The 72,089-nt window shown below is 41.9% G+C and overlaps 1 protein-coding gene across 3 annotated transcripts; it reads right to left on the bottom strand.

The window, feature by feature from the left end:
- Positions 1-11,879: 11,879 nt before the first annotated feature.
- akirin1 (akirin 1) lies at positions 11,880-40,921 on the bottom strand. 3 transcript variants are annotated; one of them, XM_070899179.1, is made up of 6 exons: positions 40,410-40,921; positions 37,372-37,410; positions 28,448-28,591; positions 24,634-24,765; positions 21,861-21,932; positions 11,880-15,660 (listed from the first exon to the last, which is right to left on the bottom strand). In XM_070899179.1, exons 1-6 carry the CDS (start codon positions 40,603-40,605, stop codon positions 15,650-15,652), a joined length of 594 nt encoding a protein of 197 aa, XP_070755280.1. In that variant the 5' UTR covers positions 40,606-40,921; the 3' UTR covers positions 11,880-15,649. The 3 variants fall into 3 exon arrangements, with proteins under 3 accessions (XP_070755280.1, XP_070755282.1, XP_070755281.1); XM_070899181.1 differs by lacking the exon at positions 24,634-24,765; XM_070899180.1 differs by lacking the exon at positions 37,372-37,410.
- Between the last annotated feature and the right edge of the window lie 31,168 nt (positions 40,922-72,089).

Below are 72,089 nucleotides of genomic sequence, written 5' to 3'. Positions count from 1 at the left end.
CAAATACATGACCACATTCTCTGGAAGGATCCACCACAGACCCAACTCACATCCATACTGGGGCTAATACTCTTCTCGATCTTCCTTGCTGCAATGCTACATGCCCTTAGCAAGCTCCCCGAATGAGTGGACCTAAATTATAGAACAGATGGGAATCTGTTCAACCTCCGCCACCTCCAGGCCAGATGCAAGGTTACCCCATCCTCTGAACATTGAACTACAATAAGCAGATGATGCTTGTGTTTGCGCACTCTCAGAGGCCAAATTCCAAGCCATTGTCAACACTTCAAGGCATACGAGAGCACGGGCCATATGCTAAAAGTCTGTAAGACAAAGGTCCTCTACGAACCTGATCCCGCGACACAGCACTGCCCCCTGATTATCAAAATCCACAATGAGGCCTTGGACAACGTGGACCATTTTCCATACCTCAGAAAGAGCAGACATTGACGACAAGGTCCAACGCTGCCTTCAGTGCACCAGCGCAGCCTTCGATCACCTGAGGAAGAGAATTTTTTGAGACCAGGACCTCAAACCTGGCACCAAGCTCATGATCTATGGGGCAGTAGCGATACCCGCCCTCCTATATGGCTCAGAGACGTGAACTATATACAACAGACACCTCAAAGTGCTGGAGAAGTACCACCAGCGCTGCCTCCGCAAGATCCTGCAAATCTATTGGGATGATAGACGCACCAACGTCCGTGTTCTCGCTCAGGCCAACATCCCCAGCATCAAAGCATTGACCAAGCTCGATCAGCTCCATTGAGCAGGCCACATCGTCCGCATGCCCGCCACGAGACTCCCAAAGCAAGCGCTCTACGTGGAGCTTCGACACGGCAAATGAGCCCCAGGTGGGCAGAGAAAATGCTTCAAGGACACCCTCAAAGTCTCCTTGACAAAGGGCAACATCCCTGGGAATCCCTAGCCCAACACCACCCAAACTGGAGGAAGAGCATCCGGGAGGGTGCTGATCGCCTCGAGTCCCATCGCCGAGAGCAAGCAGAAAATAAGCGTAAGAAGTGTGCATCAGCCCAGGCTCCCGAACCACCCTTTCCTTCAACCACTGTTTGCCACACCTGTGACAGAGATTGCAGGTCCTGCATTGGACTCCTCAAGTCACCTGAGAACTCCTTTTTCGAGCGGAAGCAAATCATCCTTACCTCCAAGGAAGTGCCTATGATGATGACTCTCAACTAAAAAGGCTAATGGAATGTTGGCCTTTATCTCAAGTGGGCTTGATTACAAAGACATGGAAGCGATGTTGCAGCTGCAGAGAGCTTTGTTTAGACAGCATCTGGAGTATTACATTCAGTTCTGGGCACCACACCTCAAGAAGGATATGTTGGCTTTGGAGGTGGTGCAGCACAGATTCATCAGAATGATACCAGGACTATGGTAGTTAAATTATGAGGACATGTTGTATAGACTAGGCTTGTATTCCTTGAATGTAGAAGATTGAAGGGGGTGATCTAATTGAGGTGTTTAAAAAATTTGATAGGGTAGATAGATGAACTATTTCATTTGGTGAGAGAGTCCAGAACAATGGTATAACCTTCAAATTAGAGCTAGGCCACTTCTTCACAAAAATACTGTTGAGTCGAGGTCAATTGGTGAGGCGCGAGTCCGGGGTCAGAGGCCTATAAAAGGCCCAGCGGCAGCAGATGGTGAGGCGCGAGTCTGGGGTCGGAGGCGTACTTGTGCAGCTACAGGGAGAAGGCAAAAAAGTAGTAGAAAGAAACAGAAAGGTGACGGCACAGCCAAGGGGGTAAGTGATTGGCTGGTAATTGGTGAGTAGTTTTTCTTTTTTCTCTTCTATAACAGTGAGTAAACTTTAGCATTGTTGTTGCTATCTAAGGGTTAAGTCATGACAGGACAGCTCGGTCACGTGTTGTGCTCCTCCTGTACCATGTGGGAACTCAGGGACAACGCCAGTGTTCCTGACGACTATGTGTGCGGGAAGTGTATCCGCCTCCAGCTCCTGACGGACCGCGTTGCGGAGTTGAAGCTCAGGGTGAATTCACTCTGGAGCATCCACGATGGTGAGAATGACGTGATTAGCACGTGTAGCGAGTTGGTCTTACCGCAGGTGAAGGGTCCACAGCCAGATAGGGAATGGAAGACCAGCAGGAAGAACAGTGCAAGGAAGGTAGTGCAAGGGTCCCCTGTGGTCATCCCCCTGCAAAACAGATACACTGCTTTGAGTACTGTTGAAGGGGATGACTCATCAGGGGAGGGCAGCAACAGCCAAGTTCATGGCACCGTGGCTGGCTCTGTTGAACAGGAGGGGAGGAAAAAGAGTGGGAGAGCGATAGTGACAGGGGATTCAATTGTAAGGGGAATAGAAAGGAGTTTCTGCAGCCGCAACCGAGACTCCAGGATGGTATGTTGCCTCCTTGGTGCAAGGGTCAAGGATGTCTCTGAGCGGGTGCAGGACATTCTAAAAAAGGAGGGAGAACAGCCAGTTATCGTGGTGTACATTGGTACCAATGACACAGGTTTAAAAAAAGGGATGAGGTCCTACGAAACGAATTTAAGGAGCTAGGAGCTAAATTAAAAAGTAGGACCTCAAAAGTAGTAATCTCGGGATTGCTACCAGTGCCACGTGCTAGTCAGAGTAGGAATCGCAGGATAGCGCAGATGAATACATGGCTTGAGCAGTGGTGCAGCAGGGAGGGATTCAAATTCCTGGGGCATTGGAACCGGTTCTGGGGGAGGTGGGACCAGTACAAAGCGGATGGTCTGCACCTAGGCAGGACTGGAACCAATGTCCCAGGGGCAGTGTTTGCTAGTGCTGTTGGGGAGGAGTTAATATGGCAGGGGGATGGGAATCAATGCAGGGAGACAGAGGGAAACAAAAAAGGAGACAAAAGCAAAAGACAGAAAGGAGATGAGGAAACGTAGAGGGCAGAGAAACCCAAGACAAAAAACAAAAAGGGCCACTGTACAGCAAAATTCTAAAAGGAAAAAGGGTGTTAAAAAAACAAGCCTGAAGGTTTTGTGTCTTAATGCAAGGAGTATCCGTAATAACGTGGATGAATTAACTGTGCAAATAGATGTTAACAAATATAATGTGATTGGGGTTACGGAGACGTGGCTCCAGGATGATCAGGACTGGGAACTCAACATCCACGGGTATTCAACATTCAGGAAGGATAGAATAAAAGGAAAAGGAGGTGGGGTAGCATTGCTGGTTAAAGAGGAGATTAATGCAATAGTTAGAATGGACATTAGCTTGGATGATGTAGAATCTATATGGGTAGAACTGCAGAACACCAAAGGGCAAAAAACATTAGTGGGAGTTGTGTACAGACCTCCAAATAGTAGTAGTAATGTTGGGGAGGGCATCAAACAGGAAATTAGGGCTGCATGCAATAAGGGTGCAGCAGTTATAATGGGTGACTTTAATATGCACATAGATTGGGCTAACCAAACTGGTGGAGGAGGATTTCCTGGTGTGCATAAGGGATGGTTTTCTAGACCAATATGTCGAGGAACCAACTAGGGGGGAGGCCATCTTAGACTGGGTGTTGTGTAATGAGAGAGGATTAATTAGCAATACCGTTGTGCGAGGCCCCTTGGGGAAGAGTGACCATAATATGGTGGAATTCTGCATTAGGATGGAGAATGAAACAGTTAATTCAGAGACCATGGTCCAGAACTTAAAGAAGGGTAACTTTGAAGGTATGAGGCGTGAATTAGCTAGGATTGATTAGCGAATGATACTTAAAGGGGTTGACTGTAGATGGGCAATGGCAGACACTTAGAGACCGCATGGATGAACTACAACAATTGTACATTCCTGTCTGTAATAAAAATAAAAAAGGGAAGGTGGATCAACCATGGCTATCAAGGGAAATCAGGGATAGTATTAAAGCCAAGGAAGTGGCATACAAATTGGCCAGAAATAGCAGTGAACCCGGAGACTGGGAGAAATTTAGAACTCAGCAGAGAGGAGGACAAAGGGTTTGATTAGGGCAGGGAAAATGGAGTACGAGAAGAAGCTTGCAGGGAACATTAAGACAGATTGCAAAAGTTTCTATAGATATGTAAAGAGAAAAAGGTTAGTAAAGACAAACGTAGGTCCCCTGCAGTCAGAATCAGGGGAAGTCATAACGGGGAACAAAGAAATGGCAGACCAATTGAACAAGTTCTTTGGTTCGGTATTCACTAAGGAGGACACTAACAACCTTCCGGATAAAAGAGGGGTCAGAGGGTCGAGTAAGGAGGAGGAACTGAGGGAAATCCTTATTAGTCGGGAAATTGCATTGGGGAAATTAATGGGATTGAAGGCCGATAAATCCCCAGGGCCTGATGGACTGCATCCCAGAGTACTTAAGGAGGTGGCCTTAGAAATAGCGGATGCATTGACAGTCATTTTCCAACATTCCATTGACTCTGGATCAGTTTCGATCAAGTGGAGGGTAGCCAATGTAACCCCACTTTTTAAAAAAAGGAGGGAGAGAAAACAGAAAATTATAGACCGGTAAGCTGGACATCGGTAGTGTGTAAGATGATGGAATCAAATATTAAGGATGTCATAGCAGCACATTTGGAAAGAGGTGACATGATAGGTCCAAGTCAACATGGATTTGTGAAAGGGAAATCATGCTTGACAAATCTTCTGGAATTTTTTGAGGATGTTTCCAGTAGAGTGGACAAGGGAGAATCAGTTGATGTGGTATATTTGGACTTTCAGAAGGCTTTCGACAAGGTCCCACACAAAAGATTAATGTGTAAAGTTAAAGCACATGGGATTGGGGGTAGTGTGCTGACATGGATTGAGAACTGGTTGTCAGACAGGAAGCAAAGAGTAGGAGTAAATGGGTACTTTTCAGAATGGCAGGCAGTGACTAGTGGGGTACCGCAAGGTTCTGTGCTGGGGCCCCAGCTATTTACACTGTACATTAATGATTTAGACGAGGGGATTAAATGTAGTATCGCCAAATTTGCAGATGACACTAAGTTGGGTGGCAGTGTGAGCTGCGAGGAGGATGCTATGAGGCTGCAGAGCGACTTGGATAGCTTAGGTGAGTGGGAAAATGCATGGCAGATGAAGTATAATGTGGATAAATGTGAGGTTATCCACTTTGGTGGTAAAAAGAGAGACACAGACTATTATCTGAATGGTGACAGATTAGGAAAAGGAGAGGAGCAACGAGACCTGGGTGTCATGGTACATCAGTCATTGAAGGTTGGCATGCAGGTACAGCAGGCGGTTAAGAAAGCAAATGGCATGTTGGCCTTCATAGCGAGGGGATGTGAGTACAGGGGCAGGGAGGTGTTGCTACAGTTGTACAGGGCATTGGTGAGGCCACACCTGGAGTATTGTGTACAGTTTTGGTCTCCTAACTTGAAGGACATTCTTGCTATTGAGGGAGTGCAGCGAAGGTTCACCAGACTGATTCCCGGGATGGTGGGACTGACCTATCAAGAAAGACTGGATCAACTGGGCTTGTATTCACTGGAGTTCAGAAGAATGAGAGGGGACCTCATAGAAACGTTTAAAATTCTGAAGGGTTTAGACGGGTTAGATGCAGGAAGAATGTTCCCAATGTTGGGGAAGTCCAGAACCAGGGGTCACAGTCTAAGGATAAGGGGTAAGCCATTTAGGACCGAGATGAGGAGGAACTTCTTCACCCAAAGTGGTGAACCTGTGGAATTCTCTACCACAGAAAGTTGTTGAGGTCAATTCACTAAATATATTCAAAAAAGAGTTAGATGTAGTCCTTACTACTAAGGGGATCAAGGGGTATGGTGAGAAAGCAGGAATGGGGTACTGAAGTTGCATGTTCAGCCATGAATTCATTGAATGGTGGTGCAGGGTAAAAGCTCCGAATGGCCTACTCCTGCACCTATTTTCTATGTTTCTAATTGAAAATATAAAAATGGAGATTGATAGGTTTGTGTTAGGAAAGGGTAAGGAACCAATGCAGGTAGATGAAGTTAAAATGCACATCAGGCATAATCTAATTGAATGGCAGAACAGGCTTGAGGGGTTGGATGGCCTATTCCTATGTTCCTAAATGCATCTATACTGTTTGCCTCAACTACTCCTTGTAGTAGCGAGTGCCACATTTTTACCACTGTCTGGGTAAAGAAGTTTCTCCTGAATTACTTATTGGATTTATATTTATGGCTCCCAATTTTTGTCTCCCTCATAAGTGGATGCATCTTAATGTCTATCCTACCCAACTCCTCCATAATTTTAAAGACTTATTAGGTCACCCCTCTGCCTTCTCTTTTATAAAGAAATATAATTTCCGATAAATACATCCTCCTAGTTCTGGTATCAGTGTGAATCTTTTTTGCACCTTCTCTAGTCTCTCTATCCTTTATATGGAGACTGTGTACAGTACTCCAAGTGTGGTCTAACTAAGGTTCTCTAAGTTTAACATAACTTATCAGCTTCTGAATTCTATTCCTCTAGAAATGAACCCCAGTGCTTGGTTTCCTTTTTATTTTAAATTGCCTTATTAACCTGCATCATTACTTTGTGATTTGTGTACCTGTATCCCCAAGATCCCTTTGCTTCTCTATTCCAGTTAGACCCTTATTATCCACAGTATGTGACCTTATTCTACCTACCAAAATATAACTCCTCACACTTGTCTATATTGAAATTAATTTGCCAATTACACACCCATTCTGCAAGTTTTTTCCATGTCCACTTATTTTGTTTTAGTGTTTCTCAGTATTAACTAAACCTTACCACCCCCAGTCAAATCCATTGCACCCAATTTGGAGAGGTCTGCAAATTTTGAAATTGTACTTCGGAAGAACAGGAACAGTTATGAGTGTAGTTTGTTCTCCAGGGGTATTGGACAGCTCTTTTGATATGACCTGGACTTGGGTATAGGGTGCACAATTTTAAAGTTTGCAGATGAACAGTGAGGAGGATATTAGCAGACTTCAGGAGAACATACAGACTGGTGAAATGTACACACATGGCAGATTAAATTTAATAGAGAAATGTGAAGTGATGCAGTTTGGGAGGGAAGAATGAGAGGCAATATAAACTAAACAGTACAATTTTGATGGGGTGTAGGAAAAGAGGGTGTACAGACACAAATCTTTGAAGCTGGCAAGACAAATTAATAAAGTTGTTAACTAAAAGCATATGGAATCTTTGGCTTTATAAATATAGGCATAGAATCTATCCCTTTGCAGACTCGGTCCTCCTCACAGCATAGTCAAAAGTCTATCAATCTCGGCTTGAATATACTCAAACAACTGAGCATCCACTGCCCTCTGGGGTAGAGAATTCCAAAGATCCACAACCTTTTGAGTGAAGAAATTTCTCCTCATCTCAGTCCTAAATGGCTGACCCATGAGATTATGCTCCCTAGTTCTACACTCTCCAGCCAGGGGAAACAGTCTCTCAACCTTCTGTTTCAATGAGATCACCTCATTCTTCTAAAGTCCTGAGGTAGGCCCATTACACTCTCTCTCTCTCTCTCTGACAACCCTTTCCTCCCAGGAATCAATCTAGTGAACCTTCGTTGCAACCACTCTAAGGCAATTATATCCTTCCTTAGGTACAGAGACCAAAACTGTACACACTGTCCCACCAAAGCTCTGTATAATTGCAGCAAGACTGCTTTACTCTTGTACTCCAACCACCTTGCAATAAAGGCTAACATACAATTTGCCTTCCTAATTGCTTCCTGTACCTGCATGTTAACTAAGTTGTGTACACAAGGATACCCAAATACCGCTAAACAAACACCAACATTTAATAGTTTCTCACCATTTAAAAATAATTGTTTTTCTATTCTTCCTACCAAAGTGAATAACCTCACATTATACTCCATTTGCCACCTTCTTGCCCACTCACTTGTCTATATCCCTTTGCAGACTCTGTCCTCCTCACAGCTTACTTTCCCACCTAGCTTTGTATCATCAGCAAACTTGGATACATTACACTGTCCCTTCATCCAAGTCATTACTTGAAGCCCCAGCCCTGATCCTTGCAGGACCACACTAGTAACAGCCTGCCAACCTGAAAATTACCCATTTATCCTGACTGTTTTCAGTCCTTTAACCAATTCACTATCCATGTCAATGCATTACCCCAACCTCATGAGCAATAACCTTTCATGTGGCACCTCATCAAATGGTTTTGAAAATCCTGACAAAACAATCAGTGGGGAGAGGTGAGAATTTGTGTGTAAATACAGCAAGTTATGGTGACCTGGGATGCACTGCCTGAAAGTAGATATAAAATTTGCTTGTGAAGTTACTATTGTATGTGGAAAGAGCATGGGATGAGGAACCAGTTGGATAGCTTTCAAATATCAAGCATAGGCATAACAGGGTAAATGGCCTCCTTCTATGCTGTAAGCATCTGATTATTCAGGTAAGATTGTGAGCTCTTTTTGACAAACTGCAACACTCATAACCACTTGCATTTATTTAGCACTTCATGTAAAAGGAAAGACCCAATTTGCTTCACAGGAGGCATGAGAAAAACAGACACTGAACCAAAGGCTGAGATTAGGGTGGAAGATCAAATGTTTGGTCAAAGAGGTGGAATTATATCAAGGTCTTTTTAAACAAAAAAAAAATGGGGGAGAAGAGATTTAGGGATGGAATTCAAGAGTGATACCCAAGTGGTTGAAGGTTTGACAACCAATACCTTGTAATGGGAGGAGTTGCACAAGAAAAGCAAATCAGCAATGAGGGAGAATTTGGCAGTTTTAGAACATTAAAAGGGGGAAGTATATTTTTTTTTGGGGGGGGGGGGGAAGGGAAGGAGGAGAAGAGCAGTATTTAAAAACACGGATTAAAACATTTTCTTTGAGAAATTGGTTCCCGGTCCCTCAGCCTAGGTCAAACGAGGATTGAGGTGTCGAGCAGGACTTGGAATGGAATAAGATAGAGTTTTGGATGAGCTAATGTTTATGGAGTGTGCAGGATGGGAGGCGGTTCAGGAGAGCATTGATGTGATAAAGCCACGTATGAATTGTAGGAGTAATTCCTACCTACGAATTGCTCAGTTAATGTTCATGAATACCTTGAAGCAACCCACACAACTTCTCATCTACAGTTGGATATTGCAATACAACTAGAATCAAATTAATGATTGGGCATCCAAGTAAAATCATGCGTCAACACCAGCCAGCCAATCATAACCACTATCATAACTAAAATTGGGCACTCCTGGATTTTGCCTATGCACCCCCTCAAGCCAGATTTGAGCTACAATTTTGAAACAATGCATCAGTTATTTCTTGTAAGCTTGATGTGAGGGAGCTAATTTGTTTCACCAGCTAGACTTCGCCCTTTATTAAAAGTGATTTTTGTTGTTGTCCATGAACCTCTATCTTGGGAATGGATCCAACAAAGTGCAATTATTAAAGTAGGCAAACACCATGATGTACAAAAGCATTTTGAGGATGGCTGTACTATAAAAGCAACTGTTGTGAAGCCCTGCATGGATTTAGAGTTTAAATTTAAAAGCTTACACAGTGCACCTTCACATGTTGATGGAAAAATTAGCTCTAATCAGATTCTCTGCAGATTTCAACATGGTTTAATCTTTAATGCCTCTTTGCCATGGTCCAGCTTGGTAGGAGTGGCACTTTAATCTGTCTGATTGGTTTTCCCATCCCTGCACCATTAGTTTGGAAGTCTCCCAACAATCTATCTTTGACCCCCTTCTTTTACACATCTACATGAGCTGAGGTAGGAACAGAGATTAGGCAATGCTACAGAACTGAAAGTAGGCAGTCATTGATAGGGAGGATATGGGGGATGAAAGTTCAAACAGGACACTGAGGTTACAAAAAATATGGTTCAACCATTGGCAAAGGTATGAAATTTGTAATGGGATTGGGGGGGGGGGAAAAGAGAAAGAGAAAGATGAATTTAGCTGGAGAAAGATACAGTTCATCCAGGACAAGCAGTGTGATAGCAAAAAGGCAGTTCACGAGAGGAAGGAGAGAGGTGGAGCTGAGTGTCACGGGTGTACATGTGGAAGCTGACCCAATGTTCACAGATAATGTCATCAAGGGCCGATGTGTTGAGGAAGAGTGAGAACCAAGGCTGGATCCTTAGAGACTAGAGGTAACGGGACAGAGATGGAAAGACAAGTCATCACTAGAGATGCTCCGACTACAATCATACGCAAGAGTGGAACCAAGCAAGAACAGTCCCACCAAGCTGGACCATGGCAGAGTTTGTTGTGATTAAGTGTTGAAGGCTGCAGGACAGGTTGAGGGGCAATTTTTCAATCAACATGCAAATAATGATGCTCGTTAGAATTTAAATTTAAAAGCTCATCTAAAATCTCTATGTCCCTCCTTGTGTCAGGGCTTACACACAATAATAGATAAAATTTGAAGACAAAGTACACCATGAATGGTGTTCATATAGCAAGGATGAAGCAGAAGCTAGAAGTCTTCGAATGTATGGTCAAAGCCAATAGAATATTTACATAGCCAGAAGTACAGAAATTAAGTCACGATTGAACAGTGCTCTGGTCAGACTGTATCTTGAAAACGGTGTCCAATTCTGGTCTCCAGGATAGGAGTGAGACATTCAACCACTGGAGGCAGTGCAAAGAGCTACAAGTCTGAACCCAGTGTTAACCCAATATAGTTAAGGGAATAGAAAAGTAGAACTAAATTATTTTAAATTGAATTGCAAGAGTGGGAGGAGATGGAGGAGGGGAAGCAACACAGCTTCAAGTGAGTAAACAGTCAATTTAGAAATAGCAGAAACCAATTCTAAATGCAGAGTAATTAACATATTGAATACTCTTTCGATGAGATAGCAAGGAAATGCTGTTAAGTGTCAAGAGTGTATATTGACGCTGTCAGCCAATGAGTTGGCAGCATGGTGGGACTTATAGCAGACTCACAGCAGTGCATTTTACAGCAGTCTATTTACAGAGTCCGTTTAAAGAGCAGACAGTCTACAGAGTCTATTTAGCTTCTATGAAATACAGCAAACAGAACTGGTGACTAAAACTGCAGCAATATTTCCAGATAAAAGCAGTGATTTCTGCAGCAAAATGCAGTGAGTACTTACATACAAATTATGTGCATAAAATTAATCCCAATCACAGCAGTCTCCAAGCATGATTGGCAGGAATACCCAATAGTCTCTATTCTAGCTAGGCATAGTTGTGTCACTATATGTAGCCATTAAGTATGGCCATCGCAGTAGCCAATGCACAAATAAAAAGGTGCACTTGATTACTGTGCATTGACATTATTTAAATCTCAGCATATGAAAAAAATCTTGTTGCAAGCCCACATCTCGATGGGTACAATATTGGACCAGTGTGGCTCTGGACAAAAACAAAAGTAAAACAGACCACCATTGCTTCTTTTACATCATAAAACAGTAAGCTAATGGGGTATAAAAATCATAAAATGCTGGAAATCTCAGGTCAGCAAACATCCATGGAGAGGAAGCAGTTAACATTTCAGGTCAATGACCCTTCGTCAGATCTGAAACGTTAACTATTTTTTCTCTCCACATTTCTAGCATTTTCTGATTTTATTTCAGATTCGAGCATCTGCAATATTTTGCTTTTGTATTAAGCCAACGGGATACTTCACCACATATTAATGTATACTCTTGTACTATATTAAACCAATTCTCAAGAAAGTGAGGAAAATTTTAAAGCCACCTGTAATATCAGCACATGCTTGTGTACTGTGTCCAGATCTTTCCTCAGGCTACAAGTTACAGCAAGCCCATTTCAGTTTGCTGCATCATGCTTCAACAATCTACTTGCAATTTCTAACCAACTGATCTAATGTACTTTGGTTTCTAAAACTAGCCAAGCTCAGGAATGCATTTTAAAATCTTAGCTAATAATAAAACTAACTTGACAATCCTCCCAAAATACACAAAATTATGAATCATTAAGTTGATATTTGTATTTGTTTAATGAGTTTCAATGAAGCAAATGGCATTTAATGGTTGAATAAAATAACTAGACAAAGGAGATGTGGTATCCACAAACAATACATCCAATACACAGAACACTTCAGTAACTAGCAATTACCTCAACAGGTAAGAATTATTTGCTTTGTAGAGAGCCAATAAATAGCTTTGTCACCAGCTATCCTGTATGTGTTAGATAAGCACGAGAAATTCTAAAATCATACTTCTGACATTCCATGAAAATGCATTTGCTAGTGATTAGAACATGTTTTCTGTCCCCTCTGCTAGTTTAAAACCTAGATCTCTAGGATTCCAATTCATATTGCAACAAACATGACAAAACTAGCCTCTTCTAAGCACCAACAACTTTTAAACCTTCAAAAAATATTTGAACTCCACACAAGATTTAATTTTGAACTTTATTCTGTTGATATTCTAATGCGACAGGAATCAATTATTACTATATACTGCCAAAAACAAGGTAGTCTTTATTTTATAACTTTTGACCTCAAATTTGTAATACTCAGGGAAGGTATCAAGGCAAACCTGTAAAAGAATCAGAGATGGGAACGTGTTTAAAACAGGATTAACTAGATTGTAGGAAAGCTTTCCTCCCAACACATGCACACACAAAAACAAACATGCTTTACGATCACCCAAGACTTGTCCAAACTTAGCCCACTCATCCTACTCCATCTCCCACAACAGGATTAGCTGACATGCCACTTTTGGAAAGCATAAAGCTCACATTTTGTTCATGATTTTTGCTTGCAGCAATTTCATTTAGTACATCTCACTCCATTCTATAAATTAATATCCTCTATTTAGCTTTTTCTATAATAAACTTTGAGATTGCAATGTGGGAGATTCAAGTGGAGAGATTTATGCTCAATCACAAACCAACAAAAGATTTCAATTATTGACCAAAGTAGTTCAGTCAGAGGACTTTTTCTTCTATCTTCCATGAAAGTGTTGGCAAAATATGCACGATGTAAAATTATTATTCAATGGAAGGCACTGTTCCTAACCACTAGTTATATGAAAGACTTTCTAGTAGTGGAGATTGTATTTAAAACTAGGGCTTGGAAATTGAATGAAAATTAATGGGTCATAACCAAAGGCTGCAAACAGACATGGTACTTTGATTAAAAAGTTGACCTCAATCAGTGTTGCATAATGCAACTGATACCAACAGTGGAATTAGAATTTTAGATGACAGAAGGAAAAATTGGCAGAGGATACGGGAAGGTTTTGAAAGAACAAGCATCTTTAAACAATTGTGTTGATATATTGACAGACCTGATCATTTGAAAGTTTCTCTCTCTCTCTCTCTCTTCTGCACGCCCCCCCCCCCCCCCAAAAGTGATTGAATAGCCCCAGATTGTGGTCACTATACTTAATTTCATGATGAATCTGTCAAATTCAATGGGAGTTCCCAACCTTCATCTTGGTTCCCAATGACCAGTTAAAGTTCGGTTAGTTACCTCTAGCTGCACCCAGTTATGCCACTGAAAACCAAAAGCTGATCTCACGAGTTCAGATGTGACTAGATGAAGCTTGCAATTTTGCACCACTAAAAAGTTTGTAATTTTGTCTAAATTATTTAACTACAAGGTCATCTTATAACTACCTGATTTTAATTGTAAAATGCACCCAAATAATACAACTATTTTTGCTATTTAAAATGCCTACAATTGGTAGGGGGCAAAAAATAACTGTCTAGAATGTAAACTATACTAAATTGCACATCACATATGCAACTACATGATGAGGTTTCAGAAAGTTGTAAATAAGCTTCATAGTTCACTTTCATAATGAATACCACAGAAATGTGAAGGTGTGTGGTCATGACCAAGGTACATAACTGCATTTTGGGACCCCATATTCTACATAGTAACCATGTTTTTATAAAAACACTAATGCCAGCTTCATGAGTGCGTTCTTAATACTGACAACTCTAATGCCAAGACATTTTTACCATCTAGCTGTTTTCATAAGGCCACTCTAGATTTATTAACAGAAGTCAACTAAATCACAAGTAGGAAATAAAACTCAGGCAAACATGAGCACATGCAAGATTGATACAGGTTACAAATCAATTTTCAAACAGGATAGTGCATCCCCAATTTACACTAAGTGTTTAAACCAAAATAGAATATAAAGGAGATGTAGTTTGTCAATTTTTATTTTTTTCACTAAGCTGGTTAGCACTACACAGGGCAAGAAATGTACAAAGAGCAAGGTAAAAGTTGCACTTTTTGGTTAGGTATGCTTAAAAAAAAAACATTCATTGGAATTCATTCTAACTGCTGAACAAACCCTGTTATTCCAGCATATTTTGTGAAAACAGAATTGTCATAACACAATGATGGGTCATATAATGCCACTGTTTGTCCTTGTATATTTGTAACCTGTTAAACGGATAGCGAGGATCCCTTGATATTGTAGTCTGGATACACAATATCAAAATAAACAGCTGGATTTGGAGTTCTAACTGATTGGGTATTCAAATTAAAGGAGTCCTGCACAAGCCAAATTTTTCCAAATAGGCTGGTTTCTGAAACAGCCCATGATCTAATCCATCTTCTGTGATCATATACATACTGTACTTGAAAGGCAGTTATACTGGTAAAGCCTAATTACAGTGGGATTTATAAGCATTTTTCAATTGAAAAATGCCATTTGAGCAATTTTCTTTAAAGAAGCAGCTCAAATAATCTTGTAGACATATCCAATTACCAAAAGTTGGCAAGTAAGTTTGAAAGCCAATTTTAAATTGCTGGTGCAACAGGTAAAACGTTAACTTCTCACTATTGTTTAAACAGACAAACTCTACAAAACTGGGTTTAAACCAAGAGCACAAGAATATTTTTGTAAGAAAAGGCCATTTAGTCCATTTTGACCATAATACAATGTGAAAAAAAAAACAGCTTTGTACCATTTCACAAATGATTGTTGGTTTTGCGATTCTCAGGAGATAAATTTAGTACAAACAAATCCCTGACACAACCATCCATTCTCCCTCCATGTCTAATTTGAGACCAAAAATTATTCACACTGGTAAATGGTTATATTCTTGACCCAGTCTGCTTCTACTTCAGACCATCTGTGGGTTTTATGTCCCATTTGCAGGTCTCCAATTCAAACTTTGAACCCAACGACTAGATTGGATATGCACATCCCACTTACTGCCAAGTAACAGTGTTACAGATGTTTGCAGCTGACAGGTAACACAATGCTCCACTGAATAAAAAAATAAAATCTATTCTACAAGAAATGGAGATTTCTGCAGTATTACTGTAGCACACTGTATTTTTCAGATCAATAGAGAAACAAATTTCTACTTTAATGATGTTCAAAATTCAGACTAATCACGTGACAGAATTTTAATCCTTTCAAAAGGTTTGCATGGTAACAATCCCATATTCAGTGCCACTTCTTAAAGGCAGATAACAACTGTTGCTTGGTATTCAGCTTCTTGAACTGGAAAAAAATGGCAGGTTATTCTCAGTAGCAGAGTTAGCAGTGGAAAGTAGACAAATCTCTGTACTGATAGCACATCGACTGGTAAAGTCAGATTTTTTTTGTTTTTTTTTGTTTCATTTTTACAAGAGGTAGGGTGGGCCAGCGGTGAAGAGTTAAAATCCCTCAAGTAGAAGGTGGGTAAAACATGGCACCAAAATTAGTTCTCATAAGTACAGCAGCTGACTTGAGGTGAAAGCCAACACCCGTTCAATCACAAAATGCTTCAGGACACATCTGTAAGAAAAAAAAAAGTTAGTTACACAGTATGCACAAGAAAAAAAATGAACACTGCATTTTGTAGACCCATAAAAATGGTCCTAAATTTAACAAAGTACCCAGTCACCCAGTTAAAAAAGTTCCTTCAATTCACTATGCAAGTTAATACACAGATTACTGCCTAATGCAGTCAAGGCACACTTCATTACATAGAGAAGTTGAATTATACAGACAAAATGCATTGAGGCAACATTAGCACTTCATTGCAGAAATTAAATCACAAAGTAAAGTTTATTTTACAATGGTATGCAGCTTTATTACATCTTAATTCAAATTTTGGAATTTATTAAAACTTAACTGCCAATCCCATAATTATTCAGTTAAATGCATGCTGAGAAAAAAAAAAGGATATTTATCCTGCCCCCCCCTTAGCCAATCTCCGATGGCAGTAATTTATACTGGGCCGATCGAACAGATGCCAGCTGCCCTCTAGTACCTCAAAGCAGTCATTCTTCACGCATAAGCACCAGACAGCAAGTGCTGCTGGGTTATTCGAACAGAGGGAACCAGTCAAACCACTGCACAGGACCGCCACAACAATATTTTGTTCAATAGGTGTCACAGCATATCAAGAGCAAATACCCTTTCCCCTCCTCCCCTCCTCCCCCCCCCCTCCAAACTTTCATCAAGGCCAGTTGCAGTAAGCAGATTGTCATTTCAGCGGCGATCCATTTATTCAGCACAGACTAGGAGTCTTTCTGATCTGCACAAGTGTGTTCATTTCCTTTCTAAGCTGGTGGAAGCAACCGTTGATTCTTGCCAGCTTTATTTCAAAAATCTAGCCTTGGGATGTTGGGCACTGGTCATTCACTTGAATGATCATAAATTCAAGACCACTCCAATCTCTGTCGTCGAGCTACAGTACGCGGACGACGCCTGCGTCTGTGCACACACACAGGCTGAACTCCAGGACATAGTCGACATATTTACCGAGGCGTATGAAAGCATGGGCCTTACGCTAAACATTAATAAGACAAAGGTCCTCTACCAGCCTGTCCTCGCCGCACAGCACTGCCCCCCCAGACATCAAGATCCACAGCGTGGCCCTGGACAACGTGGACCACTTCCCCTATCTCGGGAGCCTCCTATCAACAAGAGCAGGCATCGATGAGATCCAACACCGCTTCCAGTGCGCCAGTGCCGCCTTCGGAAAAGTGTGTTTGAAGACCAGTCCCTCAAAATGGTCACCAAGCTCATGTCTACAGGGCCATAGCAATACCCGCCCTCCTATATGGTTCAGACGTGGACCATGTACAGTAGACACCTCAAATCGTTAGAGAAACACCACCAGCAATGTCTCCGCAAGATCCTGCAAATCCCCTGGGAGGACATACGCACAAACTTTAGCATCCTCGTCCAGGCCAACATCCCCAGCATTGAAGCACTGACCACACTTGATCAGCTTAGCTGGGCAGGCCACATAATAGTTCGCATGCCAGACACGAGAGTCCCAAAGCAAGTGCTCTATTCGGAATTTGTCCACGGCAAACGAGCCAAAGGCGGGCGGAGAAAACGTTACAAGGACACCCTCAAAGCCTCCCTGATAAAGTGCGACATCCCCACTGACACCTGGGAGTCCCTGGCCATAGACAGCCCTAAAATGGAGGAAGTGCATTCGGGAGGGTGCTGAGCTCCTTGAGTATTGTCGACGAGAGCATGCAGAAATCAAGCGCAGGCAGCGGAAGGAGCATGCGGCAAACCAGGCTCCCCGTCCTCCCTTTCCCTCAACGACTATCTGTCTCACCTGTGACAGAGACTACAGTTCTTGTATTGGACTGTACAGCCATTTAAGAACTCGTGCTAAGAGTGGAAGCAAGTCTTCCTCGATTCCGAAGGAGTGTATGATGATGACATAAATTCAAGAATTCTTTCAGCAATTCCAAACCCATTCCTAGGCTCAGTGCAAACTATAGACAGTTGCTGATTTATGCGCAAGGTATACAACAAGCAAGCACTAAAAGTCGAAACCCAAGAATTTTTGCTGAACATTCAGGGTTATGGTTGCTATATCACGGTATTGTGTTGTACACCGACACTCAGACCAAAGATATGCTGACACCTGTGACTTGGAACCCCCCCCCCACCAGGCTGAATTGCTCCCATTCTAAACTGCTCCAATTCTAATGCACTGAGTCAAGATTGCCAGTGTAACTTTATGGCTATACAGTCACCGTTGCATCATTACAAATCAGAAACCACTTTCCAGCCTTTTGACTTAATAGTTACTTTAATTGTGGAAACTGGCCTTTACAATGGGGTATACACTAAACAAGCTAGTGGACAACAGATGCTTAATATGCCAAAACTAAATCTTTGAAGTGGAGGTTGAAATCTAAACTGAAGTGACCCAATAGCTTACAAGTAAATGGCCGTACTTGTGCAGATCAAGAACCCCTAGCCCATGCTGAGTAAATTATTCACTGCTGGCAATGGCAATATCACCTTGGTTTACTTGGGCTTAGAAGAGTGGGGTTTAGGGGAAAGACAGGAGAATGGGGGATCTCTGCTCCAGATTGCTGTTCAAAGCCCCTACTCAACACTACTCAAGGTGTAATGTGAATTTAATTTTGCTGGCTGTGATTTCTTTCATTTGAATAAAGATGCTAATTCTAACCAACACACTAACAGTGTACAAAATGTTCTAAAACTTGTGAAATAGTGTCCTTTAAAGTAAAATAGCTACAAGTTATGTCTTCAGATTTATGCACACATCCTTATGATCCATTTACTTTGCCACCAGCAGCTCAACAAATCAGCAGCAAATTTGCAGCATGCTGCTCCTGCAAAGTGTGGTCTACACCATCAAGAGTCCCCGTCAGCACTCTGGTGTCAGTACCACATTCCACCGTTGAAATTACTGGTACGTATGAAGTCATTCTCAGCCACTGATAAAGTACTGGTGACCCTTAATCACCGATGGACACTGAAAAAAACCCTTTAATATACTATTCAGGAACAGGCCATTTAGCCCAACTGGTCCATGCCAGTGTTTATGTTCCACACGAACCTTTTCCCAGCCCTTTTGTAACCCTATCTACATAATCTTTTATTCCTTTCTCCCTCAAGTGTTTATCTAGCTTATCTTTAACTGCATCTGTGTTATGTGCCTCAATTACTACTTGTGGTAGTGAGTTCTACATTATAACCACTCTTTCTCCTGAATTCTCCACTGGACTTATTACTGACCATCTTTTATTTATGGCCCCTAGTTTTGGATCTCTCCCACAAGTGGAAACATCTCAATGTCTACTTTATCAACGCCCTTTATAGTTTTAAAAACCTCGATCAGGTCACTTCCCTAGTAAAGAGAAGGCTGAGCAAAGAGCCCCAGGCTGTTTAATCTTTCCTGAAAGATATAACCACTCAGTTCTGGTATCATGTGTGTGAATCTTTTTTTGCACCTTCTCCAGTGTTATTGTATCCTTTTTACAATATGGAGACCAGAACGGTGCACAGAACTCCCAAGTGGAGTGGCCTTGGATGTCCTCAATGCTGACTTTGAATCCCATGAAGTCTTATGGCTTCAGATCAAAGCCTTTTGCTGATTACTACATACTGCTCTCCCTCAGCAGATGAAGTGGACTCCTTCATGTTGGCCCACCACTTGGAGGAAGCCCCGAGGGTAGCAAGGCACAAAATGGACATTGAAATCCCTTACTTCGAGCACATCACCAAGAGTGGCTCGGTAGTACCATCTCTGGTCAAGCCCTGAATAACAGCGGTCAAGACTGGGCTTGTGATAAGTGGTGAGAAAAGCAAGAGGGAATAATCTACTCGACTTCGTCCTCACTAACATGCCTATAGCAAATATATCTTTGCATGACAGCATTGGTACAAGTGAGCATCGCACAGTTCAAATCCCATCTTCACACTTAAGGATACCCTCCATTATGTCATGTGGCACTACCACCATGGTAAGTGGGATAGAGTAACAGACCCAGCAGCACAAAATTGGCATCCATGAGGTGCTCTGGGCCGTCAGCAGCAGAATTATATACCACCGCAATCTGCAACCACATGGCCCAGCATAGCCCTCACACCTCCATCAAGCCAGGTTCAAAGAGAAGTGTGGAGCACAAAGCCTACCTGAAAATGAGGTGCCAACATGGTGAAACTACCACACAGCACTACATTCACAGTAAATGAAAGTAGTAGGCTATACACATAGCCAAGTAATCCCACCATTAATGGTTCAGGTCAAAACTCTGCAACCTTGCCACTTCTAGTCATGAACTAACAAGGAGCCGGCTGCATGAAATTCCCCATCCTCAACAATGACAGAACCCATTATGTGAGTGCAAAAGACAGGGCTGAAGCATTAGCAACAATCTTCAGTTAGAAGTGCTAAGTGGATGATCCATCTTAGCTTTTGCCCGAGGTCCCCACCATCACAACAACTTGCATTTATAAGCCAGCCTTCAGCCAATTTGATTCACTCCATGATTGGACAAAGCAACGGCTACAGGCACCAATAACATCCCTGCTGTAATAAAGATCTGCGTTCTAGAAATAGCCACACCTCTAGCTAAGCTGATCTGTTCAAGTACAGCTGCAGCACTGGTATCTACACAATAATGTGGAAAATTACTACAGTATACCTGGTCTACAAAAAGCAGGACAAATCAAACCCAACCAATTACCACCTTATCAGCCTACTCCCAATTGCCAAAGTATTGGAAGTTGTCATCAACAATGCTATCAAGCAGCACTTGCTCTACAATAACTTGCTGACCAATGCTCAGTTTGAGTTCTGCCAGAATCACAGCGCTCCACCCTTGGCGCAAACATGGAAACAAGAACTGAATTCAAGAGGCGAGGTGAAAATGACTGCCCTGGACATCAAGGCAGCATTTGACAGAGTGTGACACCAAGGCACACTGGTAAAACAGAAGTCAACAGGGATCAGGGAGAAAATTCTTCAGTCGCTAGAGTCATACCTGCCACAAAGCAAGATGGTTCTGGTTGTTGGGAGGCCAATCTTAGCCCTAGGACATCATTGTCGGAGTTCCTCAAGGCCTAACTTTCTCCACCAGCTTCAACGATCTTCCCTCCTTCATAAGCAAGACTGCTGATGATTGCAATGTTGAGCTCCATTTATCTATCCTTAAATGAAGCAGTCCATGCCTACATAACAAGACCGGGCAACATCCAGGCTTGGGCAGATAAATGGCCAGTAACAAGTGCCAGGCAATGATCACCTCCATCAAGAGAGTGTCTAACCATCTCCATTACATTCAATGGCAGGAGCATCAATATCCATGGGGTCACCATTCATCAGAAACTTAGTTGCAGCAGCCTTATAAATGCAGTAACTAGAGCAATTCAAAAGCTGGGTATTCTGGTGAGCAGCTATGTGTACCATCTACTGAATGCATCGCAGCAACTCGCCAAAGGTTCTTCAGCAGCTCCTACCAAACCTCCCTCACCTAGAAGAGCAAGGGCAGCATGTTCAAGTGAGCATCATCAACTCCAAGATACCCAAGTCCTGACTATCCTGATTGCATATCGTATTTCACTAATCATAGCTGTGTCAAAATCGTGGAACTCCCTAACCAACAGCATTGTGGGAGCACCACATGGACTGCAGTGGCTTAAAAAGGTGGCTCACCACCACCTTCTCAAGGGCAACTTGGGATTGCCAACACCTATATCCCAAGAATGTTTTTTTTTAAATCACGACATATTTTGCACTCATCACACTGAACAGACTTTTAACCCTTCAGTCCTGGTTAGGTTTAACCACAAGTCTAGGAGCTGAAAGACCAGTGTCTAACCCAATGCACATCACTAAGGATCTTAATAATTGAACATTATTTGATTGAAGTCTGAACTGGCTGTTATACAAACCATGGACAGCATGCACAGAAATATCAGTAGTGCACTGAGACCAAGAGCTGGTAAGCAGTTTATATTGCCGGTAATGAATACAAATGTATTAAATTGCTTTTAACCTTTCAAACAATTAGGAAAGGGCAACTAAAAAGCAAACCTGGATCCACAATGTAACATTGTGAATCTGATAAGCAGATCTTCATATTTAGGGTCTAAATGACTGACAAAATGGTTAAATGCAAGTCGAATTGCTCTTTCTATTATCCCCTCAAAATAGTCTCCAATTTAATTAGGAATTTTTAAGCCTACAGGAAGTCCACACTTACAGCTGGCAGGTCGTTCTCCATATCGTCTCATAATCTGGTCGTGTGTGAATTTCACAAAAGCATCATATTGTTCTGAAAAAGAAAAGCATTTTATAAATATTTAAAGTAACTATCCAACTTAATTCTGATATTGCAAGAATACCGTTGGGAGTTTGTTCTTCAAAAAATTCTTGATTGAAATGAATCCAATAATGTTAAAGTGTGCTGTGTACACAAGCCTGTATTATTCCATCCAATAAAATGGTTAAGTTTGTAAGGGTCTTTTTTACATTTGAAGTTTATACTTTTTGAACTATCAGGGATCATCATGGCAAGGCTTGTGAAATGATTTATTGGACCAGATTTGCTTTGTACCACATTTAAATATTAACATATTTTCATCACATGCTGACATCATACTCATGTATGAGTAATCAGACTAAAATCATCCATAGGGATCAATGTTAAGTGTTCTCCACACCAGGTCAGTTCACATTGAGCACTGGTTCTAAAATGGTGTACACAAGGCCTGCCCAAGTGCAATTATGAGGACCAGAATTAACTTTTTTTTTTTAAAACTTGAATGATGCAGTGGTTCCTCCCAATTAGCTAGAATCAACATCAAGCCCCTCTCCTCAGCAGAGGTATGCACATGTTAAACATTTTCTCCAGGAGCACTAGGTGACAAGTGGGTTGGACAACTGCACAGATAGAACTCAAATAAAAAAGGGAGCAATTATGATTTTTAAAGTCACGCCCACCCCAGACAACTTATTTGATGCATGTGGGTCATGGAACAAGACACAATTTCTCCTTTAAACCGTAACCAATTTCTACCTCTCTCCCTCCAAGCACCTTCGTAGCCCACACTAGACCCCGACATGGCAGAATGAATGCTGCATGAAATGGGAGGGAAGAAAAAAAGATTGTTTGTTGACGACCCAAAAAGGAAGAGTAAAAAAGAGCTAAGGAGCAGAGGAAGAATAAAAAAGCAAAAATGAAGTACTTTGCTGATCCCATAGCTGGAAAGACTTGTAAAGCTCAAATTTTTGGTGGAGCCCAGCCCTAAAAACATTAAGAAGCATCAACTCAAGATAATCTGAACCTACCTGTAGCAGTATAGTGTACAGATCCACAAGACTACAGATCTGAATTTGAAATTACATATTCAGTCAGAATACTGCACATTAATTTTGTTAACGGAAAGAACCAACTTTCTACATGCAAGGGAAAAAGAGAAAAATACCTTGGGGAATAAAATTCATTTTAACCGAACAGGTGAATGTCCACTTTTCTCAGATTAACTTTGCATTAAATTTGCAGGGCTATGAGGAAAAAGAGTAGGGAGTGGGACTAATTGGATAGCTCTTTAAAAGAGCTGGCCTAGGCATGATGGGCAGAATGGCCTCCTTGTGTGCTATTTCTATGAATTATGGAAGGTGTAAATCTTCATTTATTAAAAGCAGGAATTCCCCAACCCAACTTGATATCAAGTGCGACAGATATACATCAAGAACTTTCTCCCGACACCCTTATGTACTTCCACTCATGCAGATTATATATTACCAGTACAAAATCTAGCGTTAAAAATAGTCAATGATTAAAAATGTCTTTAGCCACAAATATTCAAGGGCCAATCAAAATATTCAAGCATGTTTGAAACACAAACAAAATGGACATAGAGAATCACAAGAAAGCACAATTTTCAGCAGAGGGAGGCTTAATGAAGTTTTGTATGAATATCGGACTTCAAAATTGGAAGTTTCAGTTGATGACACTGACAGTCCCTATCCAGTTGCAACATTCATCTAAATATTACAGCCTAGTTTTTCAGATTCTACCTTAGCAAGGACAGCTACCAAGTTAGGAAATCTATAAGCTTATGTATACAGGCTGCCATTAAAGATGTTGCTGCAATTCAACAAGCTGAGACTTTATACAATGGCAGAAAAAAAAAATCAAAGAGCAAGTTATTATTTAAATGGAAAAAGATTGCAAAGTGCTGCAGTACAGCAGGACCTGGGGGTGCTTGTGCATGAAACAAAAGAATAGTATGCAGGTACAGCAAGTGATCAGGAAGGCCAATGGAATCTTGGCCTTTATTGCGAAGGGGATGAAGTATAAAAGCAGGGAAGTCTTGCTACAGTTATACAGGGTATTGGTGAGATTACACGTGGAATACTGCGTGCAGTTTTGGTTTCCATATTTACAAAAGGATATACTTGCTTTGGAGGCAGTTCAGAGAAAGTTCACTAGGTTGATTCCAGGGATGAGGGGATTTACTTATGAGGAAAGGTTGAGTAGGTTGGGCCTCTACTCATTGGAATTCAGAAGAATGAGAGGTGATCTTATCGAAAAGTTTAAGATTATGAAGGGGCTTGTTGACAAGGTGGATGGCAGAGAGGATGTTTCCACTGATGGGGGAGACTAGAACTAGAGGGCATGATCTTAGAATAAGGGGTCGCCCATTAAAACCGATGAGGACAAATTTCTTCTGAGGGTTGTAGATCTGTGGATTCGCTGCCTCAGAGAGCTGTGGAACATTGGGACATTGAATAAATTTAAGACAGAAATAGACAGTTTCTTAAAGGGGATAAGGGGAGCAGGCGGGGAAGTGGAGCAGAGTCCATGATCAGATCAGCCATGATCTTATTGAATGGCGGAGCAGGCTCGAGGGGCCATATGGGCTACTCCTGTTCCTATTTCTTATGTTATTATATTTAGCCATTTACTTGCACCCTTCCCATCTGGATGCATCTCTCCAGTTAATGAATGATTTTTGTGATGCTCCTACCTGCAAGTTTTGTGTTTAGAACTTGTTCATATTCCTCCCGGATCTTGCTTTCATGGTCTTTAAGCAGGCGCTCACAGATTATTCCAACCTGTCGTAATGTGAACAATGGCTGATCTTTCTTAGATAATGTCCCTAAATTTAAAAAAAAAGGGAGCTCAGTTCGAATACATAAATGCAGTTGATGTCCCACCTGAAGACAAGTTTCTTTTCACCCACTGGCCCATGAATTTGATTTTATTAAAATTAATTTTGGTGTGTTAGCAGTTCTCCCCTTTATAGCCTTAAAAATTGCAGATTGAAATTACAGCAGCAAATTAAGTGAAGCAAATGCTGTTGAATCCAGTTATCATGATTCAACTGAATAGGTGGTTTGCAGCAAGTCAGTATCAACTGTTAAATGGCCTATATAGACTTAAATGATCTCCTCTTTCTTTCTTCCCCACCGCCCCCCTTCACCTCCAAAACTCAGCCAAACATGTGGCTGCCAGAAATGACCACGAAAAGTGAGTAAGTTTGAAATAGCTGCACAAGCATCAGCAGGTAGTTTCTGATGGTGTGAAAGGCCTTAAACCTAGGGCAATATTACAGAATCACTTAAAATGGTCCAGGTTACAGACAAATAAACCAAAGAATATATTAGTCTTTCTTTTTCACAAATGTACCACTCACTTTCAAAGATGTTTTTAAATTGTGCAGAGAGAGAAAAAAAAAAGAAGAGGTATGAAGTGGAATTACTTCTCCCCCTTCTGACAAGATCTAAATGTCTAACATTCAGAGATTCCAGACCCTTCAGTATGGACTTTCTCATTCTTTTCTGGTTATCTAGTCAGCCTGACACACATTTCCAAGCTGTTATGGTTTTTATTCCTGTTAATTCAAATCAGTTTTTGCTAGAAAAAAATTTAATTATCCAGTATTTCAAAGCAAGCAGATTTAATAAAACAGCACAGGAACATTAGAAATGTCATAAAATGGCAAATCAGCTATTGAACTGCATGTGATCCATCTCTGAAGCAGCTGTAGTGGGAGCCAGTTCCCATACCTCCTCTTGCTCACTGGACCCACTTACTTTGGACTCTTCCTCTCATTAGCAGAAGTATCTTTCTGTACAGCTCAACAATGTTCATATTATTCAGCAATCCAGACATCAGGACTTTATCCACAGCAAGTGGATTTTGCAGTCGGAGGCTTCCCATGGGCGAATGCCTCCGACCAGCAGAATATCTACACACTCACCTTCTGCCTCGGGATCCAGAGACTTGCGTTCCCGAGTCTCAACGCGTAGGCCTGCGTTTCCCAGTGACGCGCGCAGTTTCAAGCGCCCCTGGGATCATGTGGGCCAGCCCAACCACAGGAGGGAATCCCCATAAGTATGAATAGAAATACTCCCGCTAGACATCAAATAAATATTACATTTAATATTTAAAACGAATTTAATCTTTTGAAAAATAAAAAGTTACGTTTTAACAGGGCTTTTAATATGTATATGTTTGATAACATTTTTTTTTTTTTTTTTTAAACTCTTACGCTAGATAAAGCAGGCCTTACACCTGCTTTTACCAGGCCTAAGAATTTCGCAGGCGTTCGCTGGGCAGAAGTTGTACAAATAACCAAATTCTCCACCCGAGGAGGCCCTTTTCCCGGGGATGCATGTGATCGATCAAGAGAATTCTTAACAGATTGCAAGTTCCAGGTTTTAGCGCATGCCTAAACCCGGAACTTACGCAGCCCCTGCGCACCTCATATGCGCCTGTAGGGGCCACAAATTACGGCCCAATGTCTGTTGGCAGGTGCAATGGAGAATGTGTGCTCAAATAGAGTCGCTACTTCAAAGTTAGCCATTGGTACTGTCAGATGCAACAGCTTCCACTGTTGCTAGGATTAATTTACAATGCCAAATGAAGCTGCCGATGGAATCTACTTTTAGAAGTAGGCACGAGTCCAATCCACAATTGTGAATTACCAAGGCAGATTATACCATGCTTCAAATTGCCACAACCACTACTCAGAGAATTAGTCATCCACGCTACTTATTTCTGAATGTTACAGACAGAGTAATGCTTCTTAGGTAAAGGGATTTTGTAATTCACCATCACAAACAGCTTCATTTAAATATGCCGTTCTTTTCACGGTCAGTGGGAGGACCCAGAATTTAATGCACCAGTCAACCATCAATGCTGAAACCAGCTCGAATACAACAGTTGCGGATAATGCTGAAGACTATAACGCCGCAAGTAACTGAAGGCTTCAGTATTATGGTTGCACAAGCAAAACTGGCATCAGGCAATTGTGACCTGGAGTCCCAGAGCATCGGACAGCTTTTCCCAAGCTGATGCAAAACATGGTTTCAGGTTTTTTTTTTTGGAGCGTGGAAGCAAACATTCTCACTAATGCCAAGCAAACATTCTCACTAATGCCAGTTCTGTAGCCGAGCTGGGAAAAGTACTTCTAAGTAAAAGAAAAATTGCTGGACAAAAATCAAGCAACATCCTTGCAAACCAGGACAACCTCCCAGCAAAACAAGTCCAACACGTCAAGCTTTTGTGCTTCCAGCCAGCTTTACATTTCAGAACCTTGAACAATAGGAAGGGTGTACCGCATTCAATGCTGATTTTAAACTCAAGATGGTGCTAATTGCAGGAAAAGATGGAATCAACCAAAGTAAAGAGCAAACCGATCAAGGTTACTTTAATGAGCGGATACCACAGCACAGCTAAGAGACTTTGCAGAAACATTTATACAAGTAGAGGAAAAAATACCAAAAAAATTTGGACTATAAAACAATCAAAAAAAAATTCAATAAATGGCAATCCAAATTTTATGAATGAAACAAGTCTGCTGTTAACAAGACGAGGACTTATTTACTATTGCGTTGTGTCTTGGGGGGGGGGGGGGGGGGGTGAGCAAGAGGTAAAAAGGTCAATTAATCTGCACGTGGCATCAAGTTCTTAAAAGTACATTGACTCCAATCAAAAGGTCAAATGAATATACAAAACCAATATCCTTATACAGTATATACTTAGCACTGCATTAAATGTTTTTCTCTTCCACACTTTAAAATTAGATTCACAATGTTCCTTCCTTTAAGCCTTCAGCTGTGAAGAACATTGTAGGTTACCAAACTTCTTCTCCGCAGCTGCCATCACTAGATGAGATGATTTGAGAAGCACTTCTGCAACACTGTTGCCGCTTAACTAACCTTTTCTATTCCGTCCTTCCTCATTAGGTTCTCCAGCATAAGTGTCTCCATTTAGTGGAATGGCGAAGAATTGACAATTCACAAATGGAGAGCTACAAATAAAGCCCAACTCTAACTTGGGTGGCATGTAACATCATGAAATGCTTTATTACTGGAGCTTCCATTGCTGTCTTGGCTTTACTTCATTAAATATTCAAAAAGCATTTTTCCCTATTTGTAGCTGCATCCAAAATAGTAATTTGTTCTAGGTTTGTCATTCTCTGTTTATATATTCATTGATGTGAAAAAGGGACGGTAAAGCTTCAGATATTTATTTCTACAAATAATCAAAGGCTTGATGGGAGAACAGGTTAAGTCTGACTCTGCCGTCATATGGTTGGACATTGTGAAACTTTCACAAGCATAGCACAAACCCAAGACGATGAGACAATGGAAAACACACACAGCATGGTCACCTTCCTGCTGGAATTTCAGCCAGAAATAGGAAACCTTGATCCCCACAACCTATTGGTCTAGGGTAAATGCTCAACCTATTGCACAACTAAAGTAACAAAACTTAATCTAGCAAGAGTACTGGTGCAGATTTCAGAAACATATTTTGGATATCTTACTTACCTGGTGAACTTGGTGCATTTAGTAACAAAGTGTTAGATGACCCCTCAGCAGAACTGTTTGTCTCACTTTGATTAAAACTTCCTTCTAACTGTCTCCTCCATTGGAAACGGCTATATTCTTGCTTGATGTTCTGAAATATCTGTTCTGCAATTTAAAAAAGACAGGAAGTAGAATTGAGAGAGAAAAAAACCTCATGTCACAAGTCCAAAAATCTTTATCCTAAAGTCAAACATTTCACATATTGATACACAGTTAAGAGCATGCTGCAAATAAACTGGAACAAACCACCCAAATTAACATGTAAACACTTAAATTAAAAGCTTTATCTGGAATCAAATCCATATCCCAGGAGTTAGATTGAACGACTCACCGAGTGAGATTTGGGTCATGTTTTCCTCGGACTGTCCCTTTGGTTTCAAAGTTACTACAAGTATTGTATTTTCGATGTCATAGGCACCCTTTTACAACAAGATTTAGCTCTGGTGCATTATGTATACACCATAACAAATTATTCAAATATATAAATTAAGAGGATGATTACTACACAGGTGAACTAAATGATACATTCAGAATATACTCATCTATAGAATTTTACAAAGATGAAGTGAAAACCAGGTGTATTTTATTCTGTCAATATTATTAACTTTCCTGGCTTCCATGCCTCTTTCAGCATTCATACTAGTCCAAATCACAAGTTTCCAGGGTATTCTATACAGCTACCCTGGGACATACCTACATGTGTCATTGGAGCAGCACTTGGGTGCAAGAGACCATCTGAACAGGCACTGCTACATGACAGATGACATTTTAAAGATGGTGGTATAAAGTATACAGTGGAAATGCTCTCCTTTTAAGTTATCTTTTTTGTCACAGACACACACAAAGCAAACATCCCAACCAACCATTATTCACCATGTGCTACAGAATACGATCCAAACTATCACTTTTTCAGCATACAAAATTGTATCTTGGATAACTAACAAATTTAAACACTTATAAACACTCATCATTCACAAAAAACCAGAAGGCATTAATACACTGGTCCATTTATTCTGTTGCTTGCAATTGATTTCCAACAGCTCTTCAAAAGTAAAAATGCTGAAACTACGCAATGGTTTTCAAATTTACTCTGCAGGATCCCTACAAATAGACACATCTGGAGACCCCCTAATCTAACTTCCAAAGGACTGCTTAAGTGTTACGGTTGCTGGAAACAGTAGTTACTATACAGCAACAGAAATATTGCTAGAAAGTTGAAACACAAATTCAGAAAATTTGACCACAAAACACCCTTGAGTGCAGAGACCCAGTTTGAAAACATGCTGGAAAGACAGTAATTTAGTTGCTCATCTAAGCAAACTTCATCTGGGAATTGGGTTAACAGTTTGGGTTAACTTTGTACAATAGAAATCAAACAAAATAGAACCCCTGCACTCACCGAAATATCTAGAAAGATTTTTGGGGGTGCGCAGTAATGCCAGCACACTGCTTCATACTCGATTCCTATATTACTAAATTGCTGATTTCTGGTACAGTCACTAGGAAGAGATGAGTAGAGACCAGGTGCTTCCTTACCACATGGTGGGGTGCTGAGGTGTGGGGGGCAATACTGGTTATTCTTTTACTGCTCTCACGTATCTTCAAGTATTGGTCTGATGCCAGGTGCTAGAAGAGGTCAGTGATAGTGTGACAAGGAGTGTAACAATTCTCACAATAAATCTGGATATCTGCAATTTACAAGCAAATAGCACGTTATTGGGTCTAAATAGGCCCATTTTTCCTCTATACTTCCATCTGTGAAAATTGTGTTTCAATTGCACACATTCATTTATGGCAGTATATGCAAGTGTGGCACATAGAAATCCTGCTTTAACAAGACTTTTCACCTTTGAACCAGAGACTTCAACTCGCAATCTGACTGGGTTCATCAGTCAATGCGTCTAAAAACTGGTTTGACCTGGTTTCCATTTGTTCGTTTTGGGTGGGTGAGGAAACAATGCAAGTTGAATTTCAAGATAGAACCAAAAAAGGCACTAGAAATGGTTTCAACAGCGTGAAGGAATTTAAGAGTCAAAAGCTAGTCACACAGAAGAATGGCTTTTCTGATTCTCAGGGTTCTTGAAGGACTGGCAAAAAGAAACAGGAACCGGGACAGGAAACAGAAACGTGAAAGTAAGATGGCTGCTGTTGATGAAGCATTATCTAGGTGCTTTAAATTACAAAAGAGCTCAGAGTTCAATTTTACGGCTGCTGCTGGATAAAAGCTAAAGAGCTTGCCAAAGAACTTAGCATGGTAAGTTTTTAAAGCATTACATGGATACCTGTGTCACTGGAAAGTGAGACAATTTTGGTTACAAAAAGCTGTGTGGTGAAAAGTGTCAAACCCATTGCTAATGCACGAACTGAGGAAGTGTTGCCGAGTATCACCCCAACTGAATTTACAATTACAGCGAGACCTTCCTTTTCTACTGTACCCTGCATGATCAAAAAGAAGAAACGGTGAGCAGTGGCAAAATTAGAACAAAATGCCTTACCTTGTTGTAGTGTGGTAACCAAATAGGCTTTGAAAAGGCAAAACCTCATGATCAGGAAAAGTAGTTTGGCTAATTTAAATGACTGTCTGGTACCAAGGCCATTGTATACTGGGCGTAAAGCTATATTTTATTCAATTGAGTGGAATGTTTGGTTAACCCATTGTGTCATAGGTTTAAGGTTCAGCAGAGATTTCAAGGAGCCAAGTTCTAGATTACTCCAGGATAGTAATTTCTAGATCACAGTACTACACACTGAACCAGTTGGGGAAAGCTGGAGGGATGGTGTAAAAGGGGAGAGTTTCAGATTCCTGGGAGCACAGGTGAGGCCAGAGAAAGTTGTACAAGTGGGATGACCCACACCTAAACTGGAAAGGCAATCTTGTCCTTGTGGAAAGGCAGTGAGAAAAGATTTAAACCAGTTGGGGGATGAGATTGGGGGGGGGGGGGGGGGGGAAATCCACACTGCCAAAAAGGAGAGAGAAAAAGGACAGATATCCAAATAAGCTTTCCATACACAAATGTATGTAGCACAAGAAATAAAACAAGTGAATCAGAAGCACAGTCAGCTTAAAGCATATGATGTATTAGCCACTAGAGACCTGGCTACAACTGGAGCACGAGTGGGAGCTAAATATTCTAGGCGATAGGATATTTAGAAAAGACAGGGAAATTAAGAAAGGAGGCGTAGCAGCAATATTGATAAATGACAATTACTGTACTACAGTAGAAAGAAGGGAATTGAGCAAGGGTAACTGGGCAGTGGAAACTGTGGGTCGAGTTAAGGGACAGCAAAGGATGGAAGACTCTGGTAGAAGTTGTCTTCAGGCCCGATAGCAGTAACAGGGGATGGGGGAAATGTAGAGAGCGATCAGGGCAGCATGTAGAAAAACAAGTGGCTATCACAAGAGGTTCGGGACAGTTTTCCCAGAATATATGTTCGAGCAGACAGGGGAACAGGCCATATACTGGATTTATTGATGAGTAACAAACGAAAATTAGTCAACAGACGTAAAGGGAATATCTTGCACATAGTGACCATACAACGATTGAATTTGACATTAAGTTTGAGAGAGATAGAAAGAATAGTGATTAAACAAAGGTTGTAAATTCAAACAAGGTAAACTTTGAAGGGATGAGAAATAAATTGACCACTGTAAACTGGGCTGAACTGTTAACAGCTAAGCCTACAAACGGTAGGAAGTATTCAAAGTAGTATTTGGCATAATACAAAATCCGTATACACCTCTAAAAAGGCAATGTTCCACTCATGTAGTTAAGCAACTATGGTCAATAAAAGCAACAGATACTATCAAGCTAAAAGAAAAGGCTAATAAAAATGCAAGAAAAATTTGGAAATCTAGCTATAAAAAGCAAGAAGGATACAAAGAAAGTAGAGTGCAAATAGGGAATATTTTTTTTAAACTTACAAGGGAAATCAAAGCTAGCAATATATTTGAAACAATGAAGTGGAGCAGTAAAGGAGAATGCAAGTCTATTAAAGTTGGATGCAGGCAAGACTATAATAGATAAGGAAATGGCAGACTTGCAAAATGAGTACTGTGTATCTGTTTACACAGTGGAGTAAGAGGATAAAATACCAAAGGCACAAAGGAACCGAAAAGTAAGTCAGAGGGAGGAACTTAGTGGATTTAATAAGTCTTTTTTTTAAAATGGTAATGAATAAAATAAATGGGACTGTAGACAAACCTCCAGAACCTAATTCTTTTACTAACCTGGTGTGGAAATAAATAGATGATGAAATTGCAGAATCAGCAGTCATAATTTTCTACAGGTCTCTAGTGCCAGGTGTCGTGCCTTGGAAAATTGCAATATTTAACAAGGGAGGGGAGGGAGGGAGAAACCAGATAACTACAGACTGTAATTTAACAAATTGCAGGGAAGGCACTGGAATTTTAGAGACAGTGACTGAGCACTTGGACAAGCATCAGCTGATCAAAGTCACCATGGATGTGTGACGGGCAAGTCATGTTTGACTAATCGAGTTTAGTTTTGAGGCATCACCAACAGTGGATAGGAGCATGTCTATGGATGACGTCAGCATGAACTTTCAGAAGGGATTTGATAAAGGTTCCACACAAGAGATTGTGGTTAGGAAAAACTAAGCACACAGAATTGGAGGCAACCTTGTGTCATGGCTTGGGAAGTAGGAGACAGATTAGGGAAAAAGGGTGCAATCTCCGATTGGTAGGGATGTGACAGGTGGTATTCCCCAGGAGCTGTACTGGGGCCTCTGCTTTTCACCACAATGACATGGTGAAAGAACAGAGTTGTATATCCAAGCTTGCAATTGACACAAAGTTAAAAAGGGACAGTAACTGGATGGGAGAAGAAAGTTACTAAAGAACATAGACAAACGAAGAGTGGGCAAAACTATGACAGATGAAGTTCAATGTGGCTAAGTGTCAGGTCATTCACTTTGGATCCAAGAAATATCTAATGGTAAGAGACTAGGAATGACGGAGGGGCAAAAGCATTTAGGATGCACGTAAACAAATCACAAAGCCAATGCAAAAAGTAATCAAAGAGGCTAATGGAACGTTGGACTCTCAAGGAGATTGGAATTCAACAGCGAGGAAGTTATGCTTCATTTGTACAGAGCCTTGGTCAGACCCCATCTGGAGTACTGCTTTCAGTTTTAGGCAACAAATCCTAGGAAAGATATGTTGGCCTTGGAAGGGGTACAATGCAGATTCACCAGAATGATACCAGGACTAAAGGGGTTAAATTAAGAGACAGGTTGCATAAATATCACTTGTATTCTCTCGAGTTTAGAAGGTTGAGGGATGATCCAAATCAAGCTGTTTAAAATTCTAAGCGATTTTGATACGCTCTATTCAGAGAGAATTTTTAAAAAGGGGGCATGACCTTAAAATTAGAACTGGGCCATTTCGGAGCAATATTAGGAAGCATTTTTTCATGCAGTAGTGGAAATCTGGAATTTGCTCCCCAAAAGGCAGTGGATGCTGGGGCAATTGAAATTTAAGTCGGAAATGGATAGATTCTTGCTGGGGAAGAGATCTGGAACAAAGGCAGGTAAATAGAGTTGAAGAACAGACCAGCATTCAAAATATTGAATGGTGGAACAGGCTCGAGACAGATTGGCCTCCTGTTCTTAAATCAGTTATAGCGCTGAGAACCAAAAGGAAAAAAAAATGCAAGATGCAGAACTTGTACATTCTAATGAATTCTATTTTCCAGCATACTTCTAAAATTTTGAAATACAAACTGGTTGCAATTTCAGATACTAATTTTTTTTATTTAAAAAAAAAGGGCCAAATACACACTTAGGGCCCAAGTTTCCACACGATAAAAAAAAACAGGCGCCCCTCCGAGCTCGGCGCCCGTTTTTCGCGCCTAAAAAATACCTCGCGATTCTGGAGCGTTCTGCAGCTCCTTGTCTGCCTGGCGCGGCGCCCAGGGGGGCGGAGCCTACACTCGCGCCAATTTTGTAAGTGGGAGGGGGCGGGTACTATTTAAATTAGTTTTTTCCCTGCCGTTGGAGCGTTCGTGCATGCTCAGTGTAAAAAAAAACATTGGCACTCGGCCATTTTTGTAGTTCTTTGTAGCTGTTTAATTTTTGAACATTTTTAAAATAAAAGCACATTGCCATCAGCACTTGCAGCCTTCTCACTGTCTCCTTCTCCCCTCTTCCCCCCCCCCAACCGCGGGAAGAACGGGTGCCTCCTCCCACTCCCCCGCGGGAAGAACGGGCGCCTCAGGCTGACCAGCATTCTCCGTGCCTGAAGCACTTTCACACAGGTAGGAAGATGGTTTATTTAATCTTTTCTTTGCTTATTCAGGTTGGATTTATTTGTATAATATTTGTAGAAGTATAAATAAGGATTGATTGTAGAATTTAATGACTTCCCTTCCCCTCCCCCCCACCTTGTTCTGGACACCTAATTTGTAACCTGCGCCTGATTTTTTAATGTGTAGAACAGGTTTTTTCAGTTCTACAAAAATCTTCACTTGCTCCATTCTAACTTAGTTTGGAGTACGTTTTCACTGTGGAAACTTTGAAATCAGGCGTCAGTGGCCGGACACACCCCCTTTTGAAGAAAAAATTCTGTTCCAAAGTAGAACTGTTCTACCTGACTAGAACTGCAGAAAAAAATATGGAGAATTGCGATTTCTAAGATAGTCCGTTCTCCACCAGTTGCTCCTAAAAATCAGGCGCAAATCATGTGGAAACTTGGGCCCTTAGTCACTCAGTGCACCAGCACTCAATCATCTCTTTTATGGATATAAAGTTCTCTTATCTACAGCAGTTTATAACCCATTTAAAAACCGTCAGTCCATGTGAACTTAATTGTGACATTTCAACTCTACATCACATTGCTCGATACTACTGCAATCGCAGAATCTCAACATTCAAAGTATACAATTTCTGCTGTCACAGGAACTGAAAGTACCCTCAAAAAGTTAGATAAAAAATTTCAGCCTTTCAGAAATGACTGGCAACAACATTCATGCAAAAAACAGGAAACTCACTCTAGCATGCTCCTTACTGAATGGAAAAGCTCCCAAAAGAACCACAATCGCCTATTATTTTAATGAGCATAAAAAAATAAGAGTAGGCCATTTGGCCCCTCGAGTCTGCTCTGCCATTTAATAAGATTGTGGACTCCGCTCCACTTCCCTGCCCACTCCCCATAACCCTTTATTCCCTTATCGTTTAAAGATCTGTCTATCTCCACCTTAAATATATTCAGTGACCCAGTCTCCACAGCTCTCTGGGGCAGAGAATTCCACAGATTTACAACCCTCAAGAAATTCCTCTCCATTGCTTTTAAATGGGCGGTCCCTTATTCCGAGACTATGCCCCGTAGCTTTAGCTTCCCCGATGAGTGGAAATATTCTCTGCATCCACCTTGTCGAGCCCCCTCATTATCTTGCATGTTTTGATAAGATCACCTCATTCTTCGGAACTCCAATGAGTATCGGCCCAATCTACCTTCATAAGTCAAACTCCTCATCTTCGGAATTAATCTAGTGAACCTTCACTGAACAGCCTCCAATGCAAGTATATTCTTCCTTAGAGACCAAAACTGTATGCAGTATAGGTGTGGCCTCACCAATACCCTGTACAGTTGTGGCAGGACTTCTCTGCTTTTATACTCTATCCCTGCCCCCTTGCAATAAAGGCCAACATTCCATTTGCCTTCCTGATTACTTACTGTACCTGCATACTAACTTTGTGTTTCATGCACAAGGACCCCAGGTCCCTCTGTACTGCAGCAATTTTTCTTCATTTCAATTATAATTTGCTTTTCTATTATTTCTGCTAAAGTGGACAACCTCACATTTTCCCACATTATAACTCCATATGCCAAATTTTTGCTCACACAGCCTGTCTATATCTCTTTGCAGATTTGTGTCCTCCTCACAATTTGCTCTCCCACCCATTTTATATTCTCATCAACAGTTTCTCATTTTCTAATGCAATAATGTAAAAAGTGTGATGTCAGAAGACAGAAAAAAACACTTCCATTCAAGGATATTTTTCAAATGTCACTTTTTTTTAAAATGGGAACTCAACTTTTAGTACCTTTGCACAAGAAACTGATCTGCTGCTCCTCATTTTGCAGCCTATTTTCTCAAACAAAAAGATTTAAATTCTTCAAGCCATTATACTGTTTTGAGGCAACTCTGCAAAGCTTTAGAAATTACCTCGGTACTCCCCTCGAGGGGCAACACAAGAAAACGGGCATCCGTTGCCATTATTATTGGTGGATAGCTATCCATTTTGCTTGCCAGATGCATTATGCTTACATGTTCAAATTGTTCCACATTTTATTCTGAGATATTCGAACATACCAATGGGATTTTAACCTTACAAGGATTCTCTTCCTTTAAAAAAAAGTGAAAAAATTGCCAATTAAAAACGTTTTTTTTATTTTAAAAAAGATTCTTGAAATAGCAACATATGGACAAAACAGCTGAATACCAGTACATTAATGGTACTAATTACTCAGATCTACAATGCACCTGTCTATGAGAAAAATATTGCAATTTTAGACATAATATAATCTGGGTACTGTAGTCCACTAACACTTTATGAATCTGCTTCTTTGACCAACTGCTGAGACTTTAGTTTTAAAAGATGAAACTACAAATTACTGCAAAGAGATAAAGTATGAACGTTAGGGCTAAAAGTTCGACAATCTTGCGCCCGTTTTTTTTGGCGATATTGCGCCATTTTTGCTGAAAAACGGTGAACCGGGAAATTTGTAGTAGTCTTACGCCGGCGGTTTTTAAGTACCGCTAGGGTGCAAACGCCGGTGTGCAAGACTCGAAGTAGCGCTTTTACCAAAAATTTGGCTCATAGCACACCCGTAGTTAGGACGGAAAAAAACGCCAGGGACAAACCTGCGTTGCAGCCCTTGGAACAGCAGTAGGTATGAAGACCTGTAAAAAAGGCAAGTTAAAGTTTTTATTTTTTAATTCTTCGGCTGCAACTTGACAGTTAAGTGTCTAGTGAATGCCGTGATTTTTTATTTTACTTTACTTTTATTTTTTTTTTACTTTTTTGCAATCCCAAAGCCCCTCTCGCAGCGGTATTGGCCTCAGAAAAGTTGCAGAAAATTTGCGGTTTGCGCCACGAACCCTCATGCAATGCCGATTTTTACCGCTGGGCCCAAATTTTAGGCCTCGTAGCGGAGTGATAGTGGTATTTTTCGCCAAAAATACCACTATCACCAAAAAATGAATTTCTAGCTCTATAACTAATTTAAAAAGGAAATCCAGCTTCTTAGGTACTGTTTTCTCCAAACACATACTTGACCCTTTAAACAAAAGGCTCAAATGAAACAAATTGGCACAATTATGTGGGAACAAAATTGAGCGAATCTTCCTGGATAAATCAACATTTAGACAACTGAATTTTTAATGCTGCTTTCTCAATGGATTATTATAAACTCAAAATATCCCATTATGTGATCTCATTCCAGATACAAATCCATCACCAACAAAATTGTACACAACACTGAGCATTTTCCAATGACTTCATGCCAGCACATTAAATGTTAATGTTATGCATGCGCATGACATGATTTATCATTTAGTCTTGAATTATTATAGCCTTGTAGTTCTCTCGTCTTTATTGTTGCCTGAGCCATCTTGCTTTCTCTTATCTCCCAAGTCTGTCATCCTTGCTTTAATGTTAAGTTTGATCTCAAATGAATCCTCTATTTTAACTGGAGATCCCAATATTGTTTTGGCTGCTGATCTAGAGGTCTCTGATGAATTGAAACTGTTGATTTCCCTCTGCCCATTAAGCATGGAAAACATTGTAGCCTGCTAGTTAGTAAAAGTGATAAACCATGTTCATGGAGCTGTACAAGCTTCTTCAGACAGAACTATCAACTCTTCCTCTAACTTGGGATTGCAAGCAATAGCAATTACTTTTGGAGCTCAGAACATTACTGTATATTAAAAAGAACACTTTCTAAAATGCTGGGAAACTCAAATCCAGGATACCAAAGAAACATTCGGTAGGAAAAAAAAACACTCATCCAAGCAGTTTGACATAACTTGCATTTATATAGTGGCATAACATAAAATAAATCCCAAGGCACAAAGAAACAGAACACTAAACAGCAAATATAACAACGGTCTATGCCAGCATAGAAAAATTAAATTGTAAACCAGTTTCAATTCATCAGAGACCTCTAGATCTGCAGCAAAAACAATAAAGACTGTAAAGAGTACTACAAGGCTATAATTCAAGACTAAATGATAAATCACATTATGTCCATGCATAAAATTAATATTTAATGCACTGGCATGGATTCTGGGAAATTCAGTGAAATGACATTCCCAAAACAATGAATACCATTAGTGAATTTCCATACAGTAGATCAAAAGTGCATTTAAAAAAAAGTTTATGCTCATGAAAGAATGTTAGTTCTGAGAAACAGATGTAATTTGTTTTAGGCCCCAAGTGTCAGCATCAAGCACTCTCAAGTCAGTCACAGCACAGGTGCAAAGTAAAGCTCTCTACTCTGCTCCAATAATGCTAACAGTGCAACATTCTCCTCTACATCCACCACCCAGTCAGAACTTTAGTGAATTTGGGTGTTGGGAAATGTGCGTGGTGGGTGTCATGGCCACTAGAAAACAGGCCATTTGGCTCATCAAATCACCAGCAGTGTTTTCTCCCAGATAATTTTGGAGCATGAATGCAATAGTCACAGATCAAATTAGATTAGGTGAGCTTGTCACAAATTCAAACTTTAAAAAAATTGCTTTGCAACACCGCATTTTGCAAGCACACCAACTAATCCCATCACTGCCACTTCAGATTTTGCATTCATAAACAAATGATTTACACCTTTAGTTTACTGTGCAAACATGCCAAATGCACTTCTTATCCACACAAAAGCCCAAGTCAGTGAACATATTATACAACACAGTTTAATCACCTGCCTATTAATCATTTTTATTAAAAAAACACCACTCCCCAAAATGTAGCAACTTATTAATGGCACATTTTCAAAACAAAGAAAGCAATATAACAAGGATCAATTGAAATCCTCTAATCTCAGTTTAATGCCAATAATGTACAAGCTTCTTTCTATTATGAATATTCAGCAAGATCTTTGTTCTAAAACGAAACCAAGGCATTTAAAAAAAAGGTATAGCATCACAATTACATAGGTTTTTAAATGAACTACTACCACTATTACCATTTAAAGCTCAGGTTGTAAATGCATTGTATATTTGACTGTTACAATAATAGAATAACTTAGAACAGTAGATTGTCAGACGATTGCAATTTCAATTCTGAGCCGTCTTCTTCCATCAGCTCACAGCTCCTGCATAGCAAATATCAAAATGCACTATCGTAGCAATAAAGAAAAAGGTTATAATTGGTTTTACACATCACGAATGCAGTTACGACACCCTGAAGTATAGCCATAATACAATAAGGTTTCGCCAAATGAACCTCTAATTGCTTTGTGGGAGACCTCTAAGATTTCTGTCGCCAAAAAATAATTTTAAATCTCTCTGGCAGCTTCTACAATATTAAAATACTGACATAGGTTTTCTGGCTACTAAACTCCGAGGTATATTTAGCAGCAGCCAAAGACCCCTCCTCTTGCTTAAAAAAAATGGCAGCCATTTCTGAGGGGGAGGCTGTGAAAAAAAAATCAACATTTGCATCGATTTTCGGTTTTATATTGTGCACAATGCAGAGTTGCTTGAACGATGGCAACATCTAAGACTTCTGCTTGCAAAGCCCGCAGTAAGTTCAACAGCAGCGAGGCAGATTGCGAAACAAAGCCTGAATGAATTCCCTAGGAAGCTGCACCTTTTAACACCCTCCCATAATAACCCCGGCTTTTATTGCCATTGTCTGGCTGTGCCCCTGCCCTGCCACCCTCTCCCCTCCCCCGTTATATTACCTGGGGTGAGCCTCTGTGCTGACGAGCTCTCTCCGCCAAAGGCCGCCGGCTCCGTTTTCAGGTACTTCTGGGGCGAAGGTGCTCCAGTGCCGGGCCCGGTTAAAGGCATACACCGCCGCCTCTTGGGGGACTGAGACTGAGGGCTGAGCAGCGCGTCAAACTCGACGCTCCGCTTGAGTGTGGCTCCGCACGCCATGATCCGCCGACACCCGCTCTCCAAACAACCGCGTTGGGCTTTCCCGAAAGGGGGGGAGGGCAGGGAAGGGAAGGCAGCGTCCGCCCGACGGTCCGCTCCGAGGCCCGCCGACCTCAAAACGAAAAATGAGAGTTGGGTTTTTTTTTTAATTAATTTTTTTTAAAAATTTTCCTCCTCGTTTGTTTCCCCCTCACAAAAAAAAAGTTAAAGCTCCACAACGGCAGAGTGAAGCCGCCCTGTCCGTGTGGCGCTTACTCCCTACAGCTTTCGCTTTTAAAGCAGCAAATGGCGTCTCCGGCCAAGCAACCAGCAACAGCCTCGCTCTCAGCGGCCTCAGTAGCGTCACAATGTGGGCACGTCCACTCCCCGCCCCTGCCGGGGGGGAGCAGCACTCACACAAAACCTCAGCACCTCACTCACACTGCTGGCTCAGCAACTACTCCTCATCAAAACTGCTCTACATACTTCTCAAACACTGCATGTGTCGAATACTGCTTCACCGGAGTCAAAGGGACTGCAGTGCGCCGAGTGTAATTCACGTGCGGTCACCTTCCCTTATCATTTCTTGCCGACTATTTGTCTTGAATTAAAGAGACAGTGTCCCCTTTTTAAAAGGCCTGTATTGGATGAGGTTCAGCATCAAAAGTCCCCAAACTCCATCAGGTTTTTTTTTAAAGCACGGTTTCCACCCATCCTTTAGCAGCGATCGCAGCATCGTTACACGATCGTTTCAATAGTTTGAAAATGTAGTGAGAAAATAAACTTTAACAAAACCCCACAGAAAATGCTGCAAATACTCAGCAGGTCAGGCAGCATCTGTGGAGTGTCGACCTGAAACCTTAACTCTCTTTCTCTCTCCACAGATGCTGCCTGACCTGCTGAGTATTTCCGGCATTTTCTGTTTTTATTTCAGATTCAGAATACTGCCGGGACTCCAAGGGTTAAATTATTCTGAGGAGAAATTATACAAATTAGGGCTGTATTCCCTAGAATGTAGAAGGTAAAGGGTTGATCTGTTGGAAGTTTTCAAGATATGAAGGGGAACAAACTATTTCTGCTGGTTGGGGACAAGGGGACATAGTCTAAAAATTAGAGCCAGACCTTTCAGGAGTGAAATTAGGAAACACTTCTATACACAAACGGTGGTAGATGTTTGGAACATTCTTCCGCAAAAGGCAATTGATGCTAGATCAATTGTTAATTTTAAATCTGAGATTAATAGCTATTTGTTAACCAAAGGTATTAAGGGATATGGGGCAAAGGAAGTTATATGGAGTTAGGTTGCAGATCAGCCATGATCTCATTGAATGTTGGAACACGCTCAAGGGGCTTAATGGCCTACTTCTTTTCCTATGTTCCTAAATTTCCAGCATCTGCAGTATTTTGCTTTTATATTAGTGAGAAAATAAAGTTTGCTGGTAGTTTGTTTTAAATATATACTTATTACTTGTTAACTTGCCTATAAAGGGATATTTTTTCATATGTTTTATAAGAAAAACTGTTTAGTAATCACTCTTTTGAGATTTTCTTTTTCAATTTTTACCCTTTTTATTCTGAAAGTGGAATAGCAAGTAAGAATATATACAATCCCACAGCCATCAGCATATCTCCTATAACTTAGCCAAATGGTGACTATTCAAGTGGATGGCTTAACAATAAATGTTAGCAGGCCATTCGAAAGGAAATATTTCGCTCTTTGATTTGATCAATGGAATCTAATCGTACTTTTCTCTGTGAAGCCCTTGTCCTGTCCTCACCCAACATCTGTGCCTTCCCTTGATGGCAATCAGAAACAAGAACTGTGGTTGATTTTTTTTCTTCAAATAGCAATAGCATCTTCAGCAAGGCAATCATCAACTTTAAAGATGGTATTATAGAAGAGCAGCAGTAATGCTACTTACTTTTTTCTCTCTAGAGGAGTATAGAAAGTGCAGGGGTGAGATTAAAAAGGATATCAGGAAAGCAAAAAAGAGCATGAAAAATTATTGGCAAGTAAAATCAAGGAAAACCCAAAGATGTTTTATAAATATATTAAGAGCAAGAAGATAACTAAAGGGTAGGGCCTATTAGAGACTGCCATGTGTGTATGCTTGGGGTTACTATAGTACGCACGTGTGTGCACCCCAGGTAAAAAAGGCAAGCCATCATGTAACGTAATCACTTTGGATCCTAATAAAGCAGAGCCAGGTTTGTACCTGTGTTAGTTTACAGTATTCAGTCAATCGAGTTATTACATACATAATATTTGGTGACGAGGTAACTTAAGAACCTTCTCATGCAAAAAAAAAGAGCACAATTGGAATTCTGGAGAGATTCGTGGAGAGAGAGGACTGGACAGATTGGACCAGTACTTCGTGGCCAACAAAATGAAGGAACCCACTGACACTGTTAGGTGCAGGACGCTCTTCTTCACGGTTTGCAGTCTGAAAATCTATGGACTCATACAGAATCTTCTCTCGCCTGCAAATCTAATGGACAAGGACTATGAGGAATTGTGTGCTCTGGTAAGTGACCATCTCAAACCAGAAGAAGGCATCATCAACTTACGATATCGATTCTATAAGCACATTCATTCTGAGGGCCAGATTGTGTTGGAATTTGTTGCCAACCTAAGACATCTAGCTGGACCCGTGTAAGTTTGAAAATGCATTGGGAGACATGCTGCGGGACTTCTTTGTAATCGGCATCAACCACGAGGTGATCCTGCGTAAGCTACTAGCGGCGGAGACGCTGGATTTGAGCAAGGCCATCACAATTGCCCAGGAATGCATGACGACGGACAAAAACTTAAAACAGATATCATCAAAAAATCGGAACTCAGCAAGAACCGTAAACAAGATTGTATCGTCGTTTGGCAGAGCTGCATATGGCAGGGCCAACTCGACTGCATATGCGAAACCTGTGGCTGCTCAAAGTCCGCCAGCGGGAATGAATCCGATTTCACCGTGTTGGCGTTGTGGGGGCAATCATTGGCCTCATCAGTGTCAGTTTAAACATTACATTTGTAAAGGCTGTTCGAGACTGGGGCATCTCCTGTGCATGTATCCGCAACTGAGCAAGTGTGCTGTGACACACCACATGGAGGATGATGACCAGTATAGTGCGGATCCGGATATGCAATCCGAGATACTAGAGGAGGAAGTGTATGGACTGTATTCATTCCTAACAAAGAACCAACCGATAATGATTAGTGTGAAACTTAACGGTGTGCTGGTACCGATGGAATTGGGCACAGGTGTGAGTTAATCAATAATGAGCCAGAGGACATTTGACAAGCTGTGGGATACGAAGGCTGTGAGGCCTAAGCTGAGACTAGTCAATGCCAAGTTGCATACATACACTAAAGAACTCATAACGGTGATTGGCAGTGCAGTAGTCAAGGTGTCATATGATGGTGCGGTTCATGATTTACTGTTATGGATTGTTCCAGGCAATGGTCCAACGCTGTTCAGGAGGAATTGGCTAGAAAAAATCAAATGGAATTGGAACGATATCAAAGCGTTGTCGTCAGAGGATGATACTCCATGTGCTCAAGTGCTGAGCAAGTTCCCCTCGCTGTTTGAACCAGGCATCGGCAATTTCACGGGAGCCAAGGTACAGATCCACGTAGACTCGGATGCAAGACCCTTCCATCATAAAGCGCGGACGGTTCCATGCATGATGAGGGAGGTGGCCGAAATCGAACTGGACAGACTCCAGCGTGAAGGGGTTATATCACCAGTCGAATTTAACGAATGGGCCAGCCCCATTGTTCCTGTGTTGAAGAGTGATGGCACTGTCAGGATTTGTGGAGACTACAAGATTACGATCAACCGAGTTTTGAAACAGGATTAATACCCATTACCGAAGGCTGATGACCTGTTTGCAACGCTAGCCGGGGGAAGTCGTTCACTAAACTGGATCTGATGTCGGCCTACATGACACAGGAGCTGGTCAAGACATCGAAGAAACTTAGGTGCATCAACACATAAAGGACTGTTTATCTACAACAGGTGTCCTTTTGGAATTTGCTCGGCTGCAGCCATATTTCAGAGGAACATGGAGAGTCTACTGAAGTCCGTCCCTAGAACCGTCGTGTTCCAAGGTGACATCCTGGTCACAGGTCGTGACACCACTGAACATCTGAACAACCTGGAAGAGGTTCTACTTCGTCTAGACAAAGTGGGACTCAGACTGAAACGTTCGAAATGCGTCTTCATGGCACCGGAAGTCAAATTCCTGGGGAGGAAAATTGCTGCTGATGGTATCAGGCCTACAGATTCGAAAACCAAGGCCATCAAAAATGCACCCAAGCCTCAGAATGTGACGGAACTGCAGTCGTTCCTTGGTCTACTCAACTACTTCGGTAATTTCTTACCTAGATTGAGCACCTTATTAGAGGCACTGCACATGCTGCTCAGAAAAGGCGACAACTGGGTTTGGGGTGTGCCTCAAGATAGAGCTTTTGAGAAAGCTATTGATCTGCTTTGCTCCAACAAGCTGCTGGTACATTATGATCCGTGTAAGCGTCTAGTATTGGCCTGTGATACTTCGTCATATGGAGTTGGTTGCGTGCTCCAACAAGCTAATGAGTCGAGTAAACTACAACCTGTTGCATATGCTTCTAAAAGTTTGTCAAAGGTGGAAAGAGTCTACAGCATGGTAGAAAAATAAGTATTTGCCTGTGTGTATGGGGTTAAAAAGATGCATCAGTACCTGTTTGGTCTTCGGTTTGAACTGGAAACAGATCACAAGCCACTCATTAAATTGTTTTCGGAAAACAAAGGTATCAATACCAATGCATCGTCCCACATCCAGAGGTGGGCACTGACATTTTCTGCCTATGATTATGTCATTCGCCATAGACCTGGCACCAAGAATTATGCCGATGCACTGAGCCGTCTGCCGTTACCCACACCGGAGGTGGAGACACCACAACCTGCAGACCTCGTGTTAGTTATGGATACTTTTGAAAGTGAACGAACACCTGTCACGGCTCAACAAGTTAAGACCTGGACCAGCCAGGACCCGATATTATTGGTTGTGAAACGTTATGTCCTTAGTGGTGATTGGTCTACATAGCACTCATCCTGGTATTGTCATGATGAAAGCCATTGCCAGATCTCATGTATGGTAGCCTGGAATTGACTCTGATCTGGAATCATATGTGCATCAGTGCAACACTTGCATGCAGCTAAATAAAACACCAGCGGAATCGTCGCTGAGTCTGTGGTCGTGGCCATCTAAACCATGGTCCAGGATCCACATCGACTTTGCAGGTCCCTTCCTGGGAAAGATGTTTTTAGTTTTGGTGGATGCATAGTCAAAGTGGATAGCTTATAATCATGTCATCCAGTACTTCCACATGTTTCCTGCTTGTTTGCCACTCATGGACTGCCGACATCGTTGTAAGCGACAACAGACCTTGCTTCACTAGTCTGGAGTTTCAAGAGTTCATGAAACTCAATGGTATCAAACATGTGAGGTTAGCACCATTCAAACCTGCATCTAATGGACAAGCAGAGCGTGCTGTCCAAACCATCAAGCAGAGTATGAAATGTGTAACTCAAGGTTCACTGCAGACTCGCTTGTCATGCATATTGCCTAGTTACAGGACAAGACCCCACATGCTTACCGGGGTCCCCCCCTGCTGAACTATTGATGAAGAGAGGTCTCAAGACTAAGTTCTCTCTTGTCCACCCTGACTTGAATGATCATGTTGAGTCCAGACGTCAAAGTCAGCAGTGGTATCATGATCGCGCTGTTGTGTCACGCAACATTTCTGTTAACGATCCTGTGTATGTACTAAATTATGGTCAAGGTCCAAAGTGGATCGCCGGTACTGTTACGGTCAAGGAGGGTAACAGAGTATTTATCGTCAAGCTCAAGAATGGGCAAACATGCAGGAAACATATTGATCAGATAAATCTGCGGCACACGGATGAACCGGAACAGTCTGAGGAACAATCAGTGACCAACCAACCTACCCTCAGTCATCAGAGGGCTCCGCTGTCATCAATGAATTTGTATTTTCAAACTCTGACATGGTCATTGCCACTCCCATCAGATCGGCTACCCAGCCCCCAGTCATAACAGACTCAGAACGCTTGCCCAAGGCTGGAGTTGAACTGAGACGATCAACTCGGGAGCGGAAAGCCCCGGACCATCTCAATTTGTAAAAAGACTGTTACTAATAATTTAAAGGGGTATATTGTCATGTATGTATGCTTGGGATTACTAGCCACCAGGTGGCGCCACTGTCGGAGGTCTTTGGGCTGTATGCACGTGTGTGCGGCCCAGGTATAAAAGGCAAGCCATCTTGTAATGTAATCACTTTGGGTCCTAATAAAGCAGAGCCAGGTTTGTACCTGTATTAGTTTACAGTATTCAGTCTATTGAGTTATTACATACATAACAGAGACCATGAAGGTAATCTGTGAGTGGAGGCGGGAGATGAGGGTATGGTTCTTAATGAATACTTTGCATCAGTTTTCACAAAGGAGAGAGGCGATGCAGACACTGCTATCGGGGAGGAGATGTGAAATATTAGATGAAATTTACATAGTGAGAGAGGATGTTTTTAGGGGTTTAGCAGCTTTGAAAGTGGCTAAGTCCCCAGGCCCGGATGAAATGTATCCCAGGCTATTAATCGAAGCAAAAGAGGAAATAGCACAGGCTTTGACCATCATTTACCAATCCTCTCTGATTTCAGGTGTGGTGTCAGAGGACTGGAAGACTGCTTTTTTTAAGAAGGGAGAAAAGGATAAATTGAGTAATTACAGGCCAGTCAACCTTGGTGGTGGGAAAATTATTGGAAAAAATTCTGACGGACAGGATAAATCTTCATTTAGAAAGTCACGGATTAATCAAGAACAGTCAGCATGGATTTGTTAAGAGGAGGTCGTGTCTGACTAACTTGATTGAATTTTTTGAGGAGGTAACAAGGAGAGTCGATGAGGGTAGTGCATTTGATGTAGTGTATATGGATTTCAGCAAGGCTTTTGATAAGGTCTCACATGGCAGACTGGTCACGAAAGTAAAAGCCCATGGGATCTAGGGGAAAGTGGCAAGTTGGATCCAAAATTGGCTCAAAGGCAGGAAGCAGAGGGTAATGGATGTTTTTGTTACTGGAAGGCTGTTTCCAGTGGGGTTCCGCAGGGTTCAGTACTAGGTCCCTTGCTTTTTGTGGTATACATCAATGATCTAGACTTGAATATAGGAGGTATGATTAAGAAGTTTGCAGATGATACTAAAATCGGCTGTGTGGTTGGTAATGAAGATCATCATCATCATCATAGGCGGTCCCTCGAACGAGGATGACTTGTTTCCACATGGGTTCACAGATGTTTCAATGAAGGACTTGATATTCCAGTCCTGAGCTCCAATTGAAGGGGTGGAAGATGCTTGTGCATGGATTTTTTTAACGTGTGGTGACCGTTGCACATCAGCCACCACACGGGCTTGACAGAGCTAGCCCTTTATCCAGTGGCAAGGGTTAACTGGAGACCATCTCTGCTGCACGGACCAAGTGCGCACACATATCGCAGTGTGGGCTGGCCCATGCTGCCTCTTGGCCCTCGGCTCTGCTGGGCCCCGTACCCTCAGTTACCGCACCTCTGCCACAATCTCTCGCCGCTCCTCCGCCACAAACATTCGGCGCACCTTCGCCACGATCTCTCACCACTCATCCATCCCAACCTTCCCACTCCTCCACTGTACCTGGGCCCCGCCGATGTTCCTGCCCACGCTCCAAACGGCGACCTGGGTTTTGATGATGTCATCCAGTCACCCACTTCGAAGCCGTCGCACACTTGCAGCAGCTCGCACTGGAAGCTGCAGTGGTATGCTCTTTTATCCTTTTGACCTGCGATGGTGTCCTCTCGCAGGTCAGAGTGGCCCACGATGTTCCAGGGGCCCGCGCTGTAATATACGACCACTGCAACTCACACACAAACTAGTCTCAGATCAATTGGTGCAGTATGACTGCAGCCTTAATTCCAAAGAAGAAAACTGTAGACTGCAGGAAGATATCAATCAACTGGTCAGGTGGGCAGAACAGTGGCAAATGGAATTTAATCTGGAGAAGTGTGAGATAATGCATTTGGGGAGGGCTAACAAGGAAAGGGAATACACGTTAAATGGTAGGACACGGAGGAACAAAGGGAACTTGGAGTGCATGTCCACAGATCCCTGAAGGTAGCAGGCTAGGTAGATAAGATGGTTAAGAAGGCATAGGGAATGCTTGCCTTTATTAGCCGAGGCATAGAATACAAGAGCTGGCGGGGGGGGGGGGGGGGCGGGGAGTTATGCTTGAACTGTATAAAACACTACTAGTTAGGCCACAGCTAGGCCACTGCGTGCCGTTCTGGTCACCACATTACAGGAAGGATGTGATGGAGAGGGTACAGAGGAGATTTACGAGGATGTTGCCGGGATTGGAGAACTTTAGCTATGAGGACAGATTGGATAAGCTGCATTTGTTTTCCTTGGAACAGAGGAGGCTGAGGGGAGACCTTATTGAGGTGTATAAAATTATGAGGGTCCTTGATATAGTGGATAGAAAGGGCCTATTTCCCTTAGCAGAGGGGTCAACAATCAGGGGGCATACATTTGAAGTAATTGGAGGTGGTTTAGAGCAGATTTGAGGGGAAATTTCTTCACTCAGAGGGTGGTGGGGGTCTGAAACTCACTGCCTGAAAGGGTGGTAGAGGCAAAAACCCTCACCACATTTAAAAAGTACTTGGAGGTGCACTTGAAGTGACGTAACCTGCAGGGCTACGGACCTAGAGCTGGAAAGTGGGATTAGGCTGGATAGCCTCTTGTTGGCCAGCACGGACATGATGGGCCGAAATGGACTCCTTCTGTGCCTTAAATTTCAATGATTCTATGATTCTATGACACCCTCCCGATGATCTATAATGGAAGACATAATACTAAGCCTACATCTATAACTCTCCATAACAGTGATTCTACACCTATGAAATTAGGTCAGACTATTGGTGAGCAGGAATGTACTGTTGCAGTCTTCTACTGAGCCTGCTTAGCAACTCTGCCAGAGTAGCAAGAGTGCAATGCATTGGATTTTTAATAAAATTACTGAGAGGTGGTTTTAACATATTAGTAATTCTGCTGCCAGTTAGAACATTAAACTCCTTTATAGTTTTGTAAGTTTATTTTTGGTGAAATATCCTTTTAGGCATAAAAACAGTGCACACAGGAAAGGACACAATTCCAATTCTGAGTTTATAGAACAGAGAGCAAAGTTTACATTGAAACATAATAAACTGACTATATATCACTTTTATTTGAATCTCAGAAAAAGACAAAGTCGCCCTTCATGAATTTCTATACCGTACTATTCTGTAAAGTGTATAGTTTTACAGTCCATCACGTGTCAGAAGCATAGCTGAGTCTTGCTTGAAACTGTAATATCTCTATTACAACCTTTTCATATGAAGTTTTAGATAGGCAATACATTCAGAATTTAAAATGATTTATTAGTTGTATTCTAGAGTTGTGTTAGGAAAGTAAGATAAAGCATACATCTGTCTAGAGACAGCAACAAGATGGCTAGCCAGTTTCCCAGAGAGAAGTAAATACATATAATTACAAATTTAAAGTGTCAGAATTTCCCACATGTCTTTGAAATGTTAAATGAATTCAAAACTTATGGAACCCTGTCAGGCATTTAGGGTTGTTCTCAGAGTAAAACTATTTGATACGCAGGTTAATTATGAAAAGGGAATTAAACTAATGGATAGTAAGTAGCTGATGTTCATAAGCTATCCATATGCCTGGTAAAGTTGAGTAATAGCATGTTTAGATGCCTAGTAGGAAAGACATATGTTGATGTCAGAAGCCAGACTCCATTTCAAATAAAGCTGTACATATATTTGGATGGCAGTCATACGTGGTAGCAAGGGCTCCATGTTATGTTAAAAGATTCCCTTAACATTTCTGATAAAAATTTGTTTGGCTTTTTTATTATTTTTAGAAGAATATAAATTATCCTGTATGTCAAGCACCATATTACTGCTTATTCCATTGGCCATGTATAATCTCATTCCTTATAAATAAATTAATTTAATGGTTTTAACCTGAATGATATGGTCTAGTATATTACTCCCTTAGAGTGAACAAGAGAGTGTGGTGGGTAGCCTGTGCAATCTCCGGTGCAAAATTTTACAATAAAAATGAATGGTTAGTCCAGTGACACACTATACCCTTCCTGTCATGTGTAAAGTTGCCAGTGTCAGATCATAAGAGATGTATATCCATTTATGGAAACTACCTTTATACTTTGAATATGAATAAAGAGAACTGAGAGGGATCCTGAATTGTAACAGTCAATACCATCCATTTAAATTTTCACAGTTGTACAACATTAATTAATGAATTGTTGATTTATGTAGTAGCATCTAGCTGCAGTTAACATGATAGTAATCTAAGTGTCCTTATTGATCTGCAAAACTGTGATCTTGTAAATGCACCAGCAAGATTTTTCTACTGCAGCACAATTTCTCTCACAGGGCTAGAATCACCGCATAAACATTACTAAATCATGCAGCAAAATTTTAAGTAATTTTGTTATTGATCTTCCTGAAAAAAGGTGCAATACTAAATTTATTTTCTTCAAATGTTTTTAGAGACACCAAACTTTTTATTATTTTGGCTTCTGGAAGAGTGAAATAAAGAGCATTCTACTATAAATATATAAAGATTATTCATTTATTTATATTTGTGTAATGAATTTTAAACATGAAATGAGTCCTGTCATAATGGTACGACAGAATATGATGAGATCTTATGAGGGCATAAGATAGTTCTATACCTCAAAACAATTACCAAACAGGGTTTGTTCTTTTACCTGGGAGCATTATCAAAAGTTTAACTTGATCTCAAAGTGAGGATGCACACTTTCAAAGCTCTAGAAAGTTAAGACTCACTTATGAGAATAACCAGGCAGCTGATTGGAATTGGAAGTTGAAATAATCAAAAGTAAGAAGGGTGGAAAAGATCGAAAAATGTAACAGAAGCACTCAGATTTGCTACCTTGTTTGGAGAATATGATCAGTTTAAAACATCTCATCATATGTTGTGTAGCTCTATGAGTTTCATCATCAGGAAACAAATACAAATTGGAAAATTAAAAATGGCAACTTTTAGCATTTTGTCCAATGTTGGAAAAGTTGCCCGAATTTTTCATTTCATCAGACAGATTTATTTGAGTTAATATCCTTATTCCACTGCTCCCATTAAGTGTTCCAACATAATTTATTCCTTGACTAACCGCAGAACATTCATGGGAGATCTGAATGGATAATTAATTTAGTGATTGTTTGCAGTCTTTAGTGTCAGTATCGGTAATGTTTCAAAACAAATAGGGCAATAATACAAAGTAATATTGTCCCATTAGCTATACATATGTGATATCTATATCAAAATTACAGAAAAACAGGGCATATTTTAACAGCTTGTCAAATCAATCATTGAAGGACAGCAAAGTAATACTTCTCTTCAATAGGTATTTTCTTCTTACTGTATATCAAACTCCATTTTACATTCATTGAGAAAAAGTACATTTATTCAACATTAACTTCCTTCAACTATTTCCTTTGGTGGAGGCATCCAGAACAAGGGGAAATCTGAAATTCTCTTCCCAAAAGGCTATGGCCGTTGGGTCAATTGAAATTTTCAAGACAGAGATCGATAGAGTTTTGTTAGGTACGTGTATCAAGGGATATGGAGCAAAAGCGGGTAAATGAAGTTAAGGTACAGATCAGCCATGACCTAATAGAATAGCAGAATATTCTTGAAGGGCTGAATGGCCTACTCTGTTTCTATGTTATATTTAAACATTGCAAAATAATTGAATATTGAACCATTACAAGCATACAAGCTGTGAAGCAGAGCATTTTTCAAATGTATTTTGTATTGTTATGATCTAAGTAGTTGCATTTCCTTGCCATAGATAATGTTGAAAAAATATATTCTTCTAAAAGCTTATGGACAAACAGTCCCCAGTTATACTGTATGCAGTGGAAAGTGCAATGGTCCATATGAGCATTCTTAAGGTGTAAAGCAAACCTTCCAATCCATATTGCTCCAGCTTTACATTAGCAATACATAATAATTCTGTGTCTGATAGCAGAGAACCTGTATTGATTAAATAGTATGCAGCGTAAATCAATCATGTTTGCCCTTGGGAACTAGAAAGTGCAAGTATGCATACCCTTATACTATTCGAACCTTGAGATAATAATAAGGTTCTGCCTATGCATTAATCCCATGGAGATCAGCTGGTATTGAGGCAGTAAACCACAACTTTCAGGTCCAGTCACCAGTTTTAACAGATAAGGGGGGCATAATTGGATAGCCCCTGAAAATGGGCGCAGGGATCGTGGTGCGTGATTACCCCACGCCCGCTCAGTATAAAGCAGGTAGAATGCCAACTTTGTGCTACCTGCTTATTATAATGATTGCTGCGTGCAGCCAGCACTAACCATGTTGTTCATTGTCGGAGGGCCCAGTATCGTTACTTGCTAACACGACTTAAAGCTAGCCTATGCCTCTTAAAGGGAAGGTGTATTGTGGCTGCTGGAGGTGCTGAGATCATTGGGAATAGTTTGCTGACCATGGGAGAGAACGTGCACCATGGTTTTTTGACGCTGATTGGCGTCATGATCTGCTTGCTCTGCATACTTCCAGTCGACGTTAAGTGCACATGTGTTAACCTCTTTACCAGGATGGCGTCCAGCGCGCTTCATATCAGAAGTGTGCGTGCATGCTGCAGACACCATTTTGCAATCCTAAGGGCTATCATAGTTCCCAAAAACAGATGCTACTGAGCCCAATTTTGCCCCGACTTTTTTTTGACAATTATTCATGCTGAAAGAAGAAAAAAACTTGCATTTATATACCACCTTTCATAACCTCAGGACATCCAAAAATTCTTTACAGCCAATGAAGTACTTTTGAAGTGTAGTCACTGTTGTAATATAGGAAACGTGGCACCCAATTTCTGCATTGGAAGGTCTGACAAACAGCAATGTGATAATGACCAGGTAATCTATTGAGTGAGGGATGAGGGATAAATATTGACCAGGACACATGCTGAATTGTTAGGTATGTGGTAAGGGGCTCCATTTTTAGTTTTGACCAGCAAGAAAGCTATTGAATTAAAATAGTATGTAAAGTATATATCAATTATTCAAAAAAGAAAATGTGACATATTTGATAGACAGAAATGGGGAACATATTATAGGATAATAAGTTAAAGTTTCAAGATGGAGTAAGGTAGGAATAGAGGGAAGTAATCTTGTGGAGTGGAAATAGGTGGTCCTGGTGGTAGATAAGATGTGGTGTTCGAAGGGTCACACAAGACATTGACGATGCGCACCATTGTGCTCAGCCTGAGCAAACAGCCGGTGAGGGAGGTAGAAGTGCAGCTTAGGATGTGGAGTATCTGCCAGGAACCAAATAGAACGGGTTTGATCTTGCCAATGATAAGCTGGAAAAAAACTCTGGCTCATTCACACCTGTCACATAAGCAGTTAGCCAGCAAAGTTAAGGATGGTGACAGAAATGTAAAGCTGGGTGTCATCAGCGTCAGAGGTAAAGCTGGATGTCATCAGTATGCATACAGATGCTGATCCCATGTTTCTGAATAATATTGTTTAGTGATAGTGTGCATGTGAGGAAGAGCAGAGAGCCAGGCTGGTGCTTTGGAACATAGCAGAGATGACTGCCTTTGCGGGAGGAAAAGCCATTTTAGGATATGCACTGGCTATATTGGGGCACAGAGGAGTGGAATAGTGAGAGGGTGGTACCACAGATGTGGGCAATGGAGTAGTGCCAGTGAAAGAAGGTGAAGTGGTTGACCATATTGAAAGCTATGAAGAGATCAAGGTGGAAAACGAGGCATAACCCATTAGGGTCACAGTCACAAAGGACGTCATTGGTAACTCTGACCAGAGCAATCTTAGTGGTGTAGATAGGATGGCAACTGGCCTTAGCTGATTTGAATAAGGAGTGACAGGAGAGGTGAGCATGGACCTGGGTAGTGAGAAAGAACAAGTTAGAAATAAGGCAACGGAAAGGATACATTGATAGAAGATCGACCTTTTGAGGAAGTGAGAGATGATAGCAGTTTTGATAGGTAGACACCAAGAAAAGGAACAGATGGTGATGTCAACAAACATTTTGGCTTAAGATTCCTAGTTAAGTAGTCAGGAACTGGGCCAGGAAGAGGTCAAGGGAGTTGGGTGAGGATCTCATGGAAGACATGTCTGATGAGGCTGAGGGGAGAAGCTACAAAGGGTCCTGCTGTCAGGGTTAATTTCTGTTTCACAGTCATAAAAAAGTCGCTGTATAATTTGGAGTTGGGTCCCGACCTGCTCCATTGCAATGTGATCCCTGAAGAAAGCTGTGTCTCAGCAGTCAGCAGTTGTGATTGACACCCCAATGTGGTGTCAAACTAAGTCTACTAAGTGGTCAAGCAGCCTGTTGAACCTCTTGGATACTTTATAGACTTAGCAAACACATATTTAAATGTATTGGGAGTGTGGACATATTTGCTGGCACTCTCGATACATTTAAAATTTGCTGGCTGGGAGCAGAGCTCTGCACATGGGTGTAAGCATATCACAGGCAGCGCTGTCTATTGGATTTGACAAGCCCAATCGTGCCTTGTAAAGCATAGTTTTCTAAGTTCTATATATCAATATACAATGTAGTAACATAACATAAGATGCAAAAAAAATTAGTTGTGTTACTGTGTGTCATCAGATTACTTAAATATGATGTCATGCTAAGCAACAATAAGCATGTAATTTGGCTATTTTCAAAGCAAGCAATTATACTACAAGCCATCTGGATCTTGACATTAGATTTCAACCTTGAAGTCACTTATTAGTATAGCTTCTTAGAAAAAAAATTAAGGAGTTATTCTACTTTAGACAGATTTTGTGATGGCAGTAGCTGGCAATTGACTGCCGGTGTGTTTTTAATATCACTCACATCGGCCTCTGATTCAGCTCACCTGCTGCTGAAACCCTCATCTATGCCTTTATTACCTCTTGACTTGACTATTCCGATGCTCTCCTGGCCAGCATCCCATCTTGTACCTTCCGTAAACGGCGTGATCCAAATTTCTGCTGCCCGCATCCTAACTTGTGCCCATAGAACATAAGAACATAAGAATTTGGAGCAGGAGTAGGCCATTTGACTCCTCGAGCCTGCATGCCATTTAATAAGATCATGGCTGATCTGATCTTGGGCTCAGCTCAACTTCCCTGCCCACTCCCCAAAACCCTTCACTTCCTTATTGCTCAAAAATCTGTCTATCTCCACCTTAAATATATTCAATGACCCAGCCTCCACAGCTCTCTGGGGCAGAGAATTCCACAGATTTACGATTCTCTGAGAGAAGAAATTCCTCCTCATCTCAGTTCTAAATGGGCGACCCCTTATTCTTAAACTATGTCCCCTAGTACCGGATTCCCCCACGAGTGGAAACAACCTCGCTGCATCTACCTTGTCGAGAGCCCTCAGTATCTTATATGTTTCAATAAAATCACCTCTCATTCTTCTAAACTCCAATGAGTATAGGCCCAACCTTCTCAACCTTTCTTCATAAGTCAACCCCTCATCTCTGAAATCAACCGAGTGAACCTTCTCTGAACTGCCTCCAATCCAATCCTTAAATAAGGAGACCAAAACTATATGCAGTACTCTAGGTATTGCCTCATCAAAACCCTGAATAGTTGTAGCAGGACTTCTCTGCTTTTACAATCCATCCCCCTTGCAATAAAGGCCAACATTCCATTTGCCTTCCTGATTACTTTCTGTACCTGCATACTAACTTTTTATGGATCGTGCACAAGGACCCCCAGGTCCCTCTGTACTGAAGCACTTTGCAATTCTTCTGCATTTAAATTATAATTTGCTTTTCTATTTTTTTCTGCCAAAATGGATAACCTCGCACTTTCCCACATGATACACCATCTGCTAAATGTTTGCCCACTCACTTAGCCTGTCTATATCCCTTTGCAGATTTTTTGTGTCCTCCTCACAACTTGCTTTCCCACCCATCTTTGTATCATCAGTAAACTTGGCTACATTATACTCGGTCCCTTCATCCAAGTCATTAATACAGATTGTAAATAGTTGAGGCCTCAGCATCAATCCCTGTGGCACCCCACTAGTTACCGTTTGCTAACCAGAAAATGACCCATTTATACCGACTCTCTGTTTTCTGTTAGTTAGCCAATCCGATATCCATCCAATATATTACCCCCAACCCCGTGAGCTCTTATCTTGTGCAGTAACCTTTCATGTGGCACCTTATCGAATGCCTTCTGGAAAACAAATACACCCCTTTATCCACGCTGCTGGTTACATCCTCAAAGAACTGCAGCAAATTTGTCAAACATGATTTCCCTTTCATAAAACCATGCTGAGTCTGCTTGGCTGTATTATGCTTTTCCAAATGTCCTGTACTGCTTCCTAAATAATGGATTCCAGCATTTTACCAATGACCAATGTTAGGCTAACTGGTCTGTAGTTTCCTGCTTTCTGTCTTCCTCCTTTTTTAAATAGGGGCTTTACATTTGTGGTTTTCCAGTCCACTGGGACCTCTCCAGAATCCAAGGAATTTTGGTAAATTACAACCAAGGCATCCACTATATCTGCAGCCACTTCTTTTAAAACCCTAGGATTTAGGCCATCCAGTCCAAAGGACTTGTATACTTTTAGTCCCATTATTTTACTAAATACTTTTTCTTTAGTGATAGTGATTGTTTTAAGTTCCTCCCTCCCTATGGCCCCTTGGTAATCTATTATTGGGATGATTTTAGTGTCTTCGACCGTGAAGACCGATACAAAATATTTGTTTAAAGTCTCTGCCATTTCCCTGTTCCCCATTCTTAATTCCCCAGTCTCATCCTCTAAGGGACCAATGCTTGCTTACTTTAGCTATTCTCTTCCTTTTTATATACCTATAGAAGCTCTTAGTATACATTTTTATATTTCTTGCTAGTTTACTCTCATACTCTATCTTCGCTCTCTTTATTATTTTTTAATCATCCTTTGCTGATTTTTAAATATTTCCCAATCTTCTGGCCTCTCACTAAACTAGGCAACTTTCTATGCTATTTTTTTTCAATTTGATACCATCCTTTACTTCCTTAGCTAACCATAGATGGTTCTCCCTCTCTTAAAGTTTTTCCTTCTCACTGGAATATATTTTTGTTGAGAGTTATGAAATATCTCCTTAAATGTCTGCCACTGTTTATCAACCGTTTTACAGTTTAATCTATTTTCCCAGTCCAATTTAGCCAACTCTGCCTTCAATACTTTGTAATCATCTTTATTTAAGATCAGGACACTGGTTTGAGATCCAACTTTCTCACCCTCCAACTGAATTTGAAATTCAACCATATATGGTCACTCATTCCTAGAGGATCCTTTACTGGGAGATCATTTATTAATCCTGTCTCATTACACAGTACCAGATCCAAGATAGCTTGCTCCCTGGTTGGTTTCAAATGGGTATGATTTGGTGGCCATTACAGAAACATGGTTGCAAGGTGGCCAAGACTGGGAATTAAACATACAGGGGTATCTAACGATTCAGAAAGATAGGCAAGAAGGGAAAGGAGGTGGGGTAGCTTTGTTAATAAAAGATGATATCAGGGCAGTTGTGAGGGATGATATTGGCTCCAATGAACAAAATGTTGAATCATTGTGGGTGGAGATTAGAGATAGTAAGGGGAAAAAGTCACTGGTCGGCGTAGTTTATAGGCCCCCAAATAATAACTTCACGGTGGGGCGGGCAATAATCAAGAGAATAATGGAGGCATGTGAAAAAGGAACGGCAGTAGTCATGGGGGATTTTAACCTACATATCGATTGGTCAAATCAAATCGCACGGGGTAGCCTAGAGGAGGAATTCATAGAATGCATACGGGATTGTTTCTTAGAACAGTATGTAACAGAACCTACAGATCTGGTCCTGTGTAATGAGACAGGAAAAATAAACGATCTCATTGTAAAAGATCCTCTCGGAATGAGTGATCACAATATGGTTGAATTTGTAATACAGATTGAGGATGAGGAAGTTGTGTCAGAAACGAGCGTACTATGCTTAAACAAAGGGGACTACAGTGGGATGAGGGCAGAGTTGGCTAAAGTAGACTGGAAACAAGGACTAAACGGTGGCACAATTGAGGAACAGTGGAGGACTTTTAATGAGCTCTTTCATAATGCGCAACAAAAATATATTCCAGTGAAAAAGAAGGGCGGCAAGAGAAGGGATAACCAGCCGTGGATAACCAAGGAAATAAAGGAAAGTATCAAATCAAAGACCAATGCGTATAAGGTGGCCAAGGTTAGTGGGAAACTAGAGGATTGGGAAAAGTTTAAGCAACAGCAAAGAATGACTAAAAAAGCAATAAAGAAAGGGAAGATAGATTACGAAGGTAAACTTGCGCAAAACATAAAAACAGATAGTAAAAGCTTTTACCGATATATAAAACGGAAAAGAGTGACTAAAGTAAATGTTGGTCCCTTAGAAGATGAAAAGGGGGATTTAATAATGGGAAATGTGGAAATGGCTGAGACCTTAAACAATTATTTTGCTTCCGTCTTCACAGTGGAAGACACAAAAACCATGCCAAAATTTGCAGGCCACAGGAATGTGGGAAGAGAGGACCTGGAGACAATCACTAGGGGGGTAGTGCTGGACAGGATAATGGGACTGAAGGTAGACAAGTCCCCTGGTCCTGATGAAATGCATCCCAGGGTATTAAAAGAGATGGCTGAAGTTATAGCAGATGCATTCGTTATAATCTATCAAAATTCTCTGGACTCTGGGGAGGTACCAGCGGATTGAAAAGCAGCTAATGTAACGCCTCTGTTTAAAAAAGGGGGCAGGCAAAAGGCAGGTAACTATAGGCCGGTTAGTTTAACATCTATAGTGGGGAAAATGCTTGAAACTATCATTAAGGAAGAAATAGCAGGACATCTAGATAGGAATAGTGCAATCAAGCAGACGCAGCATGGATTCATGAAAGGGAAATCATGTTTAACTAACTTACTGGAATTCTTTGAGGATATAATGAGCATGGTGGATAGAGGTGTACCGATGGATGTGGTGTATTTAGATTTCCGAAAGGCATTCGATAAGGTGCCACACAAAAGGTTACTGCAGAAGATAAAGGTACGCGGAGTCAGAGGAAATATATTAGCATGGATAGAGAATTGGCTGGCGAACAGAAAGCAGAGAGTGGGGATAAATGGGTCCTTTTCGGGTTGGAAATCGGTGGTTAGGGATCGGTGCTAGGACCACAACTATTTACAATATACATAGATGACCTAGAAGAGGGGACAGAGTGTAGTGCAACAAAATTTGCAGATGACACTAAAATTAGTGGGAAAGCAGGTTGTGTAGAGGACTCAGAGAGGCTGCAAGGAGATTTGGATAGGTTAAGCGAATGGGCTAAGGTTTGGCAGATGGAATACAATGTCGGAAAGTGTGAGGTCATCCACCTTGGGAAAAAAAACAGTAAAAGGGAATATTATTTGAATGGGGAGAAATTACAACATGCTGTGGTGCAGAGGGATCTGGGGGTCCTTGTGCATGAATCCCAAAAGGTTAGTTTGCAGGTGCAGCAGGTAATCAGGAAGGCAAATGGAATGTTGGCCTTCATTGCGAGAGGGATGGAGTACAAAAGCAGGGAGGTCTTGCTGCAACTGTATAAGGTATTGGTAAGGCCGCACCTGGAGTACTGCATGCAGTTTTGGTCACCTTACTTAAGGAAGGATATACTAGCTTTGGAAGGGGTACAGAGACGATTCACTAGGCTGATTCCAGAAATGAGGGGGTTACCTTATGATGATAGATTGAGTAGACTGGGTCTTTACTCCTTGGAGTTCAGAAGGATGAGGGGTGATCTTATAGAAACATTTAAAATCATGAAAGGGATAGACAAGATAGAGGCAGAGAGGTTGTTTCCATTGGTAGGGGAGACTAGAACTAGTGGGCACAGCCTCAAAATACGGAGGAGCCAATTTAAAACCGAGTTGAGAAAGAATTTCTTCTCCCAGAGGGTTGTGAATCTGTGGAATTCTCTGCCCAAGGAAGCAGTTGAGGCTAGCTCATTGAATGTTTTCAAGTCAAAGATAGATAGATTTTTAAGCAATAAGGGAATTAAGGATTACGGGGAGAGGGCGGGTAAGTGGAGCTGAGTCCACGACCAGATCAGCCATGATCTTATTGAATGGCGGAGCAGGCTCGAGGGGCTAGATGGCCTACTCCTGTTTCTAATGCTTATGTTATGTTCTTATCTTATGTTATGTTTCGCAATGTACTGTTCAAGGAAACTATCTTGGATACACTCTATGAACTCTTCCTCAAGGCTACCTTGGCCAATTTGATTTGTCCAATCAATATGAAGATTAAAATTGCCCATGATTATTGCTGTACCTTTCTTACAAGCCTCCATTATTTCTTTACTTATACTTCATCTAACAGTGTAGCTACTGTTAGGGGGCCTATAGACTATGCCCACTAGTGACTTCTTCCCCTTATTATTCCTTATCTCCACCCAAACTGAATCTACATCTTGATCTTCTGAGCCAATATCATTTCTCACTACTCATTCTTTATTAACAAAGCTACACCACCTCCTTTTCCTTTCTGTCTATCCTTCCGAATTGTCAAATACCCCTGAATATTCAGTTCCCAGTCTTGGTCACCTTGCAGCCACGTCTCTGTAATGGCTATCAGATCATACCCATTTATATCTATTTGTGCCGTCAATGCAGCTATCTTGTTAAAAATGCTGCATGCATTCAGATAAAGAGCTTTAAAAAATTTTTTACCATTTTTCCCTGCTTCAACCCCACCTTTTGATACATTCTTATTTTTATACATTCTGTCCCTTCCTGACACACTCTGGTTATCATTCCCCCCCCCCCCCCACCCGCCACCCCCCCCCCTACCCTGACCCCCCGCCCCACTGCTACCCTGCTCTATTGCCTTCTCCTTGCTCTTTGATTTTTTTACATTTTCGCTCACCTGAAACCTCCCCCTCCCCCCCCCCACTATTTAGTTTAAAGCCCTCTCTACAGCCCTAGTAATTCGATTCGCCAAGACACAAGTCCCAGTACGGTTCAAATGGAGCCTGTCCCAATGGAACAGCTCCCTCTTACTGGTGCCAGTGCCCCATGAACTAAAGCCCATTTCTCCCACATGAGTCATTGAGCCACGTGTTCATCTCTCTGATCTTATTTACCCACATTTGCTCATGGTTCATGTAGTAATCCAGAGATTATTACCTTTGTGGTTCTGCTTTTTAATTTAGCCCCTAGCTGCTCATACTCGCTCAACAGAACCTCTTTCTTTGTCCTATCTATGTCATTGGTACCTGGATCTTCCTCCTCCCACTCCAAGTTCCTCTCCAGCCCAGAGGCATGTCCTTAACCGTGGCACAGTAGGCAACACTCTCAGCTGCAGAGAACAATATCTATCCCTTTAATAATACTGTCCCCTACCACTACAACATTTCTTTTTACTCCCCCCACTTGAATGGCCCCCTGTACCACGGTGCTGTGGTCAGTTTGCTCATCCTCCCTGCAGTCCCTGCTCTCGTCCACACAGGGAGTAAGAACCTTGAACCTGTTGGACAAGAGCAAGGGCCGAGGCTCCTCCATCACTCCAGCCTGAGTCCCCATACCTTCCTCACTTGTAGTCACACCCTCCTGTCCCTGACCACGGACCAAATTTGAATGAATTAATCTAAGGTGTGTGACTGCCTCCTGGACCACAGCATCCAAGTAACTTTTCCCCTCCCTGATGTGTCGCAGTGTCTGCAGCTCGGACTCCAGCTCATCAACGCGGAGTCAGAGTTTCTCGAGCTGCAGACACTTGCTGCAGATGTGGTCGCGATGGATCTCAATGGAGTCAACCAGCTCCCACATGCAACAGCAGTTGCTCTTACTGTTGTTGTTGTTGTTGTAACATGGCTGAACTCAACTGAGGTGTCAAATCGCTGTTGGCAACGTGGCCTAAATGTGGTCTTTTGCACTGCATGGCTGAATTTTGGAAAAATCGAGACTGGAATTCGAGGTGACTGACCAAGGAGGAAACAGAGAGAAGGAGCAAAGATATTTGTAAACTGGCAGTTGTTTCCAATTCACCACATCATGATGGTTGAATGGAGACTTGACTATGAGCCGATAGACCATAGAAACTGGATAAGTCAGGGGTGCCCCAAGGTAGATTACTGTTATCTGGTCTACTGTCTTGTTGCACTATTGTAATTTAAGGTTGAGAAAAGAAAAAGAGTGAAACATCTAATAGGCAGTTTAACATTAGTCAAATCTATTAAAATCTGACCTTTATCAATTGCTGGCATGTGTCTGTCCAAACTAAATGAGACTCTAAAGTGAATCTGTGTAATAGAATGATACATCTTGATTTGTCAAATACCAAAATGAGTGGAAGGTTTAAAGAGGTAAGAACCAGATCTTATAAACCAAAAAAAGTAAGGAATGGCAGTCAGGAGATTAAATGTTTAGTCGGATAGAAGCACAGTAAAGAGTATTGCACAGCTAGGTAGCAGCTCCGGTCTCTGAGAACAGAGAGAGAGAAATCAACATATTACAATATAGAGAGATAGGGGGAGAATTTCCATGCCGTTGTTGGCATCATTTCAGCGTATTCAGCATGCTATCGCATTCACTTCATGCATAAGGTCACATTTCAGTTCAGATGAAGCTGACAAGCTTCCCATCCATGATTAAGCTTTGTGAAAATGGTAAAATGTCTACGTGAGCCAACCTTTGGATGGAAAATAGATAGGGAAACAGTCTGAATGGTAACACTTAATTTCTCACAATTTTCCTGAAATCTGTTTTTTATTGGTTTGGGCATGAACAGAAATCATAAATGTAAGTGCCGATCAGAACAGATCTATAATTTGATTTTACAAGCTGAAGGGTAGAAAAAAGATTCCAATACATCGGTGAGACCGAAGACAGGAATCAGATGAAGGACAGCGGCCTTAATGTTTGGCTGTTCCTCACATGGGTGCAACCCTCCAAAATTCGAGTGTCTGCCTGTTAGATTTGTTTTCAATCTGTCATCTTCATGCAGTTTGAACATTTTCAGCTGAGAAGCTGCTTCATGAATAACCAACTGGGTCTTCAAGCAACCCAGCTTAATACAGAAAGCACCATAAATCTAACCTTAGGCTCTTTCAGCATCAAATATTTAAACTGTTGGAAGACCCACAAATAGAGTTGTCCAATTGTTGTAGCTCTGTGGGTCTCCTGCCATTTTATTATTTTCATGAACCTTAATCATGGATGAGAAATGTATCAAGTTCACCTCTCTGAAATACCTGAAGTTTGTTTATAAAGGCAAACATATTTTGCATAAGTTCAGGTAACAACTTCATCTGTCCTGTCGTTCCAAATCTAATTTGTCCCCATGTGACATCATGTCTAAGAAAAAGATCAAATCAAAAATACATTGAGGGTCTGTCAAGTTAGGAGATTCTTTTCCTTGATAAATACTTCACAGATTCAGCAATGCAAAAAAATAAAATGAATGATCACGGTTTTTCCTAGAAATCCAATGCACTGCATTGGATGATTGTTGTAATGTTGAAAACAAGCCTCAACTAGCAGTATTTATGCATATTGTGGCTAATGACTGCACTTTGAAAGAACTACTTGACATAGTATCATTAAAAGATCATGGGCTGGATTTTACGCTGGGGCGGTTTCACTGCCGGAGGTGGTTCGGGGCAAGGCTTCTACCCACCGCCCCAACCTTGCCACGATGCTCACCCATTTTCCTGACTCAGGCTTCAGTAAAAATGCAAGGTAAGCTTAGGGCGGGAATCCTGTCAGACAGAGGAAATCTGCCACTGTCAGACAGGAAAATTCAGTGATGCTTCAGCAGAACACCATCTACAGCACCAGAAGGAGGATTAAAGGGGACCGAGGTGGCCCAAAGAGTTTAATAACAATTTTTACGAGAGGCTCTGAATGAGATGTGACCACTTTTGCTTCAGTTATGAGGGAAGTAGAGAGGGAAAGGCTCTCTCTATCCGTTATGTCCCTCAGCAGTCTTCTTGTCACTGCCACAGCAAGCACCACTATTCCTGTAAGTTTTTCCTGGGATTGGAGGTATTGTGATAAGAGGGCAGGGAAATCATACCTAGCCGCACTCCTCTGTTGTCATTTAAATGAAGTGTGGCAGGCAAGTGGCAGGCAGCCATAATCCCCACTTGAAAGAGGTGGGGGGACTGGAGTGCATCGTCACCCCCGGCAACCAAATTCTAATTTGATTAAAGGTTTTCATTACAGTTTTAAATTGTTCATTTGTGGGATCTAGTGCCAAAAGGGGGCACTTGATTTAAAGTTTCTACTAAAATAGTTGAAAGGGATGGGGGTGGTAGGAACATGTGAAGCGACATTTGTGGGGCAGAGGTCCAGCGTGGATCTCCTGCCCATTTTCCCTGTTCACTGTCACTATACCACCTGGTTTGGGATGTTATAGCGAAGTAAAATCCAGCCCCAAAGATCTGGAGGGAGATATCTATCATCGTGTTCTTCGTCAAATTTTTGAATTGTTTCTGATTCAGTGCAGAGATTTCAAGGTAGTTTACAATTTCCAAAGGAATCTTCATGACATGCTTCACATTCATTGATACTAGCTGCTTCCAATGAATGATGGAATTAAATATCCAGAATGCAGAAAAGCTGTCATCAGCTTTATAAAATCCCACTAACCCACCGACTGATCCTAACATTGCTGGAAGTCCATCTGTAGTAATGGAAGTAAGTCTCTATCTCCCGTCATTTGCTAAAATGAGCCATTAGGGTTTCCTTGAAATTCACTACCTGCGTTTGATCTTGTAGTAACAAGATCGAGCAGTTCTTCCTTCACAGTGCAGTGATTAAACACAGCAATAATAAATGTTGCTAGCTGATGCTTGTCTTCAACATCACAACACTCATCCAATGCAAAGCTTTAACATGCTCCATATGGATGTCTAAATGCAGTTGTGATTCCACATCACTACTTAGTGCCAAGATCCTGCAATCTACTGGGTGACAAGATAGCTGCAGATCTGAAATTTAGAATTGCAATTGATTGCTAACTGGGCATAGGATACCGACAATATAATTGACTACATTTTTACAAAATCACTCTTGAAGTACAGCTACTTACCAAGGGTTATATTGCACACAGCTTAATATAAAGCCAGAATCACAGTTTTGGCTGTTTGTAAATTTACTGAAAACTTCTTAATTTTTATAGCTGACATTTCATAGTCTTCACTTTTAAAGAACTAACCTCAGAAGCTTTTGGTAAGTCCATGTCAAAGTCTTCATGGATTATGCTGCAATGGTGGTGAAGATTGAAGAGTCTGAACTAAAATAGATTGTTGTGATAAACAAGATGTGCTACAAAAAGGCACATTTCCATTCCGATAAGTGATGTTTATTCTCATGCTTCCTTTTCATTTTTTTTTACCATCTTGAGCCATGTCCTGTTCACTCAATGATATGATTACAAAGATTGTGAAGAAAGAAAGAAAAATAAATCTAATTTATAAGACTTTTCATGACTGCAACATGTCGCAAGGTGTTTCAGAACCACTCAATTACTTTTCTGAAGTGAACTGTTGTCAAACACAGCAGTTAATTTGCACACAGCAGGATCCCACGAACAGCATTCAGATGATTGGCCAGTTAAAATAGTTTGGTGGCATTGCTTGAGGTATGGATATTGGTCAGGACACCAGGTAAAGTCCCTGCTCTTCTTCAGAATAGAGCTATGGGATCTTTTATGTCCAACTGAACAGGTAGTCATGATTTTAGTTTAACATCTCCATGAAAATCAGTAGCCCCAATATTTATGGGGAAATGGGGAGGGAGCAGGGGAGTGCAGAAGCGGGGAGTGGGGGAGAACCCGGAAATGCCGGGAATTTGATGGCAGCCGATTAGATTATTGGTCTGACTGGCGGCCTGGGATGGTGTGGGTGAGTGTCGGGCTGTGAGGAGGGGGAGGAGCCGGTGATTGCAGATGACAGATGCCGTGAACAGCGGCCACATTCTTCAGGCGGAAAGTTCTGGCACTGCTTTTTGTAGATTCAGTTTGCATCAAAATAACAAAATACTGCTGCGCTGCCACACCTACATTTTCCATCCTGGCGTGTTTGCTGAGCTCCCACCCTGTGTGTCCTCAGATTTGGTTCAGAAAATACAGTCATCTTATTCATGACAGAGGCCCAGATGGCCACGTGTGCCATCTACAATACCCTGCATTCTGAGGAGAGCTGTAACATGGGAAAAGTGAAACGCACTCTTACACTGGGAAGCATTTTGTCACCTACTGTGAACAGCAGTGCACTGCTGATTCACTGATCAGATATATATCCTCTGAGGGGGTTTGGAATGATTCAGGATGAGCCATAAAGGTTTAAGTCTATGGCTACCTTCACAACCATCAGTAGAGCCAATCCTGCAGTTGGATCTTGTCTGAAGGTCGAGCTGGAGGATACAATGTAGCGCTGTAACTGCATCTCTGGTAAAATGGAGCTGGTGAACGCAGTTATCCTCAGACATACTCAGATAGCTGCACTTTGATCCAGACACATGCTGCTTGGATAAGGGCGGGCGTGGGTCTGTCTGATGTAAGTGGGCCTGTCTCTCATCCATCCTCTCTTTTCTCTCCAAAGCAAGTAGAAAAAGAAGACACAGAGGAATTCTCCTCTTCTGAATTTTGCCTACAGCAATTGAAATTGGAGTTCCCAAAAATCCACAGATGGAAAATTCAGGAAAAAAAACTCTTAAAAATATAAAAAAAATAAGATAAAAGCAATATGGGCAAAATCAACACAGAAAGCACTAATACAAGCTACAAACACTCCAACATATCTTTAAGATCAGAAGCTCTCAAAGGTCAGAAAATGCTTCCAAGCATTACCCATTTTATATGGGCTCAGTACGTAATCCGTTCCTTAATGAGACCCCGCACATTGTTGGGAACAAGTTTCTCCTAGTCGTAAAATTAATCTTTGAATGTATTGGGTAAGAAATGGGACTAATGCTATCGTGTTCCTAACACAGATGAGACTGCACACAGGGAGGTTAAAGTAACAGTGACCTCAGTCTTTATTAAGACACTCCAGAGTGAGGAACAGGCCTTAGCGGCCGGCTTATATACAGTGCTCCCAAGGGATGCTGGGATCCCTTGGGACATCAGGGGATGCGCTCCCTGGTGGCAGAACATGGGAGTGCATGCTTTACAGATACACAACATCACTCCCCCCCGACAAAGTCAAAGTGAAAACTATTTACAAGGTGAGGCGGTCGGGAGCCTTTCTTTCCCTGGTGGACCTCCTCAGTACAAATATCTGTTCTGGTGTGTTGGCTGTGCCCTTGCTGGGCTGGCGTGTTGTTGGCCCTGCAGGGCTGCTGGGTGAGCCTGGCCTTGCTGGGCTGTTGGGTGTGATGGGTTCGATTTCCTGGTCCGGCGTGGTGTCATTGATCCTTTGGGTGTGTGTTGAGGGCTTGAAAAAAGTGGTGTCCGCTGTGGGTTGTTCAGGGCAGTCTGTGAACCGCAGCCTTGTTTGGTCCAGGTGCTTCCTGCAAATTTGTCCATTGTCTAGTTTGACCACACACACCCTATTCCCTTCTTTAGCTATCACCGTGCCCGCGATCCACTTGGGACCATGTCCATAGTTTAGCACATACATAGGGTTATTCAGATCAATTTCCTGTGACACATTGGTGCGACCATCGTTTACATTTTGCTGCTGCCGCCTGCTCTCTACCTGATCATGCAGGTTGGGGTGAACCAGCGAGAGTCTAGTTTTAAGTGTCCTTTTCATGAGTAGCTCAGCCGGGGGCACCCATGTGAGTGAGTGGGGTCTCGTGCGGTAGCTGAGCAGTACTCGGGACAGGCGGGTTTGGAGTGAGCCTTCTGTGACTCGTTTAAGGCTCTGATGGTTTGTACTGCCCGCTCTGCCTGCCCATTGGAGGCTGGTTTAAACGGGGCCGAGGTGACATGTTTGATCCCATTGCGGGTCATGAATTCTTTAAATTCGGCACTGGTGAAACATGGCCCGTTGTCACTGACCAGTATGTCAGGCAAGTCGTGGGTGGCAAACATGGCCCTCAGGCTTTCAATGGTGGCGGTGGCAGTGCTTCCCGACATTATTTCACATTCAATCCATTTTGAAAAAGCATCCACCAACACCAGGAACATTTTACCGAGAAACGGACCCACATAGTCGACATGGATCCTTGACCATGGTCTGGAGGGCCAAGACCACAAACTTAGTGGTGCCTCTCTGGGCGCGTTGCTCAACTGAGCACACACGCTGCATTGCCGTACACAGGACTCTAAGTCAGAGTCGATACCGGGCCACCACACGTGGGATCTGGCTATCGCTTTCATCATTACTATACCCGGGTGTGTGCTGTGGAGATCCGAGATGAACGTCTCCCTGCCCTTTTTGGGTAGCACTACACGGTTACCCCACAACAGGCAGTCTGCCTCAATGGACAGCTCGTCCTTTCGCCGCTGGAACGGCTTGATTAGCTCTTGCATTTCAACGCGGTTGCTGGCCCAGCTCCCATGCAGTACACAGTTTTTTTTATTCGGGACAGCAGAGGATCTTGGCTGGTCCAAATTCTAATCTGGCGGGCCATAACAGGCGATTTATAATTTTCAAACGCTTCCATGATCATCAACAAGTCTGCAGGCTACGCCACCATCAACAAGTTTGTAGGCTGCGCCATTTCCACCCTCGTGGTGGGCAACGGTAGCCAACTGAGAGCATCTGCACAGTTCTTGGTGCCTGGCCTGTGGCGGATGGTATAGTTATACGCTGATAGCGCGAGCGCTACCTTTGTATACGCGCTGAGGCATTAGTATTTATCCCCTTGTTTTCAGCGAACAGGGATATGAGGGGCTTGTGATCGGTTTCCAGCTCAAATTTGAGGCCAAATAGGTACTGATGCATTTTCTTTACCCCGAACACATACGCTAATCATGCTGTAGGCCCTCTCGGTCTTAGACAAGCTCCTGGAAGCATAGGCGACAGGTTGCAGCTTCCCCGCAACGTTACCTTGTTGTAATACACACCCGACTCCATATGACAACGCATCACATGCTAGCATGAGTGTTGGACACGGGTTATACAATACAAGCAGCTTGTTGGAGCATAAAATGTTTCTGGCTTTCTCAAAAGCAATTACTTGGTTTTTTTCCCCATACCAGTTCTCACCTTTACGCAATAACACATGTAGGGGCTCGAAGAGGCTGCTTAACCCTGGTAGGAAGTTACCAAAATAGTTGAGGCGTCCCAAGAATAACCGCAGCTCCGTGATGTTCTATGGCCTGGGCACGTTCCTGATAGCCTCTGTCTTGGCATCTGTGGGCCGAATGCCGTCCGCCGCGATCGTTCTCCCCAAAAACTCCACTTCAGTTGTCATGAAGATGCTCTTCAGCCGCAGCCCTATGCAATCCAGTCGCTGGAGGACCTCCTCCAGGTCTTGTAGGTGCTCGACGGTGTCTCGACCCGTGACCAATATGTCGTCCTGAAAAACCACCGTGCGTGGCACCGACTTGAGTAGGCTCTCCATGTTTCTCTGGAAGATCGCTGCAGCCGACCGAATTCAAAACGAGCATCTGATGTAGATGAACAGTCCCTTGTGCGAGTTGATGCAGGTGAGGCCCTTCAAAGACTCCTCCAGCTCCTGCGTCATGTAGGCCGAAGTCAGGTTGAGCTTGGTGAACGTCTTGCCTCCTACCAGCGTCGCAAATAGGTCGTCTGTCTTACGTAGCGGGTATTGGTCCTGTGGTGAGAAACGATTAATAGTTACTTTATAATCGCTGCAAATCCTGACTGTGCCATCACTTTTGAGTACTGGAACAATCGGGCTGGCCCACTCGCTGAATTCCACTGATGAGATGATGCCCTCACGTTGTAGCCTGTCCAGCTCGATTTCCACTCTCTCCTTCATCATGTGAGGTACCGTTCGCGCCTTGTGGTGAATGGGTCATGCCTCTGGGACCAAGTGAATCCGCACCTTCACCCCGGAAAAGTTTCCAATGCCTGGCTCAAAAAGAGAAGGAAATTTGTTAAGAACCTGGGTACATGAGGCCTCATCGACATGTGATAGTGCTCGGATGTCATCCCAGTTCCAGCGGATTTTTCCCAGCCAGCTCCTTCCAAGCAGTGTGGGGCCATTGCCCGAGACAATCCAGAGTGGCAGTTCATGCACCGTGCCCTCGTAGGTGACCTTGACCATGGCGCTGCCCAGGGCAATTATAAGCTCTTTGGTTCTCATTTTCGTGTGGACGGGGCTCAGGGCTGGTCTGAGTGCCTTGTTGCACCACAGTCTCTCAAACATCTTTTTACTCATGATGGATTGGCTAGCGCCAGTGTCCAGTTCCATGGCTATGGGTAAGCCATTCAATTTTACGTTTAGCATTATAGATGGACATTTTGTCGCAAATGTGTGCACCCCGTGTACTTCAGCATCTGCCTCCTCTCTCTGAGGCTCAAAATTGCTTTGATCCACCATGGACCAATCTTCCTCTGCCACATGGTGGTTATCAGGTTTTGCAGAGCTTGTAGCTTGTCTGCAAGCTCGTTTAAGGAGCCCCATTGTTCACAGCACTTGCAAACATACCCTTTGAAGTGGAATGAATAAGCTGAATGGAAGCTGTCATGTATGTAACTACAATGTAACACCACTGTATTACTGTATACACTCAATCTAGATGCACACCTTGACCACAAGGGGTGAACTTGTGGGAGACACTCCTTACCTGATCACACAGGTATAAAAAGGGAGCTCGCACACAGGGTCATCATCTTTGGAGTCCTGTGAATAAAGAGTTAAGGTTACAGAGTGACCTTGTCCCCAGAATGTGCCTCATGTGGTTTCATACTGTAGAGTAAGGACTTTACATTGGCGATGATAAACAAGAATTCACGACCCACAAGAATGGCCACCGGTAGCACAGAGGAACGGTACTGCGTTGGGGAAGACTGGGACGAATTTGTCGAGTGGCTTCAGCAAAGCTTCGTTACGAAAGAATGGCTGGGGGATGCAGCGGCCGACAAGCGAAGGGCTTATCTTTTGACCAGCTGCGGACCAAAGACTTATGCGCTCATGAAGGACTTACTAGCACCCGAAAAGCCGGTGGACAAAACCTTTGAAGAACTTAGCAAATTGATCGGGGAGCACCTCAAACCGGCGAGTAGCATACATATGGCCCGACACAGATTCTACACCCACCGACGTCGTGAAGGACAGAGCATACCAGACTTCGTAGTGGACCTCCGGCGTTTGGCCAGCCTCTGTAAGTTCACAGATGCCTGCAGGGGGGAGATGCTAAGGGACTTCTTTATCGAGGGCATCGGTCATGCAGGAATTTTCCGCAAATTAATTGAGACCAAGGATTT

The sequence above is a fragment of the Pristiophorus japonicus genome, chromosome 14 (genome assembly GCF_044704955.1).
Source record: "Pristiophorus japonicus isolate sPriJap1 chromosome 14, sPriJap1.hap1, whole genome shotgun sequence".
NCBI classification, from domain to species: domain Eukaryota; kingdom Metazoa; phylum Chordata; class Chondrichthyes; family Pristiophoridae; genus Pristiophorus; species Pristiophorus japonicus.
The sequence above is the reverse complement of the archived record's forward strand: the minus strand, read 5'-3'. Positions and strand labels throughout refer to the sequence as shown.

Bases quoted from the DNA above. Each gene is read 5' to 3' on its own strand.
- akirin1 (XM_070899179.1), bottom strand. From the start codon at position 40,605: ATGGCGTGCGGAGCCACACTCAAGCGGAGCGTCGAGTTTGACGCGCTG. The intron at 28,592-37,371 runs GTTTGTCCCTGG...TTTAAATTGCAG, and splicing joins TTCCAAGGGCTGCAACGCAG to AACAGATATTTCAGAACATC. The intron at 21,933-24,633 runs GTAGGAGCATCA...TTTCTTTTTCAG, and splicing joins TCTAAACACAAAACTTGCAG to AACAATATGATGCTTTTGTG.